Genomic DNA, 60948 nt, shown 5'->3' with positions numbered 1-60948 from the left:
TAGCTGTGTAAGTGGAAAGAAGGGAACAGGTGTAAGAAATGTCACAGATAGAACCAATAAATCCTGGCAATTGATTGTACACAGGACGTGAGATTGAGGAGTGAGATAAAGGTGATTCTGAAGTAGGAAACTTTGATAACTAGAAGGTTTACCTTTGAAAGTTTGGAAGATAGGCAGGTTTAGGGGATAAGATGACAAGTTAAGTTTGACATGTCCAAGGAGTTCAAGCGGATATGTCCAATAAGCAATTGATGATGTGACTGGAGAAAGAGACTAGAATTAGATACATAAATATGGAAATAATCTGCATAGAGATAATAATTGAACAATGATTTATTGAGCCATTCCCAAATCATAAACATAGAGGTTATTTCCAGTTTTGGTTTTTTGCTATTAACAATAAAGATCCTATGAATATTTATTTTTATACCCATATGTCTCCTTTTCTTTTTAATACATTTTAGGGTACAGTCTTTAGAGTGGCATTATCTGATAAAAATGTATGATCAATTTTGTAACTTTTAATGTATATTGTCAGGTTGCTTTCCAAAAAAGATCCTACCTATTTAGAGTTCCACCAGCATTGTAGCAATGAGTTTGTTTCACTATAGCTATGTTGTATTTTAATTTTCTTGCTTTTAAGGGTCTTTGCCAATTTGCTGAGTCTAAGAAGATATTTTGGAATTGTTTTATTATATATTTTTTCTCAATTGTTAGATAACTTGAATAGTTTTACAAATAGTTATTAATAATTTGTTTCTTCTTTCAATAACTGTTGGTATTCTTTTCCTAATTGTCCGCTGGCCAATGAACATTGCTCTTAATTTTTTTGTCAATTTTTAAATAGACTTTTTAAAATATATTTTTAAAAAATCAGATTTATATACTACATTTTCCCTAATGTTTTTTCTTTTATGTTTGACACATTACTTTTAGTTACACAAAACTTTATTTTAAAATATTCATTTATTTTTTTCTTGTGATATAATTTATTCTATACAATCCATAATTTCTTCTTTTTCTTTGACGAGAATTTCCTCATTTCCACAGATAAAAATCAATACATCTTTTCTTGTTCTTCTAGTTTCATGTGGGTTTTTTATATTTAGATTGTCAGTTCATTTGAAATTTACTATAGTATATGAGATATGGACCTCATCCCATCCCAACAGTTTTATTGAATAGTTACTCCTTTTCCCAATGTTTCATAATTTTGTATTTATAAAACATTAATATATTGTATGCCTTTGTGTCTAATTCTGGATTTTTTCCCATTGATCTATTTTTGTCCAGTACCAGATAGTTTGGGAAATTGCTACTTTATAGTATAATTGGAATTTCACAGCTCAATTTCTCCTTCCTCAATGTTTATCTCATAGTGGCCTTTTATATTTTTGTCCAATTGTCCTGCATAAATTTTATTATAAATGTATCAATTAAGTAGCTCACTGCCATTCTGATTACATTAAATCTGTAGATTAATGCGGGTACTGTTAGCATTTTTATTGGTTTAATTCACCCTCTCTCTAGTTGTTTAATCCATCACTTATGTTTGTCAAAACTATTTTTATGGTTATCTTTGATAGATCTTATGCGTTTTTACTGGTCCAGTATCCAAGTATTTAAAATCTTTTGTTATTGTTAATGCTTTTTTTTCTTCCTAAACTCTCTAAGCTTCATTTTCCTCATTTTTAAATTGAGAAGACTAGAATTAATCTAAGTCTGTTACAACTTTAAGTCTGTGATCTTCATTGCTGTTACTGAGATATAAAAATGTTGGCGAATTTCTATGCTCTTACCAAAGTCATTTAGATCTGTAATCAGTTTGTTTTTTTCGACTCTTGGATTTTCTAAATGTACTATCCTCCTTGATCTGTCACTGTACTGCTGTGGGTACTCCCTTCATTGAGGCAGCTTGAAATTCCTTCATGATTTCTCATCCTGTGCAAATCTTGTCTGTGTCTTTTCATAAATGCTCCACAGAATATCTACCCAACATGCTGGAGGTTCAGTCTTCATGGATGCTAAGGCAGCACTCTGTTATACATAATTCTTTCCACATGACCCACCCACATCCTTTTCTGTCTACACATGTTCTCAGTGATGTCATTTATGACACTTCTTATGTGCAAGTTATCCATAACTGGCAATAAACTTTGTTCAGATTCACCCGTTCACCCATACCCATCCATTAACTTTTTTTTCAATTTTGTTAGCATTTAGAATGCATAGAGTTCTCTCACTGTTTTCTTAACTTTAATTCAATGTAACAAAACAAGTTTGCTTTTTAATTTATCATCTTATTGATCTTCTCATTTCTGATTTTGGTCATTTGATTTTTCTTTTTTCTTCAATAACTCTCAATTTTGTTATTGAGTATTATCTCAAATTTATTATTATTTTTTAAAGTCTTCATTTCAGGTTTTACCAATTCAATTTTTCTTTTTTGTCTATTTTGTTGATTTTTTTTCCTCTCATTTCTTTTTATCCTACTTTTAGTAAATTAACTTTTTCATTTTCTATTTTCTCTGGAACTTGACTGGAACCAGTTACAGAATGGGTATGCATAAATCAAATTAGAACTAGAAGCAGTGGACAGAAGTTACAGGAAAGGAGTTTTCCTAATAATTAAAGCTGTCCAAAATGGAAAGGGTTATCATGGTATGTAATAAGTTCCCTTTCACTGAGGGTGAAGTGCAGACTGAATGATCATTTACCAGGGATGTTATAGAAAGCATTCATGTTCTGGGTGGTGGCTCTCTGAAATTACCTGTAAATCTAAAATAGAAGCATGATGGGGCCTCTGAGATAAAATACAAGGCAAGGCCACTTGGTGGTAGAATAAGAAGATGGGACAAAAATTTAGAGCTGGAAAGGATCACTAACTTCATCTAGTCCAACACTCTGATTTTATAGATGGAGTAATTGAGTCCAAGAGAATTTATGTTATATTCAACGTCATACAGGTAGTCACTAGTAATCAGTTAGCCAACAAGTATTTATTATGCACCTACTATGTGTCAAATACTATGCTAAGTGCTGGAGATAGAAAGGTATTAATCTCTGCTCCCAATGAGTTCACAGAGATAAGAGCAACCTAGCAGAGAAAGAAGACCCACATCCCTGACTCAAAATCTGATTTTTTTCCACTATACTACACTGCCTGAGGGCTGGCAATGTTGCCAAAGAGACCAGGTCCCTAAAGTGAGAAGTGCAGATAAGGCAAGTGAAAGTGACTGTAGGAGAGAGAAAGAAGAGAAGAGGCATGGAAATTACAAATGACAACATCAAGAACAGAGTGTTCTACTGGTCACCATCTTTTCTAGGGGGTCATTCCTATGTAAATTGGACATCCATCCATCCATCCATCCATCCATCCATCCATCCATCCATCATCCATTCATCTACCCGAGAGACCGTCAGTACTTTCATTTTTAAGAATAAGAGTTCTGTGAATAAGGGCCAGAGAAAACATTTGTTTTGCCAAAATATTCATTAAATAAAATTTAGCATAGCCACCAAAACACTATGCATGTACAATAGAAAGAGCACAACAGTCAGAGGACCCTAGTTCAGATCCTCCATCTGACCTACTTGAATGATAAGTCAGCATAGTGTAGTAGATATGAAGCTGACCTCAAAGCCTGAAAGACTTAGGTTTAGGGGTCCTGCCTCTGACACATACAGGGTGTGTGACTCTGTGTGTCATTTAATCTGGTAAAGTTCTAGGCAACTCTAAATCTGTAAGTTGTAAAATAAGTACCAACTTGCATTGGTAGAAGTTTACTAGGGAAGTCCCTATACCAATGAAATCATTGCTCTTGTCCCTGACCCACCTAATATGATGGAAATTTATGCAATAATATTTCATCTATATTTCCTCTTAGATATATTTCTCTTTTCTAAAATAAGAGCATAAACCAGGAATTGTAGATATCCCAGACATATAACCCACCAAGGACTGGCATTAGGTTAGAACTTTTAAGTTTATTATTTAAGTCCTATTTTAAAATTTAAAAAAAATTATGTTACTGCATGACTCTAAGAAGCTATGTAGTACTTTCATATGTGGTATGTTATTCATACTCAATAGAAAACTGAAGGCGTCTCTTTTATCCCATTGTTGCATTCCTCTTTATCATATTTGATAAATGATATTCCATGTAGATTTAGAATACTAGAGTTACATGGTTCCCCACTCTCCCATCCTCCAACACATACTCTTTGGGAGGATGCTTCAACCATCACCTCTGATACCAAGTAGTACATTTCTTTCAAAAGCAAAAATGTACCTTTTACATGATTCAAAATGCTGATTATCCAATCTGTTAGTTTTCTGGTTCCTAAGTGGCTCAGTGCAAAGCAGTATTACTTTGGTCATCACTGGTCACGTGGCCATGTATGGATTGCTTCTTCTAGGTTTTGCAAAAGCCATGATCGTCAAAACTCACTTCACTGTGAAATGGAAACCAAAACTGACTTCAACTTCAATAAGCCATGAAAGTCTTGTTTTCAGTGACATCATGTTGACCTGATTCTCAGTTTACTTGGCAGCAGCAGAACTATTCCAATGAATTATCAAGGAAGTATTGATTGCCACTGAGGCAACAGTAACACACAGAAAATCAGGAAAACCAAAAGTGAGGTGTCTAACAAGAGGAATATCTAAGTTTTTTCTTTTTTTCTTTTTTTTCCCCTCCCTGCACTGGGGTAAAGCCCATTCACTATGTATTTGCAATTAACCATTGTATAATCTCCTTAAAGTAGATGAGTTAGAAAGTTTTTTAAAACCTAATTAAGGTCCCTCCCACTTTAGTCAGTCTTCAGATTGCCTTTAGTCCAATGTAATAGCATCTCATTTTGCTAGGTAAGCTTTTAGAAATGAGTGACATATTTATAAGATATGCAACTAGATTCACAATCTAATTCAACATGACTTCAGGGGTTGACAAACTGGAGTGTGCTAGGACATTGGAAGTGAGGGATAGAGGCATTTTCACAGAATGGAAAATGCTTTATTAAAAGTCAACTCCTGTTGACTCCTAATAAAAGTAACTCAAAAGTAACTCAAAGAATTCACCTTCCTTAGCTTCAGTTTCCTTATCTATGAAATCAGGGACTTGGACTAAATGATGTCTAAGGTCCCTTCATGGTCTGACATTCTGTGATTAAGTATATGTCATATTTTCATCCCTCTGTGCTACCCTTCCCACTACACTGGAAAAGTATCTGTTGTCTAGAGAATACATATGTACATACATACATACATACATACATACATATATATGTCATACTCTAATAGGTAACTGGTTAAAGAACATAAAGAAGCAGATTTCAAGTGAAGAAATTAAATATACCAATAACCATATTAAAATGTTTTAAATAATTACTTAAACTAGAAATGCAAATTACTACTAATAATATATATGTAAATTCTGACATTCCACCTTATACCTGGCATATTGACAAAGATGAAAAGAAAATGAAAATGGTAAATTTGAAAGGACTCTAGGAGGATAGGCACATTAATGCACTGTTGGTAGAACTATGAATTGATCCACCAGTGCTGGAAATCAATTTGGAGTCATAATTTAAAAATTGTTAAACTGTATATAACCATTGATACCTCTATTAGGCATTTACCAGAAAGAGGTCAGCGGGAAAGGACCTATAGGCACCAAAATAATTATAGCACAACTCTTTCAGTTCTTGCAAAGAACTGGAAATTAAAGAGTTGTCCATCAAATTGGGAGTGGCTATGCAAGCTATGTTATATGAATATAACATAATATTATTTTGCCTTAAGAAATCACGAATATGATGGATTCAGGGGAAAAAAAACTGTTAAACTTGTATAGACTAAAGCCAAATGAAGTAAGTAGAAACAGGAGAACAATTTCTATAACAAGTATGTAAAGAAATGAACTTTGAAAGACTTCAGAATTCTGATCAATGTAGTGACCAGTCATGACGTCAGAAGACTCGTGATGAAGCATAATTCCCTCCTCTTGGCACGGATGTAATAGAGTAAAGGTAGAGAATGATGCAATCATATTCAAACATGGCAATTTCTTTTTCTTTTTTCTTTTTTTTTTTGCTTGACTATATTTATTTGTTAGAAGGAGGGCTTCTATTTCAGGTTGTGGAGAATTGGTAAGTAGGGACAGAGTCGCAAAAAAAAAAGAAGATAAAGAATAGATTATCAATGAAACATTAACAATACATGGGAAATAGGGGAGCATAGATGAGTGGGAAGTCTTGTTAGTACTGTGTTAAATATAATGTATACTTAAAAAACTCATACTGTACATAACAAGTTTCAGAGTTTCATAAACAATCCTCTTTTTTTGTTCTTTGCATATTGACATATCCATGTTGGTTGATGTTTAAGTTCATGATCTGTGTTAAGGGAAAGGAACAGAAATGAAAATAACCTAAAACCACCTAATTTGTTTATATTGGCTATTGTAATACAGTTAGAGAGACACTGAGAAATAGGTATCGTTATCATTTTCATTGGTTAGCACTCTCTCAACTTGTCCCTCTCATTAGGAGTCATGAAAAGCTACATGATTTAAAGGTTGTCTTTTTTGGCTATCCTCTCAAAACTTCTTTTGAGATAGTGGAGTAGCTCATTGGATAGTGCTGGATTTGGAGTCAGGAAAACTTGGTTCAAGTCCTGTTTCAGATAAATATTAGCTGTGTGACCCTAACATGTTACTTAACCTCTGCCTCAATTTCCTTATCTAAAAAAGGCAGATAATAATACTTACCTCAGAGGACTGTGGTAAGGATTGAATGAGATAAGAAATGTAAAGTTTTACAAACTGTAAGGGGATATATAAATGTTATTATTTATTAGTGTGGCCAAATTTTATCATCTTTGTTTTACAAATGAGGAAACTCAAGCTTTGTGAGATAGAATGACTTGCCTACTGCATTAGGAAGTGTTGGAATCAGGACCAAACCTGGTTACCCTGAGGCAAAGTCTAATGTTCTTTCCTCTTGAGCACGGTGAGTTGAGGCCTGGCTTTTTACTGGCACATGTATGAATGTTTGAAGCTATCACAGAATTCCAGACTCCTGGAGCTGGAAGACTTGAAGACTGTCATACTATGTTCACTGGAAAGAACCTTAGCTTTAGAGTCACAGGACTTTGATTCAAATCTTATCTCTGACATTGTGCCACCTTGTGCAAGTCACTTAACCTCCCTGGGCTTGTTTTCCTCCTCTATAAAATGAAAGGGTTGAACCAGATGGCCTCTGAGGTCTCTTCCAGCTCTGAGTCTATTATCCTAGTTGTACCCACATAGGGGTATGCTAGAGCTGATTATAATAGTCTTGAGAGCCAATTGTTAAATTTGCAGCATGATTATTTACAGCGTGGAAATAGGCAAATGCTATAAATCAGGGCTCATTTTTTTTTCTAATTTTGCTGATTGTCTACAATTAAGAAAGTCATAGAAAAAATGTTAATGATGCAGATTAAACTTAAAAGTGTGTATGATTACATTTTTTTTCCCAGTGAGCTTACCCACACATCACTGCAATCTATACCTAACCAAGAATCTCTCTTATAATATTTCTGACAAATGGTCATCCAGCCTTTATTTAAAGGCCTCCTCAAGGCAGCCTATCCCACTTCTGGATAGCTCTAATTATGAACAGATTTTTTTCTTTACATCTAGATAGAGGCTGCCTTTCTACTACTTTCAGTCACTACTCCTAGTTATGCCCACTGGGACTAAACAATTTCCCTTGAATAGAAATTTGTTTAGGGGGTGGGTGTGTAGTTGACATGGTCTCATACAGAAAAAATTTATCACCATTGTGTTTGCTGTACACACACTCCTTAGCTTTATATGCTCCCTGATCACCTCATGGCAATAGGTAATACCATCTGATGGCAAAGGAACAGGTCTGATTGGTTGTGAGCTAGTTGAGCATGTCAGTCATTTTGTGAAGCTATTATCAATTACTAAAAACTTGTCAAGATTTAATTGAAAGTGATGGAGGGAAATTCACAAATTGTCATTATAACTTTGAATGTAAATAGGATGTTTAAAGCAGCCCTCTTTGTGGGGGCAACAAACTGGAAATTACTGGAGAATGACCGAACAAGTTGTAGTATATGATTGTGATGGCATACTACTGTGCTGTAAGAAATGATGAGTTCAATGGTCTTAGAAAGACTTACATGAAGTGGTGAAGTGAACAGAACCAAGATAACATTGTATACAGTACAGTATTTTTTTATTGTTTTTTCCTAATTGATTAATTTATCAGTTTGTTTACATATTTACATACACCACAATTTTTTTTTTTTTTGGTGAGGGCAATTGTGGTTAAGTGACTTGCCCAGAGTCACACAGCTAGTGGGTGTTATGTGTCTGAGGCCGGATTTGAACTCAGGTCCTCCTGACTCCAGGGCCGGTGCTCTATCTACTGAGCCACCTAGCTGCCCCAGTAATATTGTTTTAAGAACAACTTTCAGCGACTAAGTAATTTTGACTTATAAATATACCAATTAAAAATAAAGGATATATGAAGAAAGATACTACATCCAGAGAAAAAACTGATAAATCGAAGTATGTATAGAATAATTTTATATGTATATACCTATTTTGTCTAATGGTAGCTATCTTTAGGGTGGGTGGGAGGGAAGAAAAAAAGCAAAAAAAAGAAATCTACATGATAACTTTGTTATAGTTTTAAAAGGAATAGAAAGTTGTACACAACAGATTTACAGTTTCATGTGCAATTGTCTTTTTTTATACAATGTCATGGAAATATTTGTTTTATTCCACATATTAAAAAGAAAATAAAATTATTTTTTTTAAAAGAAGATACTGGGGTAGGAAGGAAGAGATCAAGAGGGAAAAAGAACATTCAGGTTGTCCTGCTTATATTTAATGTAGTATTCAGTACTCATTATTGAGGAAATGTTTCCACAAAAGCAGAACTGGATTCTGTTGTAGCAGCATCCAACAACATGGGAAAATAATGTCTTTGTCACCTGGAGATATGCTGTGTGCTAAAGGATATGCTATTGGAGTAAATTAAACACTCAAACCTGCTTGAATATCTAAGAAGAAAAAAAAACTTCCAAAAAGTGATTAACATCTATCCCATGAGCCATTTTTCACAACATCATTTTCATAGTTTTCCTTCTACTGGAGAAATAGACCCAATGTGCTTTGTTGAATGAAAAGCCATTTGCAATGCAGTCACTGCACTTATAAAGAAGAAGATAAATTGTGGATTAAGGTCTCAGGAAGGTGTTCAAACAACTTTTACTATGAATTTGTATAACCAAGGGCCGTCTTTTGTTTGCATATTGAAAACCTGTTTGTTAAATCTGCAATGGAGCAGAAAATAGAATTTTAAAAGCCTGACTGACCTTTTTTTTTTTTTTTTAAAGAGACTTTGATCTGCTACTGGTACCATCTTGGGAATAATCAAGAACATTTTAAAATGCATCTTTCTAGTTTAGCTGCTTTTTCAGTGGTGAAGAAATTGATTTTCTGGTTCATAATGCAGTTGTGAAATGCATAACTTTTAATTTCAGTATGACTTTGAAATGCAGCATTGTAGAAACAATATTAATGTGAATATAACTCCAAACACTCTCCATGTATTTTCCTTTTAATCTACATTTATCTTCATAATCCCATGTGCTAGCATCAAGTTGGACGTGTATGGTAAATCTTAAGTTAAGATTTTGGCTTCTTATACAGACACCAGAGCTTTATTTCTTGTTCTTTTTCCTTGCCTTTAAATCATTAAAATTCTATGAGATGGCAAGGTGGAAAGAGATGCGCCATTTATAGACTCAATAAATATTGCTTTCAGTTAGTGTTTTCATTCTCATTAACATGTTGTCAAGTAATTTTTTCCAGTTGTGATTTTCTTCTTTCGATTTTTGGTGTACTTGTCACAGGGTTATAGGGTCCATTATTGCACTAGCTAGCAACTGCAATTCTTTTTGGAATTCAGGGCTATTAGATGGGAGCCTTCTACCACAGGATTGATTCAATTACTCCCATTCAACAATATTTTCTAAACACCTACCACATGGAAGTCACAGTGCTGGGGTAGGGTTTGGAGAAAGCAGGGAGGGCAACAAAGACAACAAGAGAAGTAATTTCTACCCTCAAGGAGTTTACATTCTCCTGGGGACAAATACAAGATGATTTGAAGTATGTGAGAGCACTAACTAGGATTAGGAATGACTACCCATAAAAGACAACACATTAGTTTAGCCTTGAAGGTAGTTGAGCATTCTAAGAGCCAAGGTAAGGAGCAAATCCACTCCACTGAACAAGTAAGGTGTTTGCTGATTAAGGCATTTTGTGGGCTGACTCACTTTACTGATTCAAGGACATTTTTACACATACATACACACACACACACACAATTAAAGCAATCAGCCAATAAGCATTTATTTGTTTATTTTTTTGAGGCAATCAGGGTTAAGTGACTTGCCTAGGGTCACACAGCTAGTAAGTGTCTTGTGTCTGAGATTGGATTTGAACTTATGTCCTCCTGACTCCAAGGCTGGATCTCTATCCACTGAGCCACCTAGCTGCCCCACCAATAAGCATTTATTAAATACCAGTTATGTACCAGGCACTGTGCTAGGTGCTGGGGAATACAAAAAGGAAGTAAAAGATAGTCCATGCCCTCAAGAAACCTCCAATCTAATGGAGTCTTGGAATGGGAAGAGACCCCAGATGTTAGCCTGAATTTCTATCTAATCGTGAATTTATCTAATCATGTCTTTTAAAACAGCTCTAATAAGCAACAGAGAGTAGACTATGAGCAATCATGTATGAGGAGTATTAACGTAAAGGCTATACACCCAGATATTATCATTAAATTCATTGATGAACAAACATTTTTAAGTGCCTTCTATCTACCAGATACTGTGCTAGGCACTAGAGATTCAAAGATAAAAATGAAACAGTCCCTACCCTCAAGGAGCTTACATTTTATTGAGACAGAGAAGTACATATATAAGTATATATGAAATTGATACAAAATATAAACAGGTTGTTTATGGATGGAAGGCAATAATAGATATGGGAGCAGGAAAAGCTATAGCATAAGTGATGCTTGAAGGACAGTCAAGATTCTACAAAGTGGTGGTGAGGAAGGAGTACATTACAGGTATGGGGGAATGGCCAGCCATGGAAATGACATGGAGGGTCAGTCAGATCCTTATACTTTATATGGAGAGAATTTCAGTGCCAGGACAAAGCTTAATCAGTGGGTGGCAATGGAGACCTAAACCATTGCCTGTATATACACTGCCTACATTAAATAATTGGTAAAAGTAGCAACACAAACATGTAGATCAAGTCCCTAAAATGCAAAATGATATAGTGCAGAGAACACTGAATCTGAGTTCACGACACCTGAGTCAAAATCCTAGACCAGAAATTTACCAGTTATGGATTAGTGGACAAGTCCTAATCTTTAAGATCTCTTCCACTCTTAAGAGCCTCTGATTCTAAATCGCATAATCTCTCTAAGCCTTTGGTTCTTCATCTATGAAATAGGGATAATACTAGTAGGATCAACTTTAACCTCAGAGAATATTAAAAGCAGCATCACATGGTGGCTATGAGACTGGACATAAAATCGGAAAGGTGTGGGTTTCAATCCCGGCTCAGACACCGACTTCCTGTGTGATCCCGTCTCAATCTGTCTCAGCCTCAGGGTCCTCAGATGTAAAATGAGTCTATATAAAATGCTACTAACTCCACAGTGTGGTCATGAGTTTCAAGTGAAATAAAGGAGGCGAAATGTGTTGAAAACTTTAAAGTTCTATATAAATATGAACCATTATTACAGTTTGAAGGAATCATTTGGGATTTCCTAGTCCTATCTAATTCCTATGAGGAAAGTACTTTGTTAAATATTTCATAAATGACATCCTTTAGCAGAGTTTTGTTCTTTTAAAGGAGGAAAGGAACAGAAGTGTGAGAATATTAAGGGGAGATTCAAGCCTTCTGAAATAATTGTAACTAATTTGCCAACTATGGCATTAAATAACACATTGGGAATATACTAACTTCATTTGACTCTAGATTTGGGATAGAGGAGATAGGTAGAGCTACAGCTTTCATCTAGAAGGCTGACATAGCCATTTAGCAGAGGTTTATCCTTGTGACTTACTTCCTGTCTTGAGGCTGCATAGGAAATATAGTGTGTATATATTTCCTTTATAAGAATGATGAATGCTTACCAAAGAACTCACAACTCTGGAAAGCTCAAAACTTTTTGAAGACAGTCTTTCTGTCATCCTCACAGCATAGACAGACAGGTATTATTGTTACTATAATTTTGAAATTTAACTCAAAGCACAGGAACATTCAATTTAATTACCTCAACAAATATTGTAAAGCACGTACTACACAGAGAGACAATAGGAATTTATTAAGCACTGTGTGCTAGGCACTGTTCTAAGGACTGGGGATGTAAGAAAAGGCAAAAGGCAATTCCTTCTCTCAGGGAGCTCACAGTCTAATGGGAAAGACAACATACAAACAAGCCATACAAAAGACAAATTGGAATGATCACAGAGGGAAGGCACTATAAGGCAGACTAGGAAGGGCTTCCTGTAGGAGGCGGAATTTAAGCTGGGACTTGAAGTAAGCTAGGGAAGCATCACATAATAGATAGTGAAAGGATCTCAGAGCCAAGAACACCTGGGTTCAAGTCCCATTTCTGACACATATTAGCTCAGTAAGTTATTTAACTTCTCACTGCACAAAACAGCTCTATAAGGTGAAGAGAAGGTACTGTCCTATACGGGGATCCAAGGCGTATCTAACTCTTTGTGACCCCTTTGGAGGTTTTCTTGGCAAATATACTTAAGTGTTTTGCCATTTCCTTCTCCAGTTCATTTTACAGATAAGGAACTGAGGCAAACAGGGTTAAGTGATTTTCCCAGGGTCACACAACTAGTAAGTATCTGAGGCCAGATTTGAAATCAGGGAGATGAATTTTCCTGACTCCAGGCCCAGCACTCTATCCACTTTACCACCTAGCTGCAATAACTTACACTTGAGAAGTATGTGGGGATTTTAATGTAATACAAGTTTGATAGGAGAAGTATGATGTGGCTGTCAAAAAGCTACTGAGATCTTGGGTTACATTAAGAGGGGCACAGCTCCCAGGAAGAAGGTGATGGCAGTCCCTCTGTACCATTTCTAGGATATTGTATTCTGTTTGGGATACTACAGTTGAAGAAGACCATTGATAGATTGGAGATGATTCAGAAGAGGGTGTTGGGGAAATGTCATATCAGTAACAGTGGAAAGCACTGGTGCTGTTTTGTCTGGAGAAAGAGGGACATCTTTCTATTTTTGGCTTTGGTCTAAGAGGTCCTCTCCAAGGAGCGGAGTCAAAGGGAGAGGGCAGAGAAGTAAAGAAAGTGCCTAGAGTATAAAAATGAATCAGGCATGGAATATCGAGTTTTATTCTCACATAGGAAAGGGAATGATAAACAATAATCATAGAAAGATTACAGTCAGTTGAGAGGTTAGTATTCGAGCCTTTGTGAAACATTTATTACAGTGCTGCTCATTAGCTATTTTACATTTTGCCTCCCTTGAATACAGCCAATCAATGCCAAGTAGGTCAAGTAGGTGCCTTTTTTCGGGTAGGTTCTCACTCTAGGAAACTCCCTCTTGTCAGATCTGCCCAAATTGCTGCCTCTGCTACTGCAGCAGCAGGTTCCAATAACTGAGGCTGGGCTAGCACATGGGAAGAGGGATTAGACTTGTTCTGTTTGCCCCAGAGTACCCAACCAGGAACAATGAGTCCAAGTTGCAAGGAAGCAATTTAGGTTTGATAGCAGGAAAAATGACAAGGACAACAACTTCCTAACACATGGGCCTCTCCAACAATGGGGCAGGCCACCTTAAGAGATGGCAGGTTCCCTCTCATTTAGAAGTCTTCAAGATCGATGACCACTTGTCAGGTATGTTGATGAAAACTCTTTTAGAGTATTGGCTGATCTAGATGACCACTGAGGGCCCTTCTGACCCTGAAATTTTTCAGCTCTTTGAGAAGTGGCATAAACGACATTGCCTTGACACATGTTTAACAAGCAAATGGCCTGAGTGTTGCACTAGTATAAATGAAACATTAAGTGACTCAGAGGAAGGCCTTCATCCCATTAGGGAGATCATCCTTGAAGGCTATGTGAAAGGACATAGCCAAGAATCCTACAGCATAAGGCATGGCTGGGTTGTATTCTACCCAAGTGGTGGAAGTATCTTTATTAATGAGGCCTCAGTTCCATCAGCAACATCTATACCAAACTTCAGAGCGGGTGCAGTCATCATTGGGCTGCTTCCTATGACCATGATAATACTTTTAATTGCCTACTGAACTGGAACTCTCTGGATATGCTGAAGGGGAAATCCCTGCCAACTCCGGATTCCTCTTCCTCCTGCATTTAAGGTATAAGGATGACTCTAAATTCTAGCAGGCTGGTCCAGGATGCCCTTCCCCCACCAAGCCATAAGCCAGGTGCATAGTTTAGCCCTACTAGATTGTAAGTTTCATGAAGGCAGAGGTTGTTTATATCTCCAGTGCCTTGAACATACTTTTTTTTTTGACTAGGCAATGGGATTAAGTGACTTGCCTAAGGTCATACAGCTAGTAAGTGTTATGTGTCTGAGGCCGGATTTGAACTCAGGTCCTCCTGAATCCAGGGCTGGTGCTCTATCCACTGGGCCAGCTAGCTGTCCCATAGCCTTGAACATACTTTTCAAGCAGAGTAGCTAGCCAGACATTGCTAGCTTGAGGTTAAATCTTCACCTCACCTAAATCTTGTTCTTTATCTGTCCTCATGGTTTGCTCTGACTTCATTGCTGTGGGGCAACCTGTCCTTCCTGCAGGAGAATTAGAGTCCCCAGGGTTTCAATTCCATCCCTACATCAGATTCCCCAGGGATAAAATTCAAGGCAAGACTGGGGGAAGGGGGGTGCTGCCTCCTGTTCATATCTTCTTCCCCTTGGTACATTGCCCTCCAGCTGGCATAAGCCTCATCCCAAGTACCAAGCACTGGGGTATCAATTACCAGAGAAGCTGCAGGGGCAGCAGCAGCAGCAATATTGACAGACCTGACAAGAGGGAGCTTCCTAGAGTGAGAACCTACACAAAAGAAAAGTGCCTACTTGACCTACTTGGCATTGATTGGTTGTATTCAAGGGAGGCAAAATGTAAAATAGCTAATGAGCAGCACTGTAATAAATGTCTCACAAAGGCTTGAATACTAACCTCTCAACTGACTGTAATCTTTCTATGATTATTGTTTATCATTCCCTTTCCTGTGTGAGAATAAAAACTCGCTATTCCATTCCTGATTCATTTTTATATTCTAGGTACTTTCTTTACTTCTCTGCCCTCTCCCTTCGACTCCACTCCTTCGAGAAGACCTCTTAGACCAGAGCCAAAAACAGGTATTTTTCCCCTGGGGAATCTGATGTAGGGGTGGAATTGAAACCCTGGGGACTCTAATTCTCCTGCAGGAAGGACAGGCTACCCCACAGCAATGAAGTCAGGGCAAACCATGAGGACAGATAAAGAACAAGATTTAGGTGAGGTGAAGATTTAAACTCAGCCTAGCAATGTCTGGCTAGCTACTTAGCTTGACAAATATGTTCAAGGCACTGAAGATATAAACAACCCCTGCCTTCATGAAACTTACAATCTAATAGGGCTAAAATATGCACAAGTAAAAGTGTCACAGTACAAGTTAGAATATTATTATATAACATAGAAAAAAATCAAAGAAAATGCTATTAGACATTGGGAAAGGGAAGGATCTCTTCTAGTTCTGGGTAGGAGTAGTCAAGGAAAGCTTCATTTGGAAAGCTTTTGTTATCATCAATAAAAATATGGCATTGGTTCAGGTAGTGAGCAAACCTAGTTTCTGGGAAATTCCTGTGCAAAATTTGGCTAGGGTTATATGAAGTAATCCCAGAATCAGAAATAATACACTTCTAAATCCCAAGATCAATCAGTCAAAAAAAAATTTTTAAGTGCCTACCATGTGTTCGATGCTGGATACACAAAGATAAAAGTAAAAACAGTCCCTACCCTCAAGGAACTGACAGTTGGAGGGGAAGGGGAAAGGCAACATGCACAAATGTAGCAAGATACAGTATAGATAGCAAAGTGATTTTGAGGGGAAGACACTAATTGTTATGGGCATCAGGAAAATTCTCCCTTTTTTGGTTACTGAGTCTAACAGGTTACACCAGGGGTGGGGAACCTTTGGCCTCAAGGCCGCATGTGGCCCTCAAAGTCTTCAAGTGCAGCCCTTTGACTGAATCCAAACTTCACAGAACAAATCCCTGTAATAAAAGGATTTGTTCTGTAAAACTTGGCCTCATAAGGCCGCACTCAAGGACCTAGAAGGCCACAAGGGGCCTTGAGGCTGCAGGTTCCCTTCCCCAGGGTTACACTTTTCAATTTGGATCCAATTGTAGTCTTGTGTTTAATAGCGAATACCCAATAACCTAAGTCTTGAATTGTATTGTTTTATTACCACGTTTGTCTAAATTTAAACCTGTTGATTATCCTTGTGGATTGGTCAAGGCAAGGCTGGTCTGTCACACAAAGGAGTTCCATCACCTATTTGGGGGCAGAATTATACTCCCCCAAAAGATAATGGCCAGAAGGAGCGCTCTCTCCCCTTGTCATTCTTCACTGACATTTGCAATTTGTTCCCATCTTATTCCGGGAACAAATTCTATCCTCATTTATAGCCTCCTACCTTCAGAAATTGTGAAGTCTACCTTGGGAGGTAGCCAATGGAATTATCCCTCTCGGGACAGTATTGTCTTGGGGCAGTTCCTGGCTGCTTCTGGTCTAGCAGAATCATCTCTACTTCTCAGCTTGTATCAAAACCACATGTCCTATAGCCAACATGTATACTGAGCTATAATTAAAGGTATGAGAGAGAATAATAGCACAGAAGAACATTTTAAATACTATGCCATATCCTGGCACAGAGAATGCATGTGGTGTGTTCATGAGGAAATAAAGAGATCAGCCACACTGGAATGGAGAGTAGGGGAAAATTAATTTGAATTGATAGGTTAGGGCCAAATTTGAAAGGGTTTGAAAGCAAGGAGAAGTATTTGAACTTAACACCTGGAGAGACATCTGACTGTTATGCCAAAGCCAAACCATTTTCAAAGTCAAGCAGAACAGAGGATACATGGCCAATTGTAAATCAAAGGCCTAGCATTCTGATTTACACAACAACAGGCAGCTAAGTGGCACCATAGTGCATAGAGTGCTGGGCCTGGAGTAAGGAAGACTCATCTTCCTGAGTTCAAATCCGGCCACAGACACTTACTAGCTGGGTGACCCTAGGCAAGTCACTTAACCCTGTTTGCCTCAATTCTTCATCTGTAAAATGATCTGGAGAACTAAATGGGAAACCAATTCAGTATCTTTGCCAAGAAAATTCCAAATGGTATCACAAAGAGTCAGACAAAACTGAAATGAATGAACAACAGCAACAGCAAATTCCTGTGAGTTTATATAGCATCAACCAGTCATTGAAGGGTCTAATCAATGTTAGGGAAGTTGACCATCAAGATTTCAGCCCCTAAACTATTATGCCTTCTATGAGACCCAGCTTGGAATAACCTTATCCATCATATTATTATAGTTATGGATCCAACTGGAAGTAAATGATATATTAACATGTTTGCCTAAAGAACTACTTTTGGAGATTATGCTCTAAGACAGTGGTTTCACCTATGATCTGATCCCAAGATATATGCTCAAGCAATTGGAGGGTAGGAAGAAACATCATATCCCACTTCTGCTATAGCTAATCATGAAGTTCCTTTCTAATGCAACAACACATATCCTTATTCCCCAGTATTCCCCATTACATCCTTTCCTCTACTCCTCAAGACTGGTGTAAACCATTATGCAGGCACCCACAGCTGCAGTCATGAAGGTGCCACTAGGAAAATCCCCACTCCCCCAGATACTCTCCCCTCTCCTCCAGATCACATAATGGTTGTTGTAAAAGTCTCTCAAAGGGCAGGCTCTATGGTCCAGGCACTCTAAAATCCTCCCACCTTTTTCTATTTTGGGTGGGACAGAGTTCATCTCACAAGATGAATAGGCATGGATGCATTGTGATCTGTATCTCTGATCTCATCTCATTAACTTTTCTCCCATCTCACTTCCAAACTTTCCTGATGCTAACAAGGGAGCCACCATCCAACTAGTCACCCAGATTTACAATCTCAGGGTAATCTTTGACTCTTCATTCTCACTGACCATTTGCCTCATCTCTGACCAAATCATGTTATTTCTACCTCCAAAGCATCTCCTGAATATTCCCTTCTCTATACTTGTACTAGAGCCCTGGTTCAGGCTCTCATCATCTCTTACCTAGACTATAGAAATGGCCTCTTAATTGGTCACCCTGACACAAACTTCTGCCCACTCCAACTCATTCTCCATGTAGCTATCAAAAAGAATTTTTTAGCTAACAGGTCTGATCATATTCTCCATCCCCTTACTCAATATTCTCCAGTAGCTTCCTGTTGACTTTAGGGTCAAATATTATCTCATTCTTTTAAATTTCCATTTTATAAGTTATATTTTATATATATGTATATACATGCATACGTACATATATAATTATTAGTGAGGTAGGATATGAATATAATTTATAAATGAGTAAACATGTTAGAGATGAATGCTCAAAAATCCTTGACTAATAGAGGTGCATGATCAAAACTATCTGGAGACTGCTAAGCTAGGAGACTAATCTATTTATCTGTCCCTGGCTTTATCTACTCACTCCCCTTCTCCACTTCTGGTACCTCCCCTTTGATTAATACTTATCAAGATTAAGGGATTCAGTCTAGTTTCAGAACAAGTCTGTTGATTAATTACCTAAGGGAAAGAAGCATGCTATATTCGAATGATGTGATCCATCAGCCTATTTCCTCTCTGGGGACAGAAGAAAACTCTGGCCCTTTATGATCTTCTAGGAAAGAAAAATGCAATATTTCTTATTTCCCTATGCACCAACCAAAGCAGCCCTGCTCGGAGGGAGCAGGTGCTCTAATATGGAAGGTCACTTTGGAGGGGGTAAACAGGGAAAGGGGTGAAGCAACCTTCCAGATGATTGATGAAGGTATCTTTCAGCTGGCACGTAGAGGGCTCTGGCATTCATAGTTCTAAATTTAGTTTTGCTAATGCATCTTTCCCCAAATACAGTGCTTTACTGCTCATCACATAACTCTTCCTGATGTCCCTGTTCATTAATTTTGGTGTGAAGAATAGTTGTAGGCTGCAAAATTATTAAACCACAATCTCTGGGCTTGTGTGCATTTAAATAATAGTGTGTATAACTCTCCTATAGTACAATTACCTCATTAATTGCTCTAGTGTGAGCATAGGCACTATGATTAAGACCAGGTTCTCATTACAGTAATTATCTGATTAATTGTTCGAGTGTGAATGTAGCCCTAGACTGCTACATGGTATATAGAGATCCTTGCTCCTTCCTATTGGAAACTATCCTCCTTGTTCACACACACACACACACACACACACACAGAGGTACACCACAGGATCCCTTAGCTGACTCTTTCTCCAGGTCATAATCTCTGTTTCAAGCAATCACTCCATTTCCTCTACTCCATGGCACACATCTCACTGGGTAGACTTTCATTTTCATCCTAAAAGGCACATATTAATTTCCATCTGCGCTGGAAATGCCCAGTGGGGCATGTGTAATTATACTGGGTTGTAATTAGCCCAGGGTTAAATGGGAAAAATGGTAACTAGACTGGAGATGGTGACTACAAGGTCTAATGAAGAGTGTATTTAATGGACTGTTACAAGGCTCAATGTGGCATACGGGGAGGGGGAGTCACAGTGCAGTTCTCCTTTCAGGGGCTTTTATCCTGCTGCCACCTCTACTCCAGAACATCAGCTATCCTTCCTCTCCTTCTTTGCCCTATAGCACTTAGAGTATCCTTATATTCACATGATGACTCCCTTCCCTCTAGCTCTCCTCTTCTTTCTCCCATTTTCCCAAGGTGAATGAAAGATGGGGAAGGCATTATCAGGTTTGGGAGATGTGTGCTCAGGAATGGCGCAATAAGAGCCTGGATTCCAGTTTCCTGCAATTTCCCTGACAATCCTGAAATACTTAGGGCCTATTATTAATGCCATAAAGCTATAAGTAGTGATCTAGGCACCAAAGGCAAATGCATTTTATGGAGGAGACCTCATGAAGAAACCTTGGGCCTCAGGACACAAGGTTCCATTGGTGGAGAGGCTCCAAGATACCACAGGGAGACTGAGCAGGAAATGAGGAGTAGCAAGAGGCCAAAATGTGAGAAAGTTAGGTGGGTTGCTGCTTTGAGAGGAAAATCATTTGGTAGCTTCCTAGTTTAATTCATTTTAGCACCTAAACAAGGTGCTAAGCTCTGGGGGTTCTTCCTCTATAAAGAGGACAGATATGGTTTCTCCTCCAGATTTTATGTAAGACTTTACCTTAATTACTCTTATATTTAGGTACATTGTGGGACACTTCCTAGAATCCTTCAGATCACATCACATGGGAGGCAATGAGGAATAGCAGCTAAAGAGCTGGGCTTAGAATGAGGAAGACATAAGACTGAAATCTGCTTCAAAGACTTGCTAGCCATGTGACAGTGGGAAAATTGCTTAATTTCTCTCACCTTCATCTTCCTCAATGGTGAAATAGGGATGAAATAACCTCTACCTCATAGGGTTGTTATGAGGATCAACTGAGTTAATGTGTATAAAGTGCTTTTCAAATTGTAGTGAGAGCTATCCACCATATATAGGATAAAGGTGCCCTTGTCCGGCTTGAGGGGAGGCAGAAGAAATCTCTAGCTTCTTTTTCTACCATCCTTCTCAGAGAGACTTTATTTCCTGCAAGGAATTGAAGCAGGAGGGTGGAGCCAGAAGCTTGGCCCCTTGTCTCTCCGCAGAAAGAGGGGACACTGGGCAGGAATTATATATATATCTATATATCTATATCTATATCTATATATAGATATAGATATATAGAGATATATATATATATATATATCTATATATCTGCTCCCTTAAATATTATTAGTCTAGGGGATATGATTTTCAAGTTTGAGTCAAATTTTGATTGCTGTTCATTAATGTGGGAGGGAGGAAAATCCCAAACATTATATCCAAAGCTTCCCACCAAATACCAGTTCCACCATGAATAGACATGTGGCATAGAAATCCATTTATCTGAATTATACAGCAAAACAGAAATTAGAGAAAGAATACATAGGAGAACCTATCCAGACAAAGCAGATTGAATTAACTCTATTGGGAGTTATTGGGAGTGACACAATAGCTCAACCAAGAGAGAAAGAGTTAGATTCTCATCCAAATGGGAAATTCTTCTAAGTCTCTAGTACAACAAGTTGGAGAAAGGGATAGAACAGAGCCTGCCAGTTCCTCTTATGTCTTCCCAGAATCTTTCCCCTCAGCAAACTGAAGTAGAGCTGGCATTTTTCATCTTCTTCTTTAAAGATGGAAGCCAGAAGTACCAGAAGTGACTATAGAGCCTTAACTCTTGAAGAAACTGTCAAAAGCAAGGAGACTGAAGCAATTGAAAGAGCTTGAAGAGGATGAAAATTCTCCTTGTTCCTCACCCTCGCCAGCAGTTTTGCTTTAGTCCTATGCAGGTGCAGGGCACTGATCTCCATCAATAAGAAAAGAGTCCCATACTTATAGGCTTTGGGACTGGGATTACAAAATCTTAAAACATTATTATTATTACTATTATTATCATTATTATTGATAGGCAACTACCTACTCCGTCCATTTATCATATCATTCCTGGTCCTTGCTCTTCTCTATTAGTAAACAACACCAGATTGTACTTTCTAGATGGCAGCTAAAGTCCAAATGTCCCATGGACAAATTTGTTTCTCTCAGGTTTTTGAAGAGTAGAATTAGAGCTGCAAGCAGCCCTAGAGGCCACAAAGTCCAGTTCTTTCATTTTATAGATGGGAAAACTGAGGCCTCAGAGAAGTGAAATAACTTGCTTAAAGTCACACAGGTGTCAACCAGAATTCTAACTTGAGTTCTTCCTGTGACTCCAGAGTCACATTGCCATGAACATACAGACCTAGAATTTCAAATACTTTCAGGAGAAGGAAGGAAATGCTGTTACCTTTGAATTTTTTTAAAAGCTATTTAGACTCTAAGCATTTAATTTAATTTGTCTGAGTTTTCTTGCAATCAATAACTAACTTGAAAAATCAATAAATCAAAAAGAGCCAAATGCAGTAAAATTGAATAACTCTCAGAGCTATAATAAAAATCAATATGCAGCAAAGTAGTTTCAGAAACCATTCCTCCTTCCAAGAATAAATATTTGTCCTGGTGGTTACTTAGACATTTTAAAATAGGTTGAGGAATACGTTAAACCTCTTCTGTAATGTCTGTGCATTTTATTGCTCCTGGAAATTCTCATCTAAGTGTACAAAAATGCTTATGGGAGAAGGAAAGGGAATGGAATCTCCCCACTGCCTAGAAAGTAAACTTTCAAAACTGATCATGTTAAGAAAATAGGTTGAGATGAAGAAGGGTTATGTCATCGAAAGCACCGGCAGCAGAGGAGCAGCCCCATCTTACCTTTGCAGCCTTAGGTCATAGTGCCTGATCCCTTTCATGTAGTCAATCAATGTTCCAGGGAAATGGGACTTTTCTTCTCACCAGCTTCTCCTCCCTGCTTGCCTTTTCTCAGACCATCCCACCTATATGGTCTCTCCCAAACTGTGCCACTATCTGTACCTGCTAAAGTCCCTTCCTTCCCACAAAGCCTAACTCAGGGGCCAATTTTGCCACAGAAGCACAGAATCTTAGAACTGGGGGTGTCAGAGCCACCCAGTCAACCCATGCCCTTAGCAAAAATCTCTTACAACATCCTCAATAAGTGGCTATGCATCCTTTGCTTGAAAACCTGCATTGATTATCCCACTTCTGGATAACTCCAACTGTTATAAGTTTTCTTTTTTTTTTTTTGCATATAAACAGTTCAAAGCTATCTGTGTGTGATTTTTGTGACTTCCTTAAAATTTGTGTTGCTTCTATTTTGCACATAAGGAAATTGAAGTTCTTAGAGATTAAGTGACTTGTGCATGGTCACAACCCAGGAAGTATGAGTCAAGATCTGAATCTAGGACTCAACTATATTGTAAATCTCTTTCCTTTGTACCAATATTGCCCTCACTATTTCTAGTTCTGTCCCCAAGGGCCAAGCAAAACCAATATAACCCCTCTTCCATATAAGAGCCCTTCAATTACTTGATGACAGCTATCCCTTTCCAGCCTTTCCCTCCCCTAGTCTTCATAATCATTAGCAGTGCTTTCTAGGTTCTATCTGTCATTATCATTTCTTTCCACATGAATCACCAGGAGTGGGTAGTGGTTTTTATGTTTGACAAGTCTCCACAGGCTTTTTATCTTGTCCAGTTACATGCTCTAGGAAGACAGGAAACCTCATTATTCATTATATTAGTTTAACAAATAGTGGCATTGGTTCCCTTTAGCAGGAAGATACCAACCACCACTAGTTTCTTTTTCTTTAGAAATTTACTTTATATACCCTCTCCCTCCTGATAGCATCAATGGGGCTCCATAAATATATATATATATATATATGTAAAATAAGATGTGTGTTTGTTTGTGTCTCAAACAGCTCTGAAAATAGACCCATCATCATTCCTTAGAGGCCAAGAAGCTGCTTCCTCCTGAAAGGGTCATTTTCCCTTCTCTATATGAAGAGCTCCTCACATTTATGTAGGTTTTAAAGAACTTTCCTCACATCAACCTGTTAGGGGTAGGTAGTGAAGGTCTTATTACTCCCATATTATACATAAGTAAATTAAGGCTCTTAGAGATTAAGTGACTTGTCCATGGTCATGACACAGAAAGTATGAGGCAAGATCTGAACCTAGGACTCAACCGTATTGTAAGTCTCTTTCCCTTGTACCGACATTGACCCTGGAAATGCTACATAATTATCACTTTGCACCAAGCGTTCAATGTTCTTTCCCATCTTTCTTTGTTTTGCTCTCCTTTACCTTCTAAACTTGTGACACATAGCAGTATTCCCCTCTCCTCATCTTGTTCTTTCTTTGTTTCCTGGAAGCACATGTGCCATTCTTTCAAGGAATACTTCTTTCTTTCCAATAATAGAGAATAGAGAGGCATTCTTCCAGCACTTTCTCCTCTAGGATGGAGACCAGTTTATACTTTATGTCATAGGGATCTGGAAGGAACACAAATATAGTGCACTCTACGTGAGACTACAAAATTCACCTTTGCATCCATATTTATTGGAGGCAAGATTTTCAGTTCTTTGTTGTTATTTGTAATAGTTTTCAAAATTCATTTTCATCAGTGTGTATGCCCTTATTAGATTGTAATCACCTTATAAGTAATAGTAATAATGATAGCTACTAGCTATTATTTATATAGTGCTTTGAAACTAGAAAAGAGCTTTACAAATATTAATCATTTTATCCTCACAACAACCTTAGAAGAGAGGTGCTATTATTATATCCATTTTACAGATGAGAAAACTGAGGCTGAAGGAGGTTGAATAGTTTGCCCAAGGTCACAAAGCTAATAAGTAGGATTTACATTGTCTCTATCCCCAACACTTAGTACATAGTGGACATTTAATATAGGTTTGTTGAATTAGAAGGCTATGGTCCTTGTGGAATACAGAAAAAGCAGAGTAGAAAAAGTTAAAAATTCTGTCAATGTATCCTTAGCACTGCATGAAAAAGAAGTTTAACATATGAAGTAGGCATCAGGGGTCTGTGCTATTTAACATGCTGAAGATTATGGTAGGATGGATAAATATCCTGTCATTACAAATTGCTAAATGAGTTTCCAGTTCTAATTTTCATATGATATGCTCCTCTCCCTTCATTGGACCAAATGTCTTATGTGAATTATGGGGGCAAAAGAGGAAAGTGCTTTTCTCTTCTTGGGTGATCTTATCTCCTTTATTACATTTGCTGGAGTCAGTATGAGAGGACCACCTTGGGAAAAAAAATATAGCATTAAAATCTCCAAGGCCTGTGATATTAAAGGTGCCCCTTGATTGATATGATAGGCATTTCTTGAAAAGTTCAGTGAACTAAACTCTGTATATCAAACAACACCACAAATGTTCCAGAAAGTCTTTCTATTTGAAATTATCCTTTAGTAGTGTGAGTAAATATTCCCTTCCTTTATGTCAGAAGACCTGGATTCAAATTCCAGCTCTGCTATAACTACTACTAGCTATCTTTGTGACTTTGGGAAAGTTGCTTAACTTCTCTTTCTTATTGTTTTCCTCATCCATAAAATTAAGTGATTGGACTAGTGATTGCCGTTACTCCCTCTTGCTCTAATTCCTATCATCCTTTGATTCTTAGGTCTAAATTTTTGCATGTTAAATTTTTATAAAATGTCATTGTTTTCCCAATTTTATGGACATTTTTTTTCATATTTAATCAAAAGGTGGGATGAAATATAACTGAGGTAGGAGAGATACAGAGAAGGCATTGATAAGTATGGTTATAGCTAATATTAATTGTATAGAGTGATGAATGTTTATGTCCTTGTGTAATCTGGCATTATTCATCAAATTTAATGGAACAAACATTTATAAAGTACCTATTTACTATGTGGAAGACACTAGATTCTGGGCTAGAAGTATAAAATAAAACACAGTCCCTATCCTCAAGTAACTAGGAATTTAACTGAGGGGGAGAGACATACAAATAACCATGACATACTGGAAAGTGTGTTAAGTACAAAAGAGAATTCCAGGCAAATTTGAAAAGGAAGAAATCACTTTCAGTTATGAGGGAGGTCATTAGGGAAGGCTTCAAAGATGAGGTACTTCCTGAGTTGGGCCTTGAAGAGGGGGAAATACGTCAAGAAAAAGAAGGGAGTGGAGGAAAGGTCAGTGAATCCATTCCGTCTAGGCGGATGGCATGGGCAAGGATACAGGTAGGGGAGGGAATGAAGAAAAGAGTAGATAGACTAGGCCATTGTTGCTAGAACATGGAGTACTTGTATGAAGGTGAATAGCATGAAATAAGGCAGGAAAGAAAGTTTGGAGCTAGATTGTGGAAGACCTTGAATGCCAGGAGAAGTTTATCATTAACACCAGGAGACATAAATTTTTTTTTTTTTTTTTGTGGAAAAGTCATATGATCAGAGCTGTGCATTGGCAAAGTTTTTTTTTCTTCTTTTCTTAGAAGCAATCAAGGTTAAGTAACTTGCCCAGGGTCAAACAGCTAGTAAATGTCTGAGGCTGGATTTGAACTCAGGTCCTCGTGACCCCAGGGCCAGTGCCTTACCCTCTTCACCACCTAGCTACCCCTGCATCAGGGAAGTTATTCTGGCAAGGTGTGAGTGCTAGAATGCAAAGGAGATAACAGTGAAGGCAGGGAGATCATTAAGTAAGCTAATTTATGTAAAGGGTGTGCTGCCCAGCTGGCTCTGTAAAATATTTATGCCCATATGGGTTGTCTAAATCCATGCAGGAAGCGTGCATCTCTGTAATCTTGCCTAACTCTCACAAAGGGACACTTTGTTTACTGCCTTGAAGGGAACAGGAGAAGGAGCCGTGAGGAGACACGAACTGTTTTCCAATGTCTAAAAGGTGAGTCTATAGTCTACCAGACTAGAATGACATCTAGGTCCACCTAAATATTGTGGGCCTAGGTGTACAACAGATTTTTAAAAATCCATTTAACTTGATCAATATTAAAGGGAGAGTTACCCCCACCTCACCCTCATAGGCTTATTTCCTTCATACTTACTGCTAATTACATAAAAGTCCACCCCAAACAGTGAAGAGCTAGTAAGCCCATCTAGCCAAGCAAACGCCAAATAGAGAACAAGCAAGTTATACAGAGTAGACTATGCCAGAAAGCACACAGAGTGATTGAACCCTTCTTCTGGAAGTGACATATTTCAGTTCAAGAGAGAGGCCCTCATATCACTCAAGGGAAAGTTCCCCTTAGTGGCTAGGGAAGTAAGCTGGAAATAAAAACCATGTTGAGGAGTCAGCTTTTCTTTATGTGTCTGTAGCTCCAAAGTCTTTCCCTCTCCCCATGCGTATGATGTTGATCCTGGAGAGAGTCTCAAACCACACGCACTGTTTCTCAGGAAGAAAAAAAAAGTCTTTCTTCTCCAATGGTCACTCCAACTCCACCTTTTACTTACACAGGTGCGTAGCATTCTCTCCACAAATTAGGAGAGTCTCATGCAAAATGCTCCAGGATTGGCTGAAAACCTTGGTTAAACTTTTATGACTTATCGGCAAAATTGCCCTAATCGTATCTGAGAGGTAGTTCAGTGTTCTGAGCTCCAGCTTCACACAGAGAGAATATTAAGAGTACACATTTGTTTCATAGTTAGCCTGTTGTCTTGACAAGCTATTTCAGCTCTCTCAAGGCTCTGTTGAGAGCCTTGGGGGGGGGGTCTTCTGTGCCACCTCTGTTACTAATATACCTAATTCCCCAACTTTTCAATATCGTGCTCGTCGTGGGCTTACCTCAGGGACCTAGTTGCACACTATTCTGTTTAGATTGTAGGTGTTCTCGAAGAAAGGGGTTTGACTTATACTAGATTGTTTGGGCGGCCTGACTGGAACAAACGATTATCCTGACCTTAGTCATGATGCTCGGTACCTACTTCGATATACCTGCAGCTTAACTGCATCCCTGTAATGAATAAGGGGTCTAGATTCAGGTATATTTGGAATTCCAGATCACATAGCTCAGGCCTTTTCACTTAGTCATGAAAGGGCAGCTTATGAGAATTATGTAGTACCTGAATCTCAATCTCAGAAGGAACCTCAAAGCTCACTGAGTCCTACCCATACCTCAACATATCTTTCTGTAACATCCCCAAGAAGTTCTCATCCAACTTTCACTGAGATTTCTAGTAAAGGGGAACCCTGTACTGCTTGATACAATCCATTTCATTTTTGGTCATCTCTAATTGTTAGAAGGTTTCCCTTATATCAAGGTAAAATCTACTCCTGCAATTTCCAAAACCTGTATGTCCATTTCTATCCTTCTAGTGCCAAGCGGTACAAGGGCAATCTCTCTTCCACATGACAGCCTTTCAAATAGCTTACTTTATTTTATTTTTATTGGTTAGCATATTATTTAAATTTTTTTCCTTCTCTTTTAAAAATTATGGAATAAAACAATCACTTCTGTAACACAGTATAATAAAAAAGAACATTGCATATGAAACTGCAAATCCATTAAGTACAACTTGCTATTTCTTTTAAATATTTATTTCAAATACTTTATGATAGCTGTCATAATCACCTTCCTCCATGTTTCTTCTTCTCCAATCTAAATATTCCCTGTTCCTTCAACTGATTCTTAAAATGGAAAATTCTCTAGGAAGCAATATGGAATAATGGGTAGAATATTAGAATTAGAGTCAAGAAGACCTGTGTTCAAATCCTGCCTCAGACACTTACAAGTTGTGTGACCCTGATTCCTCATCTGTGAAATGGGGATAATAAATACCACCTACTTCACAGGGTTGTTGTGACAATCCAATGAGAGAATATATGTAAGGTGTTTTGTAAACCATGAAGAGCTATACAAATATTAGCTATTATATTTATTCTCACCATCAAGGCTGTCCTTTTTTGGATATTCCGAGGTTTACCAATGGCCTTCCTAAAATGTGGTGCCCAGAACTGAGCATAATATTTTACATGTTTTCTGTCTGACCAGGGGAGAAATACAGTGGGAATCACTGCTCTGTCTCTCTTTCTGTCTTTGTTTCTGTCTGCCAATGTCTACTTCCTCTCTGTCTGTCTCTCCCTTTCCCTCACCCCCTTTCCACAATGTCTCTTTTAATTTAGCCTAAGATCACATTAGATTTCTTGGTTGCTATATCATACTGTGGACTCACATTGAACTTGCAATGTTCTAAAACCTGAATATTTTTCAATAAAGTTCTGTCTGGTCTTATATTCTTTCATCTTATACTTGTGAAGTTGATTCTTTAAAGCCCAAGTGTAAACTTTACATTAATTTTTAATAAATTCCATGTCATTAGATTCAGTCCAATGCTCTAGTCTGCTGAGATCTTGTGGGACCCTTTTTCTGCCACACATGTTAGTTATTCTTCTGAGCTTGGCATCATCTGAAAACGCTGTACATGCCAACTATGCCTTTATCTACCTCATTAAAAAAATGTAAAACAGCCCAGGGTCAAGCACAGCTCTTAGGGGGTGCTTTATTAGAGAGAGAGAGGGTTGGGCCATTCAACTAGTTCCAAATGCACATAATTCAGCAATCATGTTGTCTAAAAGAATAATTATTTACTTGAGGGCAAGTTGTTGAGGCTTGTTGATTCTGGCCAGTGAAAGCCATGGTGGACCACTGGCCCTTTCCATCCCAATATACTGCTGTACTTATTGGGGGAAAGGAGCCAAAAATATAGCATAAAATGTCATCGTATGTCAATAGGATAATATGACTGTACTTCCTTGAGATTTCAGCGTTATGGATACTTGTAATGACTGAAATCCAAGCCCTAGGATGACTTCCTAGCCTAGACATCATGTAGTGAATTCTCTTTCTTTTTGCTTTTCCCTCATTCCCTGTCATTATCCTGCATTTCATATCTGGCCTCAGCTCTAACTTCCCAGACTGAGCCCTGGATCCAGACTCCCATTGAATCAAGGCCATTTAGCCAGGGTGCAGAGCAACAGAAGGGCACTAATTGGGGTCGGGTGCAGTGCCCAACCACCAGCCTTTGAACCAAGCAAACAGCTTTCTCCTCACTGCCAGATATTGGTATTAAAGAGAACCGTGTTAATTTTAGCTCCAATCAAAGGACCAGAAAATAAATCAGTGTTTGCCAAATGGAAAATGACAATCTAAGGGCAAAAACAAGTTGGAAAATACAAATTAATCTCTTCAGAGAACATCTGGACGTGAAAGAGCTGCCACTTTCTGTTGTTTTTGGAAAGCAGATGTCTTTGAGAGTAGAATCCTTCAATGATCTGTAGCATGTGAGGGTGTCCTCAGATTGCCTTGAAAATTTAAAAGATACATTTATTGTTTCCTGGCTGATTGTGTAAGAATTCTTCTTGGGGTTGAACTTGAAGGAATTAATACATTTGTACTTCACTTCATCGGGGCAGGTAGGTGGCACAGTGGGTGGAGTACCTGGCCTGGAGTCAGGGTGACTCATTTTCCTGAGTTCAAATCAGGCCCCAGACACTTAGCCTGGGCAAATCACTTAATTCTTGTTAGCCTCAGTTCCTCATCTGTAAAATGAGCTGGAGAAGTAAATGGCAAACCACTCTAGTATCGTCATTAAGAGTCAGACATGACTGAAAAATGACTAAACAACAACAACTATGGTAAAAATCTTCCTGTACTTGCAGAGATCTGTGATTCTTAAACCTTCTTTTGGGGTCAGCTAGATGGTGCAGCGGATACAGTGCCAGGCCTGGAATCAGGAAGACTCATCTTCTGAAGTTCAAATCTGGCCTCAGACACTTACTAATTGTGACCCTGCGTCACTTAACCCTGCATCACTTAACCTCCTCATTCATAAAATGAGCTGGAGAAGAAAATGACAAACCACTGCAGTATCTTTGCCAAGAAAACCCCAAGTGGAGTCATGAAGAGTCAGACATGACTGAAAAACAGCAAAACAACAACATGATTCACTATTGCATGGGTCTCCAAAGTTCAGATCCAGCACCAGGGGACCTATTCAGGATCCTATTCAAGGATGCCATGTTATAATATTTTCATCTGGAACATGATCCTGAGGTATAGATCCCAAAAGTGGTGCTATACTGAAGCTCCAGGGTAATTTTGACCAACAGCTAATGCAATTATACACACAGCTACAGGATCAAATGAAACATCCAGAGTTAAGAATGATTAGGCCTGACTTTTTAGGAGATGCTAGAAAGTTTCCAAAGTCAAGTTGTTGGCATGTCTTCTGTGTCTTGAAATTACTTTGTTTATTCTTTGTATTTGTTTGTCTGTGTATAGGCTATATACCCTGGCTACCAGAAAAAGTATAAGCTGTTTGAGAGCAAAGACTTACATTTCTGTCCTTATGTCCCTACACTATTTGCTATGTAGTCAGAGCTTAATAAATACTTTTTGAATTGAATCAAAGAAGATCCTACCACTGAGCCATCTACCTAGACCATCCACACTGCTGCTGACCTCTCTGGAATACCTACAACACTTCCAGAGGCCATATATGCCCTAGGGGACTTAAACCCGTTAGCCGCTTTGGAACTTTAGCCATGGGCCTGAATGGGACCAACATCTGAATTTAACTCAGGGCATCTTGCTTTTGTATAGTAATAAAATTATTCCTGCCCTTTCTGTACTGCTGGAAAGGGTACTGTGGAAAGCATATGTCAATCATTTCTCCTATGGCTATACTCACCTCCTTGTGATTTCTTATAATAATAATAAATACTCCTCCTGGCTTGATACTCCTAGAATTGTAGGGGGTAGAAATAGAAGTAATTTTCAAGATTATCTTGTCTGAGTCAGCTAGGTGGTGCAGTGGATTAAGCTCAGGTCCTGGAGTCAGGAGGACTTGAGTTCAAATATGGCCTCTGACATTTGACACTAGCTGTGTGACCCTAGGCAAGTCACTTAACCCCAACTGCTTCACCAAAAAAAAAAAGATTATTTAGTCTATCCTTAATATTTTATATAGAAGTAAACGGAGACCTGAAGATGTAAAGCAATTTGCCCAACGGATACATAGGTAGCTTCACTGGTAGGATTCAAATCTAGATCCTTTAACTCTATATCTAAATCTCTACATTATACAACAAAACTGAGGGGAAAAAGTGAGGTGCTTTTTTATAGCTGGCCAAGTAGGGAGCAATCCCTTGAGCAGAGGTCAACCATTCCAGGTCAAAGAAGGAAAAGGGTCCCAGGGATTTGGGTGATTGTATCTGAGCTTAGAGTTTATGACAGAAAATCTCTTAAAACTGGAGATCAATAAGAATTTTTTTGACAGTCTGCAGCTCATGGTGCTCTTTATAGAGGTGTTTATGGTGGCTGCAACATGCACTAAGATACTTTTCTTATATATAAAAAATGGGCGAGGCTTTAATTAATTTCTCTCTGACAGCCACTGGGACCTGACTTCAGAGCTTTTAAGCATAACATAGATTTATATATTTTATGGTTTGTGGAGTTAAATTTTTTTTTCAATTTTGAAGTTTTATTTGCTCATAGGTAGGTAAGTCTGAGGAACGCAGCACACATGATATAGTTAAGAATACAGTTAGGTCCAGGAACCAGTGTATGGTGGAGAAAATGAAGACTGCTCCCTAGAAACACAGTCCCAGTGGGAAGGCAGTGATAAAGACTTTTCTTTTATTGTTGAGAGAGACATGAGACTGTGTAGACTAAGGATTTTTAAGTTCTAGGGCAAATCTCTGTGTGAAGGGAATCAGACACGAGCAGAGGTAAAGAGAGGCAGCTAGGTGATCCAGTGGATAGAGCACCGGACTTGGCACCAGGAAAACCTGAGTTCAGTCAGGCTCAGATCCTAACTGTATGACTCTGGGCAAGTCATTTACTGTTTAACCTCTCTCAGCCTCAGTTTCTTCATCTGTCAAATGGGGATAATAACAGCACCTACCTCCCAGAGTTGTTCTGAAGATAAAATGATATAATGTATATAAAGCATTTTACAGACTTTAAAATACTATATAAATGTTGGTTATTATCATCACCAGGGCTATGATGATTTCATGAACAGATGTAACTGCTACTAGAAAAATAGTCCTCTTGAGGCTTTGTTCCTTGAACTGTTAGTGGAGATGGTGACAAATGACAGTGTGTTCTTAAATTATTGTTATTGTTGTTTTCCCTTGCCTTGCCAAAAGATACTTTTCCTTATGAAGAGAGTGAGGAGGGATAAAGCCCCACCAGGTTGGAACGCCAAAGACCTAATCCAGGGATGGGAAACCCATGGTATTGAGGTCACATGTGGCCCCCTAAGTCCTCAAGTGTGGCTTGAAAATTTGGATTCAGTCAAAAGGCCATGCTCGAGGACCTAGGGGGCCACATGTGGTTCCTCACCCCTGAGCTAAACCTATAGCCACCTGCTGGGAGCAGCCTAAAGATGCAGAGAAAAACACTCAATGAATGCTTAAAAAGAGAGAGGGATGTATGAAGCATCTTTTTTGCATAAGGCACTATGCTAGGAACTTTACTTAGAAAAAGTAAAAATGAAAATCCTGCCTTCAAGGAGCTTCCATTCTGTGGGGTAGGGCATGTAAACAGTAAGGATTAAGATGTGAGTAAAGCAGAGAGCCAGACAAATGCTGTAAGAAAATCTGAGGGAGTAGAAATTACTTTCAGCTGGGGAGGTGGTGTGTGTGTGTGTGTGTGTGTGTGTGTGTGTGTGTGTGTGTGTGTGTATGATCTAAAAAGCTATAAATCCATGCTAATTCTGCCATAGGAATTGTAGTTATGAAACACATGAATGGCTCATGATGATTGTCCCAGGTAGAGAGAGAAAACTCTCTAACAATGGGCTGGTGGGTTTGGTATCTCAGCTCTACAAAAGGAAAGATCACTTTTCCCAGTGCGGCTCTGAGATCTGCCTCATGTCCTTATGCTATTGCAAGGATAGGATTGAGTCACAGTGGCCCACTAGCTTCTACTTGTACATAAAATTCCATTCCCCGACTCCTCACTGCCATACCTTTACAAAGCTATCCTCCATGTCTTGAATGAAATCCCTTCTCATCTCTTTCTCTTAGAATCCCTAGCTTCCTTCAAAGCAGGACTCGGGTGCCATTTCCTGTAAAAGCCAAGTTGACTACTTCTATTTTAAATTTTCTTTTTATTTTTTGAATGAAGAACATATCTCTCTATTTGTACTTTCTTCTCCTTTTCATACAAATTGTTACTACTATGCCTGGGATGATGTTGTCCAGTTTTTCTAAACCTAAATAGTAAAAATAAAATGGATAAGGAATTCAATTCAATTCAACAAATATTTATAAATTGCCTGTTATGTACTAGATACTGTTCTAGGTACGGGTCATGTAAAGATTCACATGGAGTTAAAATTAAGTGACGGAGCAACATCTATTACACTTCAGCTGAAGTAAAAAAGGCAAGTCAGGGGAGAAATCATTAACTCGAACAAGAAACAGCAAAAATAGACTTAATTAAAAAAGAAAAATGGAAACTACAGTTTGCTAAAAAGACAATGAATTAAGATTGATAATAAACATATATGTACCAAATGGCATAACATCTAAATACTTAAAGGAAAACATAAATGAGTTACAGAGAAAAATAAAGGGTAAAATATAATATTGAGGGACTTCAACATACCTTTTTCAGATCTAGATAAATATAATTTTTAAAAAAGAAGCTAAAACATTGGGGGAGGGAGTGGGCAGTAACAAAACACTTTTGAGGAGGAACAGGATGAAAGGAGAGAGAAAATAGAATAAACAGGGAGGAATAGGATGGAGGGAAATATTGTTAGCAATAGTAACTGTGAAAAAAAATTTTTGAAGCAAGTTTCTCTGATAAAGGCGTCATTTCTCAAACTTATATAGAACTGAGTCAAATTTATAAAAGTAAGAGCCATTCCCCAGTTGCTAAGTGATCAAAAAGTATGATCAGTTTTCAAATGAAGTAATCAAAGCTATCCATAACCAAATGAAAAAATACTCTCATTACTGATTGGAGAAATGCAAATTAAAACAATTCTGAGGTGCTACCTTATACCTATTAGATTGCCTAATAGGACAGAAAAGGTAAATGACAAATGCTGGAGGGAATGTGGGAAAAATGAGACTTTAATGCATTGTTGGTAGAGTTGTGAACTGATTCAGCCATTCTGTAGAACAATTTGGAACTACACCCAAAGGGTTATAAAACCATGTATGCCCTTTGACCTAACAATACCACTACTAGGTCTGTATCCCAAAAGATTAAAAACAAAAAGGAAAAGGACTTATATATACAAAAATATTTATAGCAGCTCTTTTCTGGGGGTAAAGAATTAGAAGTTGAGGAGATACCCGTAAATTGGGGAATGGCTGAACAAGTTGTGGTATGTGATTATGATGGAATACTATTGTAGTATAAGAAATGATGAGCAGGATGCTCTCAGAAAAACCTGAAAAGCCCTGCATGGGCTGACGTAAAATGAAATGTGCTGTGTACAAAGTAGCAGCAATACTTTAAGATGGTCAGTCATGAATGATTTAGCTGTTCTCAATAATACAATGATCCAACATAACTCTGAAAGACACGATAAAAAATACTATCCATCCCCAGAGAAAGAACTGATGGTGTCTGCATACAGATTGAAGCATACTTTGTTTTCTTTCACAACATGACTTATGAATATGTTCTGTATGACTACACATACTGAATTGCTTGTCTTCTCAATGAGGGGGGTTTGGGGAGGGAGGGATAGAATTTGGAAATCAAAGTTTTAAAAATAAATGTTAAAATTGTTTTTATATGTAACTGAGGAAAAATAAAATACTAAATAAAAGCTTAAAATAAAAAAAAGGACCATGGAAACACGCACACACACACAACAACAACAACAAAAAGAAGCCAAGAATTTTAATAATTCTAATAAAGTTAGATATGATAGACCTCTGGCTATCATTGAATGTATGAAGAGGGGTATACATATTTCTCAGCTGTTAATGGCACCTTTACAAAAACTAATCATATACTAGGGCATAAAAACCTCACCACCAAATGCAGAAATGTTAAACACATCTTTTACAGACTATTGTACAATAACATTATATTCAAAAACAGGCTGGTAAAGAAATGATTAAAAGTTAACTGGAGATTAAATAACAATGCTAAAGAATGGATGGAGTGAACAATAAATTACAGAAATGATAGAAAATTTCATTAAAGATAATGATTACAGTGAGACATTATTTTTGTGATGCACCTAAAACCATCTTCTGGGGAAGATAAGTATAAGGTGTGTAAAGAAAGAGGCATTTTTTTTTTGACATGACCAATATAGCAATTTGTTTTGCTTGGCTGTATAATTTTGTTACAAGGACTTTTCTTTCTTTTCTTTGGATCCTTTTTTTTTTTTTTTCCCTTTTCTTTGTCAGTTGGGTGGAGGGGGAAATTAACTAAAAAAAGAAAATCCCTGAGAGAGAACTATCATTGTTGGAACAAGTTTTTAAAGGAGGTAGGAGGTATGGGGTTAACTAAGTGAAATGAAATTAAATAAGAATGTGTATGTATGCATACATGGTCTGATAAATACTCTAACCTATAAATCTATAGTACACAGATATACCACATATCTCTACATCTATGGAAGCTAGAAAAGGTACACAGAATAAACTTACCTTCTAATCAATAGATCTAAGAGTTTATCTTACAAATAAATAAATAATATACATTTAACTAAGTGAGCTGTTGGGTCCTCATTACTCCTCATATGGACTCTTGCAGCAGCCTCCTAATTGGTCCTCAAGATTCTCATCTCTCCAGTTCTTATTTATTCCCGCAAAGGTATTTCCCATGCACCAGTATAACTATATTCCTGGAAAGAAGCCATAGTGCTTCTCTTCTGTCTATAGTATAAAATACCAACTCTTTCTGTTGGCATTTAAATCTCCTCACATTCTGGCCTAGCTCTACCTTTCCAGGCTTGTTGCATTATTCGTAACCTCCATGTATGCTGCATTCCAGCCAGACTGGTCCACTTGCTGTTCCTCAAACATGACATTCTGTCATTTCCTTAACTCTATACAATCTGTGCCTCCCTAGACTATACGAGTCTTAGAAATCCCTGGATTCCTTCAAGGCTCAGCTCAAATGTTACCTTCTACTGGAGGATTTGCCTGATTCCCCAAATAATTAGTATCCTTCCCATCGCCAACAGTATTTTGTGTTTACTTGGTATATGTTTTGTGTCTACTTATCCATGTACACATTGTTTCCCCCAATAGAATGTAAACTTTGTGAGATTACTGTGTCATTTTTGTCTTTTTAATCCTCTAACATTGCATAGTATCTGGTAGAGAGTGGGCAATAATACATGCTTGTGGGATGAATGAAGAGAAAGATTTTTTTTAAAGGAATTCTCTATACCAAATCCCAGTGTAGGATTGAAAAATTTAGCTTCCACACATTTCACTCTCCTCTTCATTTCCTATTGCCCAAGAGATGTTTTCCTTATGATGGTCAAGTTGTTTCCCTTTTAATACAAATGATAACGTTTTCAGTAAATACTCCATTTTGCCTCTATGAAACAGAAAATTGTTACTAGCAAAAATATCTGAAAGCACCCAGGAAGGGATATTTCTGCCATCAAAGTGTTTATTTTTTTAAAATTTCTAAGTAAGAACTTGATGCTTTCCACCACTCCCTGTAAAACACAAAGCTAATGATTATCATTTGAAAAGAAATTTGAGAATGATTGGGCTAATAACCTTATGATAAGATCTTTAGGTCTTTATATACATTTTGTCAAAATTTATCCAATTTTATCATCCAGAATTTTAAAAAAACTGATCTCTTTTTAAAAATTACTTATCCCTGAAAAGCAGAACTGGTAAGCATCATATATTATTATTATTTATTACTACATTTATTATTCTTAAAGGATTATGACATTTCAAATTTGTTGGTTTTTATTTACATAAGCAAAATTTTCACCCAAAATGATGTTTTAGTAAATTAAAAATTAAATTGTTTGCTACATAATTTTAGCATTTAGTATATTCTTCATTAGTCTAATTGTTTGAGAATTGATATCATTAGTATATTACATTGGGTAACTCTATTATCAGATACATTTGATTAATCAGTACAATTCATTTCTGAACCATTTTGGCTAACAATATTTTATTGCTTCTATATTTAATATATCTATTAAAAGTTTTCAAGTATTTATTAATGACATTTTGTTTTTTCCATAATTGTATTATGCAAAGTCAATAAGGCAAATTTAAGTTCAAGTTTGAAAATTTTTATTTTAGAAGTATGAAAAAAATATTGTTGCCAACCTTACATGTGAAGAGCAGCTAGATGGTACAGTGGATAGCATGCTGGATCTAGAGTATGGAAGACCTAAGTAACTCCAGCCTCAGAGACTTACTAGTTGCATAACCCTGAACAAGTCACTTAACCTTTCTCAGCCTCAGTTTCCTCATCTGTAAAATAAGGTTAATAATAACCTCTACTTCCCAGAGTTATTGTGACAATCAAATGAGACAACGAAAAGAGCTTTGCAAAACTTACAATGCTAGATAAATTTCAGCTATTATCAGTATCATTATTATTATTATATTTCAGAAACCATTAATATTACATTTTTAGAGAATAATTAGGGTACAAAGTATCATCCATATCACAGGTAAAAAAGGTATACAAAAAATTAAAATTCATTTTACTTACTGACTCCTTCCCCATCATATGTTCTCAAGTCCTCTGGGTTGTCTAAGTTCTTAGTGTGAGTGTATTTAAGATCCAAAGCTCAAACTAATTATTAGAGTTATTGTTTATATGTCTCTTTGTTCAGCACACTTAATTGGTAGTTTATCTCTTATCGTTTTGGGAAAACTAGAGAATAGTTGAGATCAGTTTCTATTGTACGATGTATTTTTAAGCAGTTATTTGTTTATATAATGTTCTCCTGCTCCACCCCGCCATGCTTTTGTATACCAGATGTCCTTATCTTCCAGCCTTTGATGGCTTAAAAAAATTGTTGTATGTTGACTATTAAATGCTGCTGATTCTAAGGAATACATTCTCTTAAAAGTTAAGGTTTTTAAGAGCCCTATATTTAATTCTTTGTGAGTTCTAGGAATTTGTTTAACTAGAAGAAGATGAAGTGTTAATAATTTCTTAAATTCAATTCAGCAAAAATTATCAAGCTCTTATCCTGAGCAGAGCCCAGTGCTAAGTGCTAGGGAAGATACAAGTTTAGATAAGACATGGTCCCTATCCTCATGAAGACTTATAGCTGAGTAAGAAATCCTAGGATGGTAAGCTCTTGAACTAGAAGAGAATTCAGAGGCCATCTAGTTCAACACCCTCATTTTACAGATGAGGATGCCCAAGAAAAGGGGCAATGGGTGTTAAGAACTGCACAGTTATCAGACCAACTTAGTTGCTCGTACTCTAAATGTGAAAAGCTTTTTTTTTTTTTTTAATTTAGTGAGCAATAGGCAGAAATAATACTGGATGAATGGAATCATATAGATCAGAGGATTATCATAAAATCAGAATTAGAAGGGGCCTCAAAGGTCATTGAGTACAATCTGTTCATTTTACAAATAAGGAAACTGAGGGATATAGAGGTTAAGTGACTTACTCAGGGTCATACAGCTAATAGGGGCCTGTGATTGGATCTCACCTAGGGTCTTCCTGAGTTCAGTACTGCCCTATCAACTACATCATCCTACCTCTCAACAAATGAGATGATCAGATAGGAATTGCAGAAAAGGTGAAGGTTCTACCTGTTGAAGGGGGAAGGGAACAAACATTTATTAATGGGTAGAGAAAAAGACTTTACATTACAGTACATTAAAACCTGGTCCTTTCTTGTCTTTCCAGTCTTTTTGCACCTCACTCCCTTCCAGTGACCAGTGATCTTGGCCTCCTTGCTGTCACTCACAGAAGACACTCTATTTTCTTCCTCTATGTCTTTTTATTTGCCTACTATGTGCCAGACACTGTGCTAAGAACTTTACAAATATTTCATCTGATCTTCACAACAAGTACTGTTATTATTATAATTTTACAGTTGAGAAAACTGAGGCAGACAGAGGTTAAGTGGCTTGCCAAGGGTCACACTACTAGTAGGTATCTGAGGCTGGACTTGAACTCAGATATTCTGGACTTCTGGGCCTGGTCCTCCATTTGTCTCTTCATTTGCCCTATTGAAGCAAATGCAGGAATTAGTAGAGCTGATTTCTTCCTGTATCCAAAAGCAATGAAAAACATCATTTCATTGGACATTTGGTCATCTCATATTACAGTGCTCATAAGTATTCACAATGAACTATTATGAAAATAATGCAACTTATGTGCCATATGTTATGAGCATGAAAAGGTGATGAAATTCTATGAAGAATTAGGTAAGACCCCACAGGTTTAATAACATATACTTCAATACTCAGTGACTTCAGGGCAAAATATAGAAATAGGCAAAACCTATGAAAAATTTGATGGAAAATATAGTTCAGGAGTCAATAATGAGAGAGGTCAAAGACAGAAGCCTCACGCATATATCATGAATACTTCCTTTGAGAAAGGAGTCAGAAGTACAAAATAGCAACATTAAAATGAAACATTACATTTTAGCAGACAGGAAATGGATAGTTATCGATTCTGTTTTCTGTGTATAATGATCACCAATTAGTTAAGGAAAATATAAAAGAAAGAATAAAAATAAAAAAGAAATGGTGTGCAACAAAAACAACTCCGATCTGACCTATTTTAAAAAAAATATTGTTGCTAAAAATGGGAAATGGATAGAGAAAATAATATTGATTTTGCAACAATTTCATAGAGAAATTTAACTGATATACATCGACTGTCACAACAAGGGGGTCAAAAGAGCAACCACACATCTTAATTCAGCAAGCATTCAGATTTGTCAAGTAGATAGAGATAGCCACAATCAACACATTTTGAATAGAAACATGTAAAATCTTACAAAGAATGATGGATAAGATTATGAGCAGTAACAAAACAAGAAGTAGTGGATAGAAAAAATGTGTAAAGAAAACTTGGGGAAAGATTCAAGTAAGAAAAAAATCATTGTAATACCATTTAAATATGGAAAATAGGTTAAAATATAGAAGGTGGAGAAAATTTACCAAATTTACAAAGAGATGTTTATTACAAATCCTTTGTGCTATCAAGGACAATTGAGCCCTCACATTTGGACCTTACATTGAATTGCACCATAACCTGGCTCTTCTCTTTTCAGTTCTTATATGTGCTTTTGGAGCCAGTTTCTCTGGCCTTCTTGCAGTTCCTCACACAAGACACTCTATCTTCTGCTTCATGTGTTTTCACTGCCTACCCCCTATGTTCTTTCTCTTCACCTTTAACTCTTGATTTCCTTGGCTTTCTTCAGATTTCTGCTAAAATCCCATCTTCTGCAAGAAGCCTTCCTAGGTCTCCCTAATGGTAGTGGCTTTCCTCTGAGATTATCTCCAATTCATCCTGTCTAAGGATATTTCATTGCTTGCATGTTATCTTCCCCATTAGATTGTGAACTTCTGGAGGGCAGAGACCCTTTTCGTTTTTTGTTTTTTTCTTGTGTCTCCTAAGGACCTTGCACAGTGGCTGGCAGATTGTAGGCGCTTAATAAATGCCCATTGATTTGACAGTCCTGAGTGTGCTCAGAGCTGGAGTAGAAGTAACACTGAAGAAAATAAAGATGATAAAATAGTTGGGCTAGAGTAAGTTAAAACAGAGAGAGGCACTTCCTGTGGTACAGGCAATAACATGTTTAAGTATTCAGTGATCAATTCTCAAGGTATTTTAAAGAGTAAAAAAATAATCAAAGCTGTGGAAAAAATCTTAGGCCTTATTGTTACTCTCTTCCCCCCTAAAAGAAGACAGCACAACCCCTCTATACTTTACATGCTCATTTTCTCATACCTACAAAATTTTAAAGAAAGTAACATATGCATGTACTGAGGACATTTTTGATGAGGGTAACAGAAAGGAAAAGGTGGACTTTTTGCAATGGATAATCTAAAATAATCCACCTGACACAATTGACTAAAAGAAGGGAAATAGGATGAGAATCAGGATTTATATAACATCTACTATGTTCCAGGCACTGTGCTAAGTGCTTTACAAATAGATGCAGAGAACACACAATCTTTGTGCTTATCATTTGTTAACTATTAAAAAATATTTAATTCAGTAGAGAATAATGCCACCTTAAAGGCTCTTCAAGTCTTTGAAAGATGCAACAACAAATAACCTCTTTTGAGACTCTGATCATTAATAGCAAGCAGAAAGAGAGATGTATATTTGACGAAAGTGTCTGTTGCTGTTGTGCAGGGAATTCAGTACAATTCATTTTGACAAGTGATTGCCTATGGGTGGTAAAGTGATACAGTTTCTCTTGCTTGCAGATGCATCCAGTCCAGAACACTGCAGATGTTATGGATCTCCTAAATGATATCTGTAATCATCCAAGACAGTTTTTACTACCTATCCACGTAAAGCATAAGTAGAAGAAGAATGTCTAGTGCCCAGATTATGATACACAGTTGAATGGACAAACGATAAAATCTGTCCATAGCTCTGGGATAGATATTGCAATATGACAGTAATCTGGTCCCAGAGTTAATCAGGAGGAAAAGACTGGACTGGACTGCTTGTGGAAAGCTGCAAAGTTCAGTTAATGACTCCAAGATTCTTCCTGAAACAAAGGATCATGTTTTCAATACTAGTATACTTCTGGTGATGGACTGTTGCAAACTGAGGGAGAACTGAAATTGAGAATGACACAAAGGGCAATGCAGAAATTCATGGGGCAGGGGAATGAGCAGGCTAAAACACATTATAAACAAGGAATTACGGAGAAGTTGTTTAAAGGATGGCATAAAGTAAACATATGAATGAAAAAGATGAGCTGGCCACATGGAAAAAGCTAGAGAAAACTGTAGCCTCCATGTACCATAGGTATCATCATCATTTCAAGTGAAAGTGAGGAAGGATCATTGCATATAGGATGTACCTCCTGTGATGAATTTATGGAGGGACATGGACAAGAGTCTCAGAGGATGGGCAGGTGTGGATAGGTTGTGATCTACATCTTTGGAGAGAGTACACACATTGATAAGATCGTAAATTTGTTAGAGTGAAATATGTGCTCTACACTCCAGCCAAACTAGATGACTTTTTGCTCTGAAACATTCTGACCCCACACCTTTACTTACATTTTTACCTATGTCTGGAATGTCTACCCTCACATATTTAACCTGTTGTATTCCTATTATCCTTTAAAATCCATGTCAAATGCCATCTCTTCCTTCATTCTCCTCAGCTTTGGTAATTACCTTCCAACCCCCATATCTCATAAGATACTTTATGTTAGACTTCTTTAATGCTCTATTATATACTATTGAGTATGAGATCTGAGTTTGTGGTTTTCCCCAACTATACTATAAGCTATGTGAGAAATAGAGTCTTTTTTAGTTTAACTCTTTATTCCCTAGTATTTATCCCCTGGTACTTTACACACAGCAGAGAGCACTTGATAAAAGTTTTGTTAATTTATTGATTTGAAGATAGAGGTCTTTGGAGAAGATGACCTTTTAATGTTTCTTTCAGTTATTTCTTCCCATGATTTGATGATTAGCACACACCACAATTGGATGTAGAAATTATTTTTTTTTTTACTTTTGAAGAGTTACATGTTGAAATGGAAATCCAAGTATTTGAGATGGATTAATTTAGTGTCTAATACTCATTATACATTTCCTGAAACATTCCAGAGGAAGGATATCATTTTGCCTGTCTGTCTTTCTCCACCCATTTTTATATGCATATGTATGTGTATATGTATGTGTTTATATTTATGCCTATGTCTGTATACACATATTATATATGTGAATAGACATGTACATGTACATATACATATATATAATACACACATATGTGACATTGTTGATTTCAGTTTAAAACATCATATCAAGAATATTCCATGATATGAAAGGGAGTCTGGCCACAAAACTAGAAAGAAAAATCCTGCTGTTTTGTCTACCTTCTTCCAACTTTGCTGGAGTGTCCATTTAAAAATACATGTTTGGAGTCTTTCTAGATTAATAACTGAAATTTCTTAGATTTTGGAAAGTAAGTTTTATGATTTTCATAAAAGCAAAATTCACATTAATCTTGTGATGGCAAAGACATATATATCCTCTCTCTTGCTAATTTTGGCTATGATGATTAGTGGTTGAAATTTGCAACTAAGAAGGCATATTTTAAGAATTCCATTTTGCATTAGATTTGCAATAAATATTGACTTTTACTAGATAAATATATTTTTTCTTTCTAATAGAGAATAATGTCTCTTGTCATGTTCACTTCCAACTTTGGCCATTTACTTGATTTACTTGCTTTGGAAATTATTTTAAATGACACATATAATTGTTTTCAACATGATTAGGCAGAATTATTGAATATTTCTCCCATCTATGAACTCTGATAAAACTTTACATCTCTTAGGGACTTTTCCTTAGGACGCTCTTCCCCTCAAACTTTTCTAGCTTGGTTAAGATCTTCCTGGCTGGCATAAGCTTTGAGAACCATCCTATCATGGGTCATTTCCAGCTTGCTTCCGCGTAGAGCTAATTCAAACCCTACTTCTTAAATGAAGTATTACTATACTTCTTCAGCCCAAATTGATCTGTTCCTTTCTTGGGCTATCATAACTCTCATTTTCTATACTATTCACTTTTTTACTCTGAATGATATTATTTGTATCTGTATCTTTTGTATCTGTACTTGCACTTTTTTAAAAGATTTTATTTTTGAGAGCATTATTCCTTTATAAATTTATTTTTGTTGATATCTTTTGAATTTGCATTGCCCTCATTTCCCAATATATCTTTTTTTTTCCTTCCTGAGGGTAATCTCACATAACAATGAATGCAAATGAGGGGAGAAAACAGTTTAGCAAACTAGCTAGCACATCAGCCAAGCTTAACATTATTTATAGCATTCCATGTTCATAGTCTCTCATCTCTACAAAGAAGGCAAGGATGGAGATGTCTAGAGGGCATTATTTTCAAGTGAATTTCAGGCTGAATAAAATAACTGAACTGAAACATTCACCAGGTGGACACTATGCTCCTCAGGATTGCTGGATTATCACATTCCTCCTCTCTTATCCAATCTGCACATGGTCTGATTATCTCAACACAAGAATGGATGTGGCTTTGTGGTCTATGGGAACAGAGGCTTGTGGAGCTATATAATACAACATTAGATCTGGGACAGATGAGGAAATTGAAATCTGGAGAAGTTAGGTGACTTGCCCAAGACCACATGACTAATGGAGCTATAGAGCCTGGATTAGAATCCAGATGTCATGCCTCATTTATTTCATACTCATTTATTTCAGTCAATAGTCAGTCAATAAACATTTAGAACTGTGCTAATCAAACTCCAGATTTTCTCTTACCCTTCAAGCTGGTTCTCCAGAGAGAACAGAATAAATAAGGCACTGTGAAATAGACATGCTGTTTCTGTGATCTGTCATTTTTGCTTTTTTAATTAAATTTCTTTTTAAATGCTAGTCTATTAAGACAGGTGGTGGTTGCATTACTTCTGTTGCAAACCCCTCGTTCTGCCACTTCTTGCTAGTTAAAAAGTTCTAATTAAACATGCTTTAATGAGAGATGGAAGATAGCTAAGATCATGGGGTTTTGATTCCTGAGAGATAGTTCTGACTTTTAATAAGAGAGCAACACTCTGGGTCCCATACCCAAGGAAGGTACTCGGAAAGGATGCATTGAAGTGATTACACAAAAGGATGTATTAATTGGACTTCACCAAGACATTTGGTTTCTAGAAGTATTCACATTAGGACCCGTGCACTGTGTAGCCAAGTAGAGCTATTGTCTTTGGAGATTTTTTCCAACCACAATTTGCAGAGTTATTGTGATATCAACTGAGAAAATGTAGAAACGAGTTTGACAAAAAAAGAAAAGGTTAAAGCACTGAAAATGGTAGATTTTTATTATTGTTAATAATGTAGCCTTTGAGAAATAGTTGAAGGAACTGAGCTGTTTAGCCCAGAGATGGGAGGGGTGACATGCTAGCTGCTGTCAAAAATCTGAAGGGCTGCCCTCGGAGAGACGCTAGAGTTCTCTGTCACTCCAGAAGGAAGCATTAGGCCAGTTTATGCTTTCTATATGCAGTTACAGCTTTATGATGGGGGAATTACAGCTGCATGAAAACTTTTATTTCAAGAAAAATTATATGACCACCTGCTAGGGGGGAAGCTGTGCAGGGGCTTCCTACTTCAGGCACAAAGTGAACTCAGTGACCTCTGATCCCTCCGAGTTCCCTAATTCCCTAATCCCTGCTCTCCCAACTTTTAGAGCCTGCGATTGTGACTTAAAAAAACAGCCCCAAGTGGGAGAATAAAGGGGAAGGGAAGAAGGATGGCATAGAATATAGTGGCAAGGGATATATGAATGTGAATGTACATATACTCACATCATACTAATACTTCAACTTTTTTGTTTTCTTATGTATTATTTCACTTGATTCTCAGGGCAATGCTGTGAGATAGCTTATATTATCCCCATTTTATAAATGAGAAGGAAAGCAGAAAAGAAGGCAAGTGTTTGGTTCAAAGTCGGAGATAGGATTAGAATTAAGGGTTCATAACTCCTCATCTAATGCTCTGTCTCCTCTCCGTGACTGGGTCTTCATTGCCACAGGAACACTTTGGGGCTACTTGAACACGTGAAGTGTTAGGTAGAAAATCTTGTCTGAGTCTCCATTGTTGTATGCAAAATTTGTAACCTGTTAATATTTTGGTTTTCCACAGTAAAAATAATTGGATGGAAAAATTAAACATTCCTTTAAACAGTTTTGTTGATGCCTTTTGCTTTTTATACCATGTTAACTGATATTCCCAACCACCCTGACAATGAATGGTCCCTTGTAATGATAACAACAATGATAACCGAAAACAATAAATAAGACCGCCTGACAAAATGACCATATCTAGCAGTTATGTAGCAGTCCATACCTGGCTGTAGTCTCCCACCTCCTTATTCTGAAGAGAAAAATGTGTTTCATTATCAGTTATCCAGGACTAAGATTGGTTATTACAATTAACCTGAGTCCGGTTACATTTTAGAACACTTTTGTTTCTGATTGTAAAGCACCCTTCTGCTCACTCCAACTAAACCTATTCTTTGTCTTTAATCCTTCTGAGTTCCCTAAATCCCTAAGCCCTGCTCTTATGATCACTTCCTCCCTTTACAAACTTGACCCTATGCCATCATCTTATACCTTTACATCTCTGGTCTCCTTATTTTGTTGTCTGTCATTCACACTCTGCAGTTACTTAAACCTGTGACACCACTCCCACCCACCTTCTCCACTTCCACTCCCATGTTACTAACTTAGACAACTTTGGATCTACTACAAATGTCATGATCTGATCTCCACTGAGCCCTCACTGTTGCACAACAATACTTTTATTCTTCCCTGTTTGATGGCAGTGCTCTTTTAAACAATTATAACAAACCTGTCTTTCTCCCTTATTTTACTCTCAGCAGATTTTCTTGCCACCTACTTGAATGGGAAAATCAAGTATATGCATCTCAAGCTCACACCTGTTGCCTATTTTATACTTCAAAACATCTTCACTGTCTTCTTTGTCATCTTCTTTGCTGCTTTGTTAAGTGGAGGTTAGGGACTGTGATAACTGGGCATAGAAGTTATTAAGTGTAACCAGAATGAGAGCCCCATCATGTCTTGCATTTGATCAGCAGAAATTGTTGATAATTCCTCCAATGTCTCTTTAAGGTGCTGCTTCCCGTGCTCCTCCTTTCCTGTCTAACTTAATAAACAAACAAAGAAGGGAGGACAGAGTTGATGCCACTGAGAACATCCCAGCTCCCATGCCCAGAGACTCAGTGGCTACAGGAAAAGCCCAAATCTGGATCCATGTACTAGAAGAAAGTTCTTACCTTTCCTTTCTTGCACTGTAGAAGCAACTTTCTCCCTAACCTTCTCTCCTACTGAGGTTAGAGAAACCCCAGAGTTTAGGGGGCATGGCAAAAAGCATGAGGATATTAAGTGGTAGAACTCATATTTGAACTCATTTCTTCTGACTCAAAATCTAATGTTCTGTCCACTACACCATTGAGAAAAATGATTATGATTAACCAATTATTGATATGGGGGGGGGACACAGAAATCCAGGATTTTTTTCCCTTTCTGTTTCCTCATTTAAAGTCTAGACCTTCAAGGACATTTCTGACTTTGCCCAAAGAATTCACTCCACCCAGACCATCTTATCTAGGTGGAATTTTTACCCACCATTGCTCATTATTCCTACATTGGGTGAAGAATAAGCCCTTTTGTATAGATTCAGAGTGGTCTGGCTTAAGATGAGTCTCCTTGTTTAAGAGTGACATGATCACAGTCAAGTCCCTCAGCCCCTCATTATAATAAGCCCAGCTCTAATTATAATATTCATTCTCTCATTAATTGTTAACCAGTTAGAGTTGATTTCCACCTATCAGGGACAACCCTTCTCCAGCGTATTAAAACATTCAGGGGTCTCCAAGGTTCATCTTTGGTTTCTGAGAGTACCACTGACCTCAATTTATTGATTATTTGCTAGCCATAATTAATAAATTGATCATTAATTACCCAGAAACTCTGTCTCTCAGATTTTTCATTCATCACACTATGTTCCTTTCCAATTTGATGGTCAAGTGAGGTAAGTAGGTTTTTTTGATGAGCTTGTGGTGAAAGGTGGGAAGCATGGACAAAAACACTCTCTCATTCTCTCTCTCTGTCTCTCTCTGTCTCTGTCTCTTTATTTCTCTGTCTCTGTCTCTGTCTCTGTCTCTCCCTCTCTCTCTCTCTCTCTCTCTCTCTCTCTCTCTCTCTCTCTCTCTCCATCTCCCTCTCTCTCTCATTCAGTTCCTTTCAGGACAATATGGTATCATTTGGAGTGACCTGCAGTGGTGAGTGTGTGTAGGTGACAATAGAAAGCTATAGCAAAGGCACTGATGCTCAGGGCTTTCAAGAGGGGAAAGCAACAGTGAAATGATTTGTTATTGCAATTGAAACCAACTCAACAATCCAAAATTCTGTTCTACAAAAGCCAATTCACCCATAAACCACCTTTGGAAGTTACAGCAAGGGGAGGGCAGACCAATGACTACTGATGATGCATTCCTGAGGCAGCCTTAATTATCCAATGTCTTTGTTTCCCTTTCTCTTTTTCTCACTGTCTCATGGACATTTCCCTGCAGCTTTCTAGGAGTTGGTCAAGGGGGAGAAAGAGAAAAGGAAACTCTACACTGTGAGGAAGAACAGATTCTTGTATTTGCTGACAATTGCTCTATTCCCAGTCTTTCTGGTCTGCTGGTTTTGTAGCATGATCTTTCACACTCAAATAATAAAAGGGAACATTGGAGCAGCATTGAAGAGTATTCATTCAAGTAAGCAGCCTTGGGTCTGAAACCAGTGATACACTTTAAAGATTTACAAATTAAGAGAAAAGTGTAAGAAAGTAAAGAGTGAAGTCATTCGTGGCCAAAAGAGTAAACCCTTGGTAAAGGAGGCAGTCATGGGCAAAGGCCAAAGGAGCAACGGGCCTGTACTAATAAATCTTGTGTTAGAGCCCAGGCTCTGCCATCTATTGGATGTCCACCTTGGACAAGTCACTTAACTTTTCTCATCTGTAAGTTTTTTTTTTATCTGTAAAATGGAAAAATAATGCTTGCTCTACATCACTCAGACTTCTCAAGAGGACCCAGTGATGTAATATATGCAGCTGATTTTGAAACCATAAAGTGTTAAATAAATATAACCCTCAGTTTGGGCTAGGGAGGGGGTATTTTTGTTGTTCTTGATTGCTACAGAGTACAAAAAAGAACTCTTAGGCTCTGTGTTATTGTTTACTTAATGATTAGTTTATGCAATAGTCATTGCCTGCATGCTTTGATTCTACCTCAAGCATGCAGGCAATGACTAAATATTTTTCCAACTCCTCTTGGCTGCCAAAAACTGACTTGTGACCAAAGTTCTCATCCTGAAGAATGATAGAAAAATAAAGGGAAAAACAAAAAGTTCGAAAATTTGTCTGCTTTTCCTTTCTTTCTTTAGAAGCTGCTGAGGTAGTGAAGATGCCAAACGTGAATAGATTCAGGTAGAAAACATCTGAATTCTGATCAAAGGGATGAGTATAGAAGAGGTAGGAAAAGTGACTAGAAGCTAGATTTCTAGTAAAGGTTTTGGAGAATCATCAGCTAAGGGCAGCTACTGTTTGCAGTAGAGCAGGTATTCTTAACCTAGAATCTGTGAGTTTTTTTCCCAGTATTTTGATAACTGCATTTAATAACAGTTAACATTTAAACAGTTATCTCTTCCACATTGCACGGGTTGGGGTCATGGTGCCCCGTGGTCTGGAATTTCTGTGCAAATCCCACCCCCCACACTTTGTACCAGAGAAGAAGTGTTTCTTTTTCCTTTTTCTTTTAAGGTTAGGGTTAGGGTTAGAATTTAGGGTTATGACAAGGGAACAAGATGTTTACAGTATATTATTATAAAATTTAGGTTGATATTACACAATACTATACATATATTTTATGCATTTCTGAGTTTCTAAACTTTTTCAGTGTCATTTGCAAGCCTTTGCATGTTGTCTGTGGCTCCTGCAAAACTCCCCCACAATTCCCATTTAATTTCTTATGCTGACTTGCAATATATTGAAACTATGATGGGGAAAGTTGCAATGTGGAAGGGATAACTATATAGTACTTATTCTGCATCAAGCACTGTGCTAAGCACTTTACAATTATTATTTCATTTGATCCTCACAACAACCCTGGGAGGTAGGCACTATTAATATCCCCATCTTACAGATGAGGAAACTGAGGCAAACAGAGGTTAAATTGCTTGCCCAGGGTCACACAGCCAGTGGGTGTCTGAGGCCAGGTTTGAACTCAGGTGTTCCTGACTCCAGACCCAGCTCATGCACTATGCCACCCAACTGCTTCTCAATTCAACATAATTGGTTTTCTTTTGTGTATTTTCTTTTCTACATTTGGAAACATTATCATGAGAAGGGGTCCATGGGCTTCACCTGACTGCCAAAGGGGTCCATGAAATGCACAAAAAAGGGTCAGAGCCACTGCATTAGAACTTTGGCAGTAATCTGCTAATAGTGAATCAAAAGTACTTAAGGAAGTAAGCAAGGAGCATTATTCTGGGAGAAAAGACAAAAGAAGTCCCAGAAAAAAAGATAGGAAAGCTTGAGATAGACAAAGCTATGTTCCTTGAGGTGTGTACATGGGACGTGCTTGGGAACTTTCTGAGACTGGTCAAACCCAATGACCTCATCACTACTAACCGTTTACCAGGTAAGGGCTCCAATGGAAAAAAGTTGGATTTGGGATAGGTACAGAAAGCTAAGAAGATAGTGTTTGACAATTGGATTTCGATACCTAGGTCACAGTATAACATATAGAAATGACTGGCATGTAATGACAGATTTGGGGAAAAGAAAAATATGTCTATATATTTCCAAATTTATTAAGAGGATTTTAAACAGAAAATTGAGGTGGAGAGGGGCAAAACTTCCCATAGAGCATAGCAGTTATGGCTCAGAGAAAAGCGTATCAGAAGAGAGGTTGAATGACTCACAGATGATAACAGGAAGAAGTTTTATAAAAACTTACAGCCTCAGACATCTGCGTACAAATGTGCAAAAAACTGGCAGTAAACAGAATGAACAAAAGATAATAATATGAGGAGAAAAGTTCATCCTCATAGACATTGCTTAAAAATTTTTACAATATTGTGGCAGGAATATTCTAAAGACCACTTGACCAGGAGAAAGAAATAGGCAAATTGTTTGCGGAACATCACAAATCTGAAATGGAGGCATGACATAATAGTGTCTAGGGAACTTAATTATTTGGTCATCTGCTAGAGTTTTCCATCTCTATGTCTCTCTGTCTCTCTTTCCCTGTCTCTGCTAAGGTTAAATCTAGAGAAAAGATTTTTGTCTTCCTTCATGATATAATTTCATTCTTAAAATGGTAGCAGAAATGACAAGGGAAATTCTTATTCTGTATCTGATCCTGACCAGCAAGGAGGAACTAGTCACTGAAGTAAAAATAATGGGAACCTTGGCAATGCGTGACTAATGCTCAATTCTATGCATAGTTTAATATTCATATTAGACTTTTGGAGAATGAATTTCAAAGTGTTTGGAGAAAGGAGAGAGAAGTTTCTATGCTCTAAAATTCTACAATGGAAGTCAGCACTTCAGAAAAGGATTGCTCTCAAGAACAAAATTCTGATGATTGAAAATGATTTTGAAAAGGGAAAAAAGGGAGAGGTCTCTAAAGGAATCAGTGAAGAAGTACTGAGAAACTCATTGATCACATCAGATTTAATAATGAGATGTACCAAAGAAAGAAGAAAGGGCAAACAACTGAGGATGAATAAAAAAAAGTGACATGATCCTGGAAGAATAACACCAGAAACTCTAAAACTTAAAATGAATTAAGATTGTCAATGGGGATTAAAAATAGGAAAGTTCTTTGCTACTACAAAAGAGCTATTTTAAATATTTTGTACTTATGCATCTTTTCCCTCTTTCTTTGATTTCTCTGGGGTATAGCCTTAGTAGTGGTATCTCTTTGTCAAAAGACATGCACATTTAGCAACTTTTGGAGCACAGTTTCAAATTGCTTTCCAGAATGGCTGAATCAGTCCAACAATAGCGCATTGATGTTACAGTTTTCCTACAGTTCTCCCATCCTTGGACATAACAGAGAATCACTGGAGTTTATTAAACATGAGGGGGTAGAATACTCAGACCTACCCTTTGGGAAAATCATTTTGGAAACTGAGTGCAAGATAGATTGTAGAGAGGTAAACTTGAGGCAAACAGAGCAATAGAATTTTATTGCAAGGGAGGGAATGTGATGAGGGCCTGAACTAGTGTGGGGCCTGTGTCAGTGAAAAGAAGGGGGCATAGATGAGAGATGCTATGAAGGCATAAATGACAAGATTTGGCTCCATGATTAGAATTATTAGAGCTTTCAAAGTCATTTTCCTTCTCATTATTGTGGTTATCATGTAAATTATTCTGCTTTTACTCATCTTACTATGCATCAGTTCATAAAAGTAATCTTTTTTCTGAATCATTCATAGGCAGTATTTCATATTGCATAATAATGTTCCAATGTATTAATGTACCACAATTTGTTCAGCCTCTCCCTATTTTATGGACACCCATTCTGGTTCCCATTCTTTACTAAAACAAAAAATGCTGCTAAACATATACATACACACATACATGCATACATACATACATATACATACACATACACACATACATATATATAAAATATATATATGCATATCTTTTCCTTTTGTCTTTGACCCCTTTGGGTAGTTAGTTGTATCACTAGTTGTATCAAAGGTAGATGCAGATGAATGGCTTTTTGGCATAATTCCAAATTGTTTTCCAGAATTCAGACTAGTTTACACCTCCACCAACTGTTCTTCTAGGGCCCCTCTAGCAATTGCTATTTTCTTTTTTTGTCATCTTTTCCAATCTGATAGTTGTTAGTTGTTTTAATGTATATTTCTATTATTATTAGTGATTTGGACTATTTTTCACATGATAGTTTTCAATTACTCATTCAAAAATGGTTTACTCATATCTTTTATGACTTAACTACTGGGAATATAGTTTCTTAGGTATTTATATTTTTTTGTATCTCTTCAGTATTACATATTTATCAGAGAAATTTGCTATGAAGATTTTTCTAACTAGTTGTTTATCTTATGATTTCAACAGTATTTGTTTTGCTTGTACAAAACTTTTCAGTTTTATGTAATTGAAATTATCATTTTATAATTATATATAATATAGAACATTTTCTATACTTCTTTAGATAAGACTTCTCTTCATAACCATAGTAGTGAATGCTTATCTCTTTCCTTTCTCCTCTTTTTTAATGATATGACTTTTATATTTAGGCTGTGTTTCCATTTGGAACTATAAGTATCCCTTTCAAACTATAGCTTTGGGAGTTTCACATTGATTCCCAGCAAAATTATGGAATGTATTATTAAAGAAATGGCTTGTGAGTATTTAGAGGAAGAAGTGGCAATCTCTAATAGGAAGCATGTGTTTATCAAGAACAGGTCATGCCAGATTAACTTCAGTCCCCACCCCTCCCTTTTTTTTAATATAGTTACTAGACTGATAGATCAGAAGAATGCAATAAACGTCACATTTCTAGGTTTCAGTGAAGTATTTGAAAGCGCCTTAATAATATTTTGGTGGACAAGATGGAAAACTGTGAACCTGATAAGAGTATAGGTGGTTTCTGAACTGATTGAATGATGGAATTTCAAAAGTTGTACTGTCAACTTGAAGGGAGGTCTCTAGTTAAGTGGTACAGAGATTTCTCTTTTTCATTTACTCATAGCCTATTTTTCATTTTTACTAATCACCTGGATAAAGGCATATTACACAGACCTGGGAGAGATTTCTTGTCATGAACAAAATATATGTTGGACAGTACACATTGGATAATAGAATCAAGATAAAAAAAAACATTTTTGGGCAACTAGGTGGCATAGTGGATGGAGCACTGGTCTTGGAATCAGGAAGACTCATCTTCATGAGTTCAAATCTGGCCTCAAACATTTACTAGCTGTGTGACCCTGGGCAAGTTACATAATCCTGTTTACCTCATTTTCCTCATCTGGAAAATGAGCTGGAGAAGGATATGGTAAACCATTCCAGTATCTTTGCCAAGACAATCCCAAATGGGGCCACAGAGTCTGACGTGACTGAAAAATGACCGAACAATAACAAACTAAAGCATCGGTACTAAATCTAATAAAATAAAATTTAAATGTAATAGGTATAAGTCTGCTATTTTACACTTCGTCACCTGCATAAGTACAAGATTGTGTGGGCAGTTTATATGGAAAATGGGAGATATGGATGGATTGCAAGCTCAATATTAATCAATAGTGAAAAGTAGCCCCTAAACCCTGAAGCAATCTTTGGCTTTATTAGGAGAACAGCATTCAGGTCAAGGGATATAATAATTATGCTCTATTCTGCCTTATAGATGGAGTTTTGTGTTTAGCTCTTGTCATCACATTTTGGAAGGACATTATAAAGTTAAAGTGGTTACAGAAGAGAGACCCCAAGCTATTGAGAGGGCTGGAAAATAAGCTGTACGAGGATCAGTTGATGGAACCAGGGAAATAAAAACTTACTGAGAGACATCACACCAGTAGTCAAGTATTATGAGGGTTATCATATTAAAGACCAATTAGACTTGTTAAGCTTGGCTCTAGGAGGCAGAATTCTAAGTAATGGGTTGAATTTGTGGAGAGGTAAATTTCAATTTGATATATGGGACAATGTTCTACCATCAAAGTTATCTAAATGGAATTGGCTTTCAAGAGTTAACATGTTTCTTATAACATATTCTTTAACTAGAGGTGGATGTAGGCAGTACATTGTAGTGGAAAGAGTGATGGATTACAGGCACTGGACCTGAGTTCAAATCTCAGCTCTGCCACTTACTAGCTGTGTGATCCTGGACAAGTCACTTAACCTGTATCTGCCTCAATTTCCTCAACCATAAAATGAGGTTAATAAGAACACCTACCTCCCTGCGTTATTGTGAGGATCAAATGAGATAATATTCAGAAAGTGCTTAGCACACTGCCTGGCAAATAGTGGGAACTATGTAAATGTTAGCTGTTATTATTCATTCATATAATTTTCTGAAAACATCTCACCATTTATTATAGCATAATTATTTTTCATCATATTAATATACCACAATTTATCCAGCATTCTCCAATTTTCTAAAAGAAAACCTAAGACAATGAATACAATTACCAAATTCTTGTCACATGAATAAAGTCAGATCTAAATAATTGGAAAAACATCAGTTGCTCATGGGTAGGCTGAGCTAATATAATAAAAATGACAATTCTACCTAATTAATTCACTTATTTAGTGCCATGCCACTAAACTACCAAAAATTATTTTATAGAGATAGAAAAAAGTAATAACAAGATTCATCTGGAAGAACAAAAGGTCCAGAATATCAAGGGAACTAATGAAAATAAATGCTAGGGAAGGTGGCCTAGCTATACCAGATGTTAAATTGTATCATAAAGTAGCAATCATCAAAACTACTTGGTACAGGCTAAGAAACAGAGTGGTGGATCAGTGGAATAGGTTAGGTATACAAGACACAGTAGTCAATGACTATAGTACTCTACTGTTTGATAAACCCAAAGACCCCAGCTTCTGGGTATAAAAACTTAATATTTGACAAAAACTGCTAGGGAAACTGGAAAAAAGTATGGCAGAAATGAGGCACAGACCAAAATCTTACATCATATACTAAAATAAAGTCAAAATGGGTACACAATTTAGATAAGAAGGCTGATACTATAAGCAAACTGGGAGAGCAAGGAATAGTTTACCTGTCAGATTTATGGAGAACAGAAGAATTTATCATCAAACAAGAGATAGAGAACACTATGAAATGCAAAATGGATAATTTCGATTACATTAAATTGAAAAAGTTTTGCACAAACAAAGCCAATGCAACTAAGATTAAGAGAGAAGCAGAAAACTGGGAAAGAATGTTTACAACCAGTGTCTCTGATAAGGGCCTCATTTCTAAAATATATAGAGAACTAAGTCAAATTTATAAGAATACAAGTCATTCCCCAATTGATAAATGGTCAAAAGATATGAGCAAGCAGTTTTCAGATGAGGAAATTAAAACCATCTCGAGTCATATGCAAAAGTGCTCTAAATCACTATTGGTTAGAGAAATACAAATCAAAACAACTCTGAGGTAGCACATCACAACTATCAGACTGGCTAACATGACAAAACAGGAAAATGATAAATGTTGAAGAAGATGTGGGAAAATTGGAACACTAATATATTGTCGGGGGAGTTGTGAACTGATCCAACCATTTTGGAGAGCAATTTGGAACTATACACAAGGGACTATAAAAATGTGTATGCCCTTTGACAAAGCAATAGCACTTAGAGGGCTGTATCCCAAAGAGATCATAAAAATGGGAAAAGGACCCACATGTACAAAAACATTTATAGCAGCTCTTTCTGTGTTGGCAAAGAATTGGAAATTGAGGGGATGCCCATCAACTAAGGAATGGCTGAAAAAGTTGTGTTATATGAATCTAATGGAATACTATTGTGCTATAAGAAATGATAAGCAAGCAGACTTTAGAAAAACCTGCATTCAAATTCCATAGTTCTTTCTCTGGATGTGGATAGCATTTTCCATCATGAGCCCTTTGGAGATGTCTTAGATCCTTGCATTGCTGAGAAGAGCTAAGTTTATCAAAGTGAGTTATTGCACAAGGTGGCTGTTAACTGTATAATGTTCTCCTGGTTCTGCTCACTTCACTCAGCATCAGTCCATACAATTCTTTCCAGGTTTTTCTGAAGTCCTCCTGCTCATCATTTCTTATAGAACAATAGTATTTGATTACATTCAGATATCACAACTTGTTCAGCCATTCCCCAACTGATGGGCATCCCCTCAGTTTCCAATTCTTTGCCACCACAAAAAGAGTTGCTATATTTTTGTACATGTAGATTCTTTTTGCTTTTTTATTTCTTTGGGATACAGGCCTAGTAGTAGTGTAGCTGGATCAAAGGGTATGTACAGTTTTATAGCCTTTTGGGTTCAGGATCTCTGGCTAGTTTGTTGAGGTGGGACTTGCTGCTGGCTTGCTGGGATGCTTCCTGTTCTGGAATGTGTTCCCTTTTTACCCAAATGAGGCAGACCTTTATTGCTGATCCTCCAAATTTCCTAGGCTAAAAGACTGCTCCACCTCATCTTTCCACTGGCTCTGCGGTTCCAAAATTTGTTCTGGGGCACTATTTTATGGTTTTTCAGAGGTGAATATGAGAGAGAGACAGCAATTCACTACTTTTTCCTCCATCTTGGCTCCTGGAACCATGAATAGCTGGGATTTAAACAAAAATTAGAATAAACCAAAGAAGCTGGTCTCTGCCCAATAGTTTTAATTTGCATTTCTCTGATCAATAGTGATTTAGAGCATTTTTTTAAATATGACTTTGATGCGTTCTTCTGAAAACTGTCTGTTCATATTCTTTGACCATTTATCAATTGAGGAATGACTTATATTCTTATAAATTTGACTCAGTTCTCTATACATGTGAAAAATGAGAAACTTGCTGCAAAATCTCCTCCACCCCACTTTCCTGTTTTTCTTTTAATCTTGGCTGTATTGATTTATTTGTGCAAAACCCTTTTAATTTCATGTAATCAAAATTATGCATTTTACTTCCATGATCCTCTCTACCTCTTGTTTCATTACAATTTATTCCATTATTCATACATCTCAAAGGTGATATTTTTCATGGTCTCCTAGTTTGGTTATGATATCACACTTTATATCTAAATTGTGTATCCATTTTGACTTTATCTTGGTATGTAGTGTGAGATATTGGTCTATACCTAGTATCTGTCAAACTCTTTTGCAGTTTTCCCAGCAATTTTTGTCAAATAGTGAGTTCTTGTCTCAATAGCTTAGATCTTTGGGTTTATCTAACACTAGATTACCATGGTCACTTACTATTATATATTGTGTGCCTAATTTATTCCATGGTTCCACCACTCTATTTCTTAGCCAGTATCATATAATTTTAATTAATACTTCTTTGTAATACAGTTTGAGATCTGGTACTGCTAGGCTGCCTTCCTTTACATTTTTTTTCATTGATTCCCTTGACATTCCTAACCTTTTGTTCTTTCAGATGTATTTTGTTATTATTTTTCTTGCTCTATAAATAATTTTTAATTGTTTGGTTCATATGGCACTGAATAAGTAAATTAATTTAAGTAGGAGTGTCATTTTTATTATATTGGCTCAGTATACCCATGAGCAGATAATATGATAGTATATATGATAAAGAATCCTGAAGAATCAATTGAAAAACTAGGTGGAACAATTAACAACTTTAGCATGCCTCCATTACAGATTCCAATCCTTTTAATTTCTTTTTATTCTCTTATTGCTATCACTAGCACTTCTAGTACAATATTGAATAATAGCAGAGACAATGGACATCCTTGCTTCACCTCTGATCTTATTGCAAAAGCTTCTAGTTTATCCCCATTATAGATGATGTTTGCTCTTCATTTTAGATAGATACTACTTAAAATTTGAAGGAAATATCCATTTATTCCTATGCTTTCTAGGGCTTTAATTTCATTTTCATTGGTGGTGAATTTGCCCTTTTTATTTTTGATACTGGTAATTTGGTTTTCTTTTTTCTTTTAAAAAAATCAAATTAACCAGTGGTTTAATCTATTTTATTGTTTTTGTCATAAAACCAGCTCCTAGTTTTATTTATAAGGGCAATGATTTTCTTACTTTCAATTTTATTTATATCTCCTTTCATTTTCAGAATTTCCAATTTAGTGTAATTGTGGATTTTTAAATTAGTTTTCTATTTTTTAGTTGCATGTCCAATTCATTTTCTATTTTATTGATGTAATCATTTAGAGATATAAATTTTCCCTCTTTGCTGTATCTCATACATTTTGGTATGTCATCTCATTGTTCCCATTCTCTTTAATGAAGTTATTTATTATTTTCATGATTTGTCCTTTGACCCACTGATTCTTTAGGATTAGATTATTTAGTTTCCAATTATTATTATTATTATTATTATTTTGATAAGGCAATTGGGGTTAAGTGACTTGCTCAAGGTTACACAGCTAGTAAGTGTCAAGTGTCAGAGGCTGAATTTGAACTCACATTCTCCTGACTCCAAGGCTGGAGCTTTATCCACTGTACCACCTAGCTGCCCCCCTAATTTTTAATTTATGTTTCCATGACCCTTTATTGAATGCAATTTTTATTGCATTATGGTCTGAAAAGTATGCATTTATCATTTCTGCCTTTCTGCATTTGCTTGTGAGGTTTTGATGCCTAATACATAATTAGTTTTTGTGAAGGTGCCATGTACTGCTGATATAAATGTGTACTCCCTTCCATTCAAATTTATTTTTCTCCAGAGATCTGCATTACTTAACTTTTCTAAAATTCTTTCTTATTGATACCTATATTTATCTAGTTCTGAAGAGGAAAAGTTGAGGCCCCCCACTCATATAGTTTTACTCTATTTCCTCCTGTAACTCATTTAACTTTTCTGTTAAGAATTTGGATGCTCTGCCATTTGGTACATATCTATTTAGGGTTGATATTACTAGACAGCTAGGTGGCACAGTGGATAGAGCACTGGGCTTGATCAGGAAGACTCATCTTCACGTATTCAAGTCTGGGATAGCTGTATGACCCTGGACAAGTCACTTAATCCTCTTTGTCTCAATTTCCTCACCTGTAAAATGAGCTGAAGAAGGAAATGGTAAACCACTTTAGTATCTGCCAAGAAAACCACAAATGGAATCACAAAGAGTTGGACATGGCTGAAAATGACTTGACAACAAAACAAATTGTTATTATTTCATTATTGATGTTATCTTTCAGCAAAATGTAGTTTTCCTGCTTATTTATTTTATTTAGATCTATTTTGCTTTTGCTTTGTCTGAAATCATGATTGCTACCCTTGCCTTTTTTTTTTACCTCAGCTAAAGATTCTACTTCAGTCCCTCCAGTCACTTAATTTTATTCTGTGTGTCTTTCTGTTTCAAGTGTGTTTCTTGCAAACAAAAATATTGTTGGATTCTGGTTTCTAACCCATTCTGCTATCTACTTCCTTTTTATGGGTGAGTTCATCCTATTCACATTCACAGTTATGTTTTTTTTGTACACAGTTATGTTTTACTAATTGTGTATTTTCCTCAATCCTATTTCTTCGTGCTTATTCTGCTGCTTTCTGTCTCTTTTTACCTTGTCTCTCTTCAAAAATCTGTTTTGTTTCTGACTGCTGCCTCTCTCAATCCTCCCTTCTTTCTAACAGCTCCCACTTCCTCACTCCATCCCCTCCTGCTTTCCTGTAGGATAAGATATA

The 60948-nt window shown here is 37.0% G+C and overlaps 1 long non-coding RNA gene across 1 annotated transcript; it reads right to left on the bottom strand.

Annotated features, from left to right (window-relative positions):
• Positions 1-4298: 4298 nt before the first annotated feature.
• LOC114047917 lies at positions 4299-38616 on the bottom strand. Its single transcript, XR_003569686.1, has 3 exons — positions 38550-38616; positions 24162-24349; positions 4299-4455 (listed from the first exon to the last, which is right to left on the bottom strand). It is a non-coding gene; the product is annotated as an uncharacterized LOC114047917 (long non-coding RNA).
• Between the last annotated feature and the right edge of the window lie 22332 nt (positions 38617-60948).

This window comes from Vombatus ursinus, unplaced genomic scaffold, assembly GCF_900497805.2.
Source record: "Vombatus ursinus unplaced genomic scaffold, bare-nosed wombat genome assembly UNPS02014791.1, whole genome shotgun sequence".
NCBI lineage: Eukaryota > Metazoa > Chordata > Mammalia > Diprotodontia > Vombatidae > Vombatus > Vombatus ursinus.
This window is presented reverse-complemented; position numbering and strand designations above follow the sequence as displayed.